The sequence below is a fragment of the Pseudorasbora parva genome, chromosome 8 (genome assembly GCF_024679245.1).
Source record: "Pseudorasbora parva isolate DD20220531a chromosome 8, ASM2467924v1, whole genome shotgun sequence".
In the NCBI taxonomy this organism is placed as follows: Eukaryota; Metazoa; Chordata; class Actinopteri; order Cypriniformes; family Gobionidae; genus Pseudorasbora; species Pseudorasbora parva.
In genome coordinates this window covers 259,062-331,150 of record NC_090179.1, presented here as the reverse complement: position 1 = coordinate 331,150, position 72,089 = coordinate 259,062, and the positions used below count along the sequence as shown (strand labels likewise).

General features: G+C 41.9%; 2 protein-coding genes and 1 pseudogene across 3 annotated transcripts; all 3 read left to right on the top strand.

The window, feature by feature from the left end:
• The first annotated feature begins 9,185 nt into the window (after positions 1-9,185).
• On the top strand, positions 9,186-24,439 carry si:ch211-132e22.4 (G-protein coupled receptor 4). Its single transcript, XM_067451508.1, has 3 exons — positions 9,186-9,285; positions 12,255-12,339; positions 23,099-24,439. The coding sequence occupies exon 3, from the start codon at positions 23,126-23,128 to the stop codon at positions 24,059-24,061; it is 936 nt and encodes a 311-aa protein (XP_067307609.1). The 5' UTR covers positions 9,186-9,285; positions 12,255-12,339; positions 23,099-23,125; the 3' UTR covers positions 24,062-24,439.
• Positions 24,440-25,495: 1,056 nt separating this feature from the next.
• On the top strand, positions 25,496-26,185 carry LOC137085297 (craniofacial development protein 2-like; annotated as a pseudogene).
• A 5,564-nt stretch (positions 26,186-31,749) lies between these two features.
• On the top strand, positions 31,750-64,974 carry LOC137084941 (P2X purinoceptor 4a-like). 2 transcript variants are annotated; one of them, XM_067451506.1, is made up of 12 exons: positions 31,750-31,920; positions 32,064-32,208; positions 43,105-43,176; positions 43,569-43,641; positions 43,727-43,823; positions 43,912-43,992; positions 44,472-44,613; positions 44,739-44,869; positions 44,961-45,054; positions 47,592-47,657; positions 63,177-63,263; positions 63,427-64,974. In XM_067451506.1, the coding sequence occupies exons 1-12, from the start codon at positions 31,784-31,786 to the stop codon at positions 63,436-63,438; spliced, it is 1,137 nt and encodes a 378-aa protein (XP_067307607.1). In that variant the 5' UTR covers positions 31,750-31,783; the 3' UTR covers positions 63,439-64,974. The 2 variants fall into 2 exon arrangements, with proteins under 2 accessions (XP_067307607.1, XP_067307608.1); XM_067451507.1 differs by lacking the exon at positions 47,592-47,657.
• The last annotated feature ends 7,115 nt before the right edge of the window (positions 64,975-72,089 follow it).

Sequence of the window (72,089 nt, the reverse complement as noted above, 5' to 3'; positions counted from 1 at the left end):
TGAGAAACATAAAAAATAAATAAATAAATCCAGAAATCACAATGTATGATTTTTAAACTATTTATTTGTATGATAGGGCTGCAAATAAGTATTTGAACACCTGAGAAAATATACAGTATTGTTCAAAATAATAGCAGTACAATGTGACTAACCAGAATAATCAAGGTTTTTCGTATATTTTTTTTATTGCTACGTGGCAAACAAGTTACCAGTAGGTTCAGTAGATTCTCAGAAAACAAATGAGACCCAGCATTTATGATATGCACGCTCTTAAGGCTGTGCAATTGGGCAATTAGTTGAATTAGTTGAAAGGGGTGTGTTCAAAAAAATAGCAGTGTGGCATTCAATCACTGAGGTCATCAATTTTGTGAAGAAACAGGTGTGAATCAGGTGGCCCCTATTTAAGGATGAAGCCAACACTTGTTGAACATGCATTTGAAAGCTGAGGAAAATGGGTCGTTCAAGACATTGTTCAGAAGAACAGCGTACTTTGATTAAAAAGTTGATTACAGAGGGGAAAACCTATAAAGAGGTGCAAAAAATGATAGGCTGTTCAGCTAAAATGATCTCCAATGCCTTAAAATGGAGAGCAAAACCAGAGAGACGTGGAAGAAAACGGAAGACAACCATCAAAATGGATAGAAGAATAACCAGAATGGCAAAGGCTCAGCCAATGATCACCTCCAGGATGATCAAAGACAGTCTGGAGTTACCTGTAAGTACTGTGACAGTTAGAAGACGTCTGTGTGAAGCTAATCTATTTTCAAGAATCCCCCGCAAAGTCCCTCTGTTAAAAAAAAGGCATGTGCAGAAGAGGTTACAATTTGCCAAAGAACACATCAACTGGCCTAAAGAGAAATGGAGGAACATTTTGTGGACTGATGAGAGTAAAATTGTTCTTTTTGGGTCCAAGGGCCACAGGCAGTTTGTGAGACGACCCCCAAACTCTGAATTCAAGCCACAGTACACAGTGAAGACAGTGAAGCATGGAGGAGCAAGCATCATGATATGGGCATGTTTCTCCTACTATGGTGTTGGGCCTATTTATCGCATACCAGGGATCATGGATCAGTTTGCATATGTTAAAATACTTGAAGAGGTCATGTTGCCCTATGCTGAAGAGGACATGCCCTTGAAACGGTTGTTTCAACAAGACAATGACCCAAAACACACTAGTAAACGGGCAAAGTCTTGGTTCCAAACCAACAAAATTAATGTTATGGAGTGGCCAGCCCAATCTCCAGACCTTAATCCAATTGAGAACTTGTGGGGTGATATCAAAAATGCTGTTTCTGAAGCAAAACCAAGAAATGTGAATGAATTGTGGAATGTTGTTAAAGAATCATGGAGTGGAATAACAGCTGAGAGGTGCCACAAGTTGGTTGACTCCATGCCACACAGATGTCAAGCAGTTTTAAAAAACTGTGGTCATACAACTAAATATTAGTTTAGTGATTCACAGGATTGCTAAATCCCAGAAGAAAAAAGTTTGTACAAAATAGTTTTGAGTTTGTACAGTCAAAGGTAGACACTGCTATTTTTTTGAACACACCCCTTTCAACTAATTGCCCAATTGCACAGCCTTAAGAGCGTGCATATCATGAATGCTGGGTCTTGTTTGTTTTCTGAGAATCTACTGAACCTACTGGTAACTTGTTTGCCACGTAGCAATAAAAAATATACTAAAAACCTTGATTATTCTGGTTAGTCACATTGTACTGCTATTATTTTGAACAATACTGTATGTTAATATTTTGTACAGTAGCCTTTGTTTGCAATTACAGAGGTCAAACGTTTCCTGTAGATTTTCACAAGGTTTGCACACTGCAGGAGGGATTTTGGCCCACTCCTCCACACAGATCTTCTCTAGATCCGTCAGGTTTCTGGCCTGTAGCTGAGAAACACAGAGTTTGAGCTCCCTCCAAAGATTCTCTATTGGGTTTAGGTCTGGAGACTGGCTAGGCCACACCAGAACCTTGATATGCTTTTTACAGAGCCACTCCTTGGTTATCCTGGCTGTGCTTCGGGTCATTGTCATGTTGGAAGACCCAGCCTCGACCCATCTTCAATGCTCTAACTGAGGGAAGGAGGTTGTTCCCCAAAATCTCACAATAAATGGCCTTGGTCATCCTCTCCTTAATACAGTGCAGTCGCTCTGTCCCATGTGCAGAAAAACACCCCCACAGCATGATGCTGCCACCCCCATGCTTCACAGTAGGGATGGTGTCCTTGGGTTTGTACTCATCATTCTTCTTCCTCCAAACACGTTTAGTGGAATTATGACCAAAAAGTTCTATTTTGGTCTCCATCTGACCACACGACTTTCTCCCATGACTCCTCTGGATAATCCAAATGGTCATTGGCAAACTTAAGACGGGCCTGGACATGTGCTGGTTTAAGCAGGGGAACCTTCTGTGCCATGCATGATTTCAAACCATGACGTCTTAGGGTGCATTCACACTTGTCATGTTTGGTTCGATTAAAATGAAGCCTGGTGCGACTGCTCGTTTGGTGCGGTTCATTTGAACATATGTGAACGGAGCCATCCGAACCCTGGTGCGCATCAAACAAGCTGACCGAGACCAAAAAGATGGGTCTCGGTCTGCTTCCAAACGAACTCTGGTGCGGTTCGACTAATATATGAATGCCACACGGACCAAAGATATGTAAACGAACCAAAAACAGGACGTAATGTCACAAGATGCGACGCATAGTCAGCTGATTTGACGACGCGGAAAGATCGGTGTATCCAAAATGAATGACGTACGTTAGAGGGCAAACGTAGAGCAACGAGGAAGTGCCTCATCAATATTTGGTCTGACGCACATGTTTCGAAAATGCTAGAAAAAAACGCACAAAAAGCATACCTGGTTTGTTTTTTTGGTCCGGACCAAACTAACCAAACTAACCGAACTACAAGTGTGAACGCACCCTTGGTGTATTACCAACAGTAAACTTGGAAACGGTGGTCCCAGCTCTTTTCAGGTCATTGACCAGCTCCTCCGTGTAGTTCTGGGCTGATTGCTCACCTTTCTTAGGATCATTGAGACCTCACGAGGTGAAATCTTGCATGGATAAGTATGTTCAAATACTTATTTGCAGCTGTATCATACAAATACATTGTTATAAAATCTTACATTGTGATTTCTGGATTTTGTTTTTAGATTATGTTTCTCACAGTGGCCATGCACCTACGATGACAATTTCAGACCCCTCCATGATTTCTAAGTGGGAGAACTTGCAAAATAACAGGGTTTTCAAATACATATTTTCCTCACTGTATATGGCATAACAGTAATATTAGCTATAATATGGTAGCTAATAGTAATAATAGTAAATACTATTATAGCACTAACACCAGGCTATAATGTTGACAAGAGAGGAAAGTTCATTTTTCTAAGATGTAAAACTTTTTATTTCGTAATGAGACTATAAGATAATGTTGGCATAATGACACAGACATAGCCCGGCTGCATCTCATCTTGAGAGCATTTGTCCCGGGCAGTTTTTACTCACAGTGTGGTTTGAAGATGACGGTGACTGCTAGAACTGTTATCACGGGACATTAGGTCGTACCTCCGGATTAACGTTAACTCCTGGATGCTTTATATATGGTACTTTTATCAACACTTTCATCAAGACGTTTTTTTTATATAAGTAAATGTTCCAATCAATGATCCAGGCAGCGCATTCTCATCTCCTTCATTCATTTTACAGTTGAATGGTGGGAAGAACAGCTCAGGATCAGTTTAATACGAAATGGATTAATCTGCGTTATTTTTTTTTAAACAAGTTATTTTTTCTCAGATTAATTGATTGAAATTAACACAGTATTTTGACAGCCCTAAAAAAATATACAAAGTATTTGTAGGCTAGTTATTTTAGTTCTATAATTAAACATATATGGACTTAAAAGCCCAAGCATACCTGTAAAGACACACACAAGGCACATTTACATGTAAAGCAGGGGGCATCGACCGGCTAATGCTAATCGAATCACATACATTTAAACAATTAAAAAATACAGTTAATTACTGTACACACCTCCAGAAATAACCCAATAAAACAATCATACAAACATGTCTTAAATTATTATCTCGGTTAACCAAAGCAGTCCACTTTATTATTTGATAAAATGCCAGCATTACCGAAGGAACACAACTAACACGCTAGGAGCACCGAGAGCGCCACTAATGAATGTCCCACCAGAAACAAACCCTACATACTGTAGTTCCGGGAAGAAAACTATAGCTAAAAAAGACTAAATGTAATTGAACTATAAAAATCAGAAAACGGTTTATATATCAAATGAAAATTATTAGTGGTAGTTATTAGTCTATTTTCCACGTTTGATTAGACAAATCTGTCAAATTGATGGCTAAATAATCATGTTATTTGTCACAAAGCTGCAGATGGCAGATTTTAATACAGTTTACAGTTAAAATTATGACAGTATTAAACCACATGTTTAATTCAAAGTGAGAGTACTTCTTATTTATTCTTAAGGAGCCTGTTTGATTTAGTTTACCCATACATGTTAATTAATGCATTCATTATCAAACATGTACTAACGTATTAATTCTGCTGTTATTCGTGTATGACTCCTGTCTTAGTTTGTTCATGATTAGGTCATATCTTAACTGATCATGAGTTAATGTTGAATTAACTATTAAAGGGTTACTTCAGCGATTAGCATATGGCATATCAGTAGAAACCCTGGAGTATATTCAAATGATTGTGCTTTCACCCCTCATATCCCCCTGAGATGAGAGATTTATGCATTTTATTTCTGGAAAAATTCCTCCTATGATGCAAATTGATGATATTTGCATCATAGGAGGGATGTTTGGCCAAAGGCTAATGACTACAGCCAGTAGAGGGAGCCATTTCGACATGTTTTGAATCTGCACATGAGGGCTGGAGATAACACTCACAGCTCAGCTCGCAGCTACAGGCACTCATTTAAACAGAGCTTTGGTGAGCAATGTAACTTTTAACTTCTCAAATTAATTTCTATGAAAGTTAAGCTTGCAAAGGCATGAACTGAATAAATGCCGGACTGAACTCGCGTTGTGAATGTATGTCGCGAGTGTAGTCGCGATTACCTCAGCTCTCATCACTCGTGCAGTCAGTGCTCTGAGCTGTGAGACTCGTGCGGTGACTTACTCATTATATTGAACAGACACGTTCAGTTTTTAATTGTAGTGTCTTCTCTAACTCAGTCACTGTAATCAAGTTGGTGGCGTTGGGAATGGCCTCACAGGGCAGCGAAGCATTCTGGGAATTGTAGTCTTTCATCCCCATGAGACAAAAATACATTTTCTGTCTTTTCTCAGTCTAGAAGACACCAAATTCAAAAATAATTTCACATTTCTACTGCATTGATGACCCAGTTTAAATACAGATTCATCTTCCCAGCGCTGAAGTACCCCTTTAAGTCATGTATTAATACATGATTATTAATGTCCTGTTATTTTAAAGTGTTACCGAAATTTGAATTTCTCTTGTTCTCAATTTATTTGTAGCCAGTTAAATTGGTGTTTTATTTTCTAAACAGAATTAAAACATTGCTGCCCATTTCCTCAATAAGTTCAGCAAATTTCTTTAAATTGCGTGCTTCCGAGCAGAGCTGCTTACAGTGTTTGCTCTTTCATCTAAAAATCTTTATCCGGGATCACGTTACCGATCATGTCACTCAAATTGTTAGCCATAATTTAGTAAAAATTATTCATACTCACCTGAAATTATACCAGAGAGATGGAGGCGGCAATCTTAAACCAACACAGATGTGGCTTCTGTGTGATCAGACAACATTTTCCATTCCCTTATATCTGCTTCATTTACCCAACACTGTTTGTTTGCATTTCTCTCACACACGTTTCCCACAACAGCCCTTCGATTTATCTCCCCTCTTCAACAGACTTTCAGTCTGGTGACACACAGCGTCTCAAAATCTTTTTGGGAGATCTTATTTAATTAACTTCTCTATACCTTGCTTGCATTTTTGGCCATATAATTTTCTCATTTGACAAAATACCGGTGTATCATATTCAATTAGCTTGCTTTGTGATTTTACCATACTGGCAGTCTGTCTCTGTGGCTGTTTGCACAAGCTAATAATCTGCCGGACGTCTGATCAGTCACCGTCCACTCTCGGCGTCCAGAAGGCACATCCAAGGAATCCCACTTCTGACACCAAATTGTTATGGCAAAAAATGTACTCAGTCGCATCACTGAATAAGAGACAAACCTTTGCCAAATGTCTTTATAAAGATTTATTTTCTTGCAAGAAGTCACAGTCATACAGCCATCCTGAATATCTGCCCCGAGAAGACTTAACAGAAGTCACAATCACAAACCCCCATTGTCTAAACAATCCTTCTCAGTACTTTTCCACACATGGTAAAAGTTAGAACCTCCCATATGTCCCGGTTTCCTTACACCTGGCCCTTAGAAATAGTTCTGCCCGACACCTTTTGGTTCGGGAAAGCCCTCAAATCAGGTGTTCCTCGTAACCCCACAGGCCACCAGAACAGTCTCTGTGTCTGTTACGCTCTGAGAAGTGTCCTGCATGGCAGAAACACATGTTGGCTCCTGTATGAACATAATGAATCTTCTTCTGTGATTAAAAATGTTCCACCACAGGAGAAAGCACAACGGTCAACTCTCATCACATGTGCCTTGATAACCACTGGCTTTACAGCAATGGCATCACTGCCGACTTGCTCTGTTGTTTTGGCTAGTTCAGAGTTTGCTGCTGGGATCTGATGCTTTCGTTGGGGCTGATCTGTGCTGACCCATATAAAGCTGTTATGACTGCATTTTGTGAGATAAACTGGAATGGACAGTGGTTGCCTTAGTGGAGGTCAGAACTGACGAGTCTTTGTCCGTGAACGCACACACCCAGGCTGTGACTCGGTGTAACACCGGGGCCCTAATGAATGAATAATTGCAAGGATGGGATACCCAGAATATTAGGAGTAGCTCCTAATTAGAAACACAATTGAGTTAGATTAAGCGTGGAGCTAGGTAAAATTTAAACTAAATTCTAATAAATTAAGTTTACAGAAACGCTGAAAAAGTCATACACAGATTATACCTTCGTGGATCCTGTCGGTGGGCCGACGAGTGATAATTACAGCCACAGGTTTAGTCTTTTTTTTTTTTTTTTTGCATGGATGTCATGTTGACATTTTTCTGTTTATGACGTATTTCTTATGACTATATGTAAGAAATGTGTAAAAATGCACAAGTAACAGAATTTCTGCTCTAAAACCAAACAACGATTAAGTTCACATAAGCATAGCACTCACACATCACACACATTGTGCAGAGACTTTTAGTAGGAAACAGTAAACATTCGGGCTATTTTAGAGGTGGTTTGGGACATGAATAATGAATGAATGCTGCTGGGAAATGAGGAAATGTGCAATCACGACTGAATCTCTTGGTATCACGCTTTTGAAAACTGTGGGGGGAAAAAAGCCATTATGAGACTTAAGAGAAGTGCTTCAGGTTAATTGAAACTCTAAAGAATGCATAAGAAAGATATTGTTTACCATTTTACCTACTATAATACTTTAAATCATCATATGTGAAATATATGCATCACGTGGCTTTTGTATTCACTATCAACATGGTAATGAAAGTGTTCATTACTGTCATTAAGCTAAGATGCTGTTTGATTATTCTTCAAGTGTGCCGTTCAGTGAAAAACTCTAGTACACACTAAAAAATGATGGGTTAAAAATAACCCAAGTTTGGTTTAAAATGGACAAACCCAGCAATTGGGTTGTTTTAATGCAGCAGTTAGGTTAAATGTTTGACAACCCAGTCGCTGGGTTAAAACAACCCAGTCGCTGGGCTAAAAAACCCAGTCGCTGGGCTAAAACAACCCAGTCGCTGGGCTTAAATAACCCAATCGCTGGGCTAAAACAACCCAGTCGCTGGGCTAAAACAACCCAGTCGCTGGGCTAAAACAACCCAGTCGCTGGGCTAAAACAACCCAATCGCTGCGCTAAAACAACCCATTCGCTGGGTTAAAACAACCCAATCTCTGGGCTAAAACAACCCAATCGCTGGGCTAAAACAACCCAGTCGCTGGGCTAAAACAACCCAGTCGCTGGGCTAAAATAACCCAATCGCTGGGCTAAAACAACCCATTCGCTGGGTTAAAACAACCCAATCTCTGGGCTAAAACAACCCAATCGCTGGGCTAAAACAACCCAGTCGCTGGGCTAAAACAACCCAGTCGCTGGGCTAAAATAACCCAATCGCTGGGCTAAAACAACCCATTCGCTGGGTTAAAACAACCCAATCACTGGGCTAAAACAACCCAGTCGCTGGGCTAAAATAACCCAATCGCTGGGCTAAAACAACCCAGTCGCTGGGCTAAAACAACCTAGTCGCTGGGCTAAAACAACCCAATCGCTGGGCTAAAACAACCCATTCGCTGGGTTAAAACAACCCAATCACTGGGCTAAAACAACCCAGTCGGTGGGCTAAAATAACCCAATCGCTGGGCTAAAATAACCCAATCGCTGGGCTAAAACAACCCAGTCGCTGGGCTAAAACAACCCAGTCGCTGGGCTAAAACAACCCATTCGCTGGGTTAAAACAACCCAATCACTGGGCTAAAACAACCCAGTCGGTGGGCTAAAAATAACCCAATCGCTGGGTTAAAACAACCAAATTTCTGGGTTTGCCAATTTTCAACTCAATTTGGGATGTTTTTAACCCATCATTTTAGAGTGTATTCACTGTATTTAACCATGAATCAGGTTTTCTCCAATTTGGAACGCATATGTTGTAATGATTGTAAATCTTTAACAGAAATGCTCATTTCTCGTGTCGATACAGTCAGTATACTTTACATTTATCACTACATCGAGTGTCAATAATTATAATCAGAACATTATTAAAGCGTAGTGCAGAATCAAACTAACTCAAAGTTTACTGACGGATCGATGTGGCAAACAGCAGTGTCTGGAATCAAACATGGAGCATTTATTTTGCTCTCACGTCATAATCCTAATTTGATAAACTTTCAGTATGATCTCAGTATTATATCACTGTATTTCCTCTCTATAACACTAAGTGTTTTTCTGTTCTGATGTTTGGTTTTGTTTGCTGATTGCAGATGTGGTTGCATGTGCATTAAGTGTAAATGATGTTTAATGCATCTTTGCTTGATGATTCTGGAGTTAATTCAGGCTATAAAAGAGCTCTGAGCAGCTCATAAACACCCCCATCTTCTGATGAGCAGCGTCTTCAGTCTGATTCCCGGTAAGATCATGTCGTCTCTGTGTGAATGATTGTGTTCAGCCTTTAGTCAAACGTCAGCACATGTTGTTCAGCTTGACTCTCTAGTGCTTGTTTATGAGGAACAGTGTAGAAGTAATTAAAGTGGAATCGGTAAATGCAGCTTTGGATGTTTCCTTCAGGTCCTTGTCGGAACCACTTTTTTTATTTGATAGCGATAAGTTCGGCTCATAAACATCATCATCTGTCTTGTAGTTTGTTTCCAGGTAAGATCCTCTCCTCAGTGAGTTTATATTGTCTGCTATCTTTGTATTTCAGCCTCTGGTATCATGTGATCATTTGTATTGAAACTAGTTTCCTTTAACTATCACTGTGTTTTTTCACAGTGAAGTTTATTTTTACTGGAAATACCACACATATTTCCATATTTTTACAGAAAAAGACTTTAAAAACGGCAGAAAATCAATATTTTAGGAAGATCAAAGCATTTGTGCTTTCTCTCGCCAATCATCTTAAAACACTGTTGTTAGTTGCACTCAAATCAGCCTTGTTCACATAACTTAAAAAAACTTGTGTAACTACATGAACTTAAACAGGGTATCCGCGGGGTCTTGAAAAGTCTTAAAAGGTGATAAATCAATTTTGGGAAAATTAAGACCCTTATAAAGTATTAAAAAGTCTTATCACGGCTTTATAAAGTCTTAAATTTTGAAGGTATTTTGTTCAAGCTTTGTCAAAAGAGTTTGACTCAAAAAGTATTTATGAATATATTTATTTTCATCCCCATAAGTATTAAAAAACAACGGGGCTCTCAATCTGAGATCGGTTCGGAGTGCGCGCGCCAGGGATGGACATTAGCACCGCCACCAGCCAAATGCGGCTGATTTAGAGTTGTGGGGGGTAAACTCGCTTCACCTACCGAACTGTTTCAACTCTTTGTAAACTTTGTTCAATGCATGCGAGTGCTGTATGTGCGCAGATGACCAGTCGTTTTCTCCGCCATCACTCGCGTGAAGACACGCCGTTAGACTCGCGCGCGCTGAGAGAAGATCTGACACTGTGCATCATCCGAGAGCACGCACTCGTCTCACAGTGTGCAAATATTGAGTTCTCTTTCAAGTCTTGCGCTTAAATGGACAAGCTCACACAAGAAGTATGTCAACATGTCCATCTTGATGAGTATCCTAGCAGACAGTCTGAATATGCCTTTAGTGAACTGTATAGTGTGCACAGTCGAGAAAGACGAGCATATCCCTGCCTCAGGTCTTAAAGGCGCAGTAGCCTTTACTGCTGCCTGAGGGATGTCCTTATATTTAGTTTGACATTAAACACTGCTCTTGATTGATTAGCTTTTGTAAGTTTAATAAGGATTAATCTTTCATTTAAACAGTTAAATATGCAGTTATTTTACATTTGATTACTTTATTCAATTTCTGCACCTTTCTGCAGGCCAGTAGGCCTGTACATCATTATTTAATGTACACATGAGTGAGGTCGAGTTAAACATTCTAGTTTGAATTTTATTTTTCGGTTTTCGGTTTTGGTTTCTTCTTTTTTGGTTTCGGCCAAGAATTGATTTCGGAGCGTCCCTATTGACAATGTTCTGCTCAGTGTGTTGTCAACACGCTTCAAAAATGCCAAAACGAATAGTTTCATTCTTGGGACTAAAAACCATAAAACTGGAAGCCATAAAAGACCACAAATCATTGTGAAAATGTCAGTATTTCATTGAGACTTGAGATTAAATAAACTGCTTAAGTATTGTAGAGCTTGTAGTATTCATTTGTTAAAAATAAAAAAGTGTCTGGTAAAAACATGGAGTGGTAGACTTTGAAAAAAGTTAATCTCCATCCCTGGCGAGCGCCGTCTACGGATGACGTCATGTATTTTGCGAAATGCGCAGTTAGGTGATGTGTCGCCCTCCATACGTTGCGAAACAGATAAGCAATATAAACTATACAAAATTGGCCAACGATAGAGATTTTAAGTCTACATTCGACTACAACTGTTTATTAAAATTTTGTTGCTGATTAGAACTTGAAGTGCGATAAGGTCTTTTTTGAGAAGGTCTTTAAAAAGTCTTAAAAAGGTATTGAAATTAACTTCAGGATTCCTGCATATACCCTGTTAAATGTATTGAGTTGTTTCTAGTAAAAATGAGTATTGACAGCTTCACTTTAGTGTTTATTCGAGATATTTAACATTGCTGAGTGAAATGAAAAAAAAATGGGCTGTGGATCTGCAGTTCTCAGCATGCTCTGCAAGGGACTATATTATGAGAGAACATTTAGAGATTAAAGTCTTATTTTATGTGTTTTTCAGTAAAGGGAATTTTATTGTAGTATTTGATGATCAGTTATGTTGGACATTTAGAGGAGTTTCTGTAATTTTGTGGTTACCATTATGCAGAAGAGTAGCACTCATCTACACATTATTGGGTGGAATTCCTGCCCTCAATTAAATTGGGTTTGTCCAAAGAGTTATTTTTGCATTTTGTTTCTAAAATATGTTTATTGTTATTTAATATTTTTGCTCTTACTCTTGTAGAGCAAAAAGTTCATTTAACAACATAAATATTAGGTAAGAGTGACAAGTTCAAATAGTTTGTATTTAATCAAAGACATTTTGTCATCTTTACTTGAATTTATTTTGTTCATATAACTAAATAGTTTTTTGTAAAAAAAACTCAATATAGGTATGTGTAAACACTCGACAATACTCGAGTGTGTGGGGTTCTTATTTTACTGATATTAAATAATTATTATTTTATTAATATTTTTAAGATATTAAAAAACATTGAGTGAACTTTAAAAATGTAAGCTTTTCCAGTCTTCAGTCGCCGTAGAGCCGAGCCAGTTCTGAAACATGTTTTTCACTCAAACTACCATTGTTAGTTAATGGTGTCCTTTATAGTTTCGCACGCTGGATAAAATAGTTTGTCTGTAATCTCGGGCATATCCTACATCACCCCTTTAACGTGTGTGTTTTTACAGTGTGTGCAGTGAATGAAGAGCTCTGTGAGCCGCTCTCCACAAACCTTCTGCTTCGAGACGAAACACACAAACGACCGTCAGTGACGTAAGCTCTTCAATATTTATCCCTTGTTTAATAAAGCACTCGCAGTTCTGCCGAATATGCAGAACAACAGCATTCTTGCTTGTGTGATATTGTTCAAATGGAGGACTTTAATTTTTTACTGGTAATGTATTTGGAGCGTTTTAACATTACACACAAGGGCGACATTAGGTTTGGGGCTTGTCCATCATGTCCACAACAGCATTTTCTTTATAATAGTAAAAATAATTTAGTGTGAGCCGGACGAGAGAGTCTCAGCACTCAGAAATGTAAACGCGCTTGTCAAAGTTTGTCCTTGTACTCTTTTATTGCTGTGTTTTTTTCTCTGAGAATATCAATGATCCCACCATTCAAGCAACACGCTCCCGATTTTTCCTCAATGAATCTGAGATTTCCTCACATCTAGTAAACACCATCCCCTTTAAGTTATTCTTGACTGAACACCTCATCATGAGACAGAATTGTTCTTGTTTGCGCCGACTGAAAACAGATGCTGAGAAGCACCATGAGACTGGAGACACTCGGACATTACAGTAAAGCTCCGGGACGTTGAACATTGGGCCATTATTAGGCTACTTTTATTATTAAATTAATATTACAATTCATACGCGCTGCAATATTTCACAGCGCATAACCCAAGCGCTGCGATGATATGAAGATTAGTTAGATAGTTTACTCTGAAAAATTATATTTTTTCACAACGGGCCACAAGCGAAATATTAAAAACATAAATCTGATTAGTCTCATCTCTAAGAGAATATGCGCCGTTAACTCAGCATCAGAATGCATGAACTCGGTTAGTTTTTACTTTCACCTTCTGTAGTGAATAAGTGACTGACGTTTGAGATTCTTCATCGGCATAACTCTCGCGCAAAGTTTGCATATTACGATATATATAGGGTGGCCATTTCCATAACACCAAAAAGGAGGACACTTCGCGGCCTATAGTAAGGCAAGAATAAATGCATAGGACATGGTGTAGGCTACTCGTAACTACAATACAAGTTTGTCCATCATATCGATGGTATCATGATACAGGGATTCTGAAATAGCCAACTCTATTCATTTCCACAGTTTGATCTACTAAAAAAAAAAGTTTTATTTTTTATTTATTCAAGACATTGTGATGTTTCAAAAACTGACCACTGAGAATAACCTGTCATGCAAATGAACAGTGCCTTAAAACATAGGCCTAACATTTCTGGATTTCTGGAAATAACAGAAATACATAAATAAACAAATAATGTATGCGAAAAATAAATAAATACACATTTCAGCAAGCAGAAGCAGAAGCAACCATTGACTACCATAGTAGGGAAAGAAAAACTACGGTAGTCAATATTTGCTCTGTCTGCTTTGTTACAAACTTTCTTCAAAATATATTCTTTTGTGTTCAGCAGAAGAAAGAAAATCATACAGGTTTGGAACAACTTGAGTAAATTATGGCAGAATTTAAATTTTTGGGTGAACTATCCCTGTATTTGTTATACAGTATGACTGGTGATGCTTGACTTTATGAAGTTACAAAGCTCTGCAGTGAACCAACACTGTGGTGGAGGGGGCATGGTTTAGGAGGAGGGGCGTGGGTTACACAGAGGGGGCGTGGTTTAGGAGGAGGGGCGTGTGTTACACAGAGGGGGCGTGGTTTAGCTAGGTCTGCATGAAAACGGAGAGTTGGAGAAAGATGCTGTGAACAAGTTTAACTGAGTTGTTGAGTGCGACGTGAGTGCGACCGTATTTAGTTTGTACAAGGACAGTTCTGAATAAACACTCCCAGAGTCCCAGTCACGCCGACCCCGTCTAATTCCTCCTTGTTCCACGAACTTTCTTACATTGACCAGAGGAAAGCCGTACCTGCAGCTCGGTTATTTTTATGTTTTTCCGTGCTGGCATGGCATGGCGGCTTTCTCTTGTCTACTAACGTCCACTTCACAACCATTCCGGATTAAATGAGGTCTGACGTTTCGGCATGTAACTTTATGTTCCCTTTCAGTCGGTCACGTTCCACGTACATCGGAACTGAACCGACGAATTGGGATCTGACTTCAGAGACCTATCCACTTCGAGTGTATAAAAACGAGCCAATCAGAGATTGGCATGTGATCCACACATTCCACGCTCCGCCCCGCAGCGCGTGTATAAATAAGGAAGTGGAATGGCAGATCAATGCTTTCAACTTCGGAGCCGAACAGTAGTGTTTGCTGTTTCCACGAAGAGTGTTTAAATTGAGTCTCGTGAGAGAAGGAGAACTGCCAGTGCGGGTAAAACGGCGCTTCAGCGAGTGGTCGACAGTTGCAGTTGCTTACATTCAAAAAAGAGCTTTTTGTTGGTTCGCTGGGCATTTTTCCCAAACTTGAGTGCCACACACAGGCTTGCACTGTGGACTGTGTGCTGGCCGCGGTCGTCTCCCTGAGTGCTTCAGCACATTTAAAAGAGCAGTTTTTCCATTCTAAAAGAGCAACACGGTTTGACCTTGCGTCTTTTTCAAGATGTCATTCAAACCATGTATTCCTGGAATGCAACTGCTTCCTGTCCTCGTTGACGGCCACGATCGCATGTGAGATTGCGATCGTGGGTGATTCATGTTCTCGCAGAACATGGTCACGTCGGCGCGTTGTTCGTCTCACCCTTCTCATAAAAGGCTTGAGTGTTCAGCGCGCCGCGTGCCGTCGAGCGGCCGGCTGACGGTGGTTGTCACAGCAACCGGCGCGCGTCAGTCGGCGCTCTAGATGCGCAGTCGAGACTATGAAACCTCAGATGGGGTCGAGTCCCTTCGCCTATTCCCCGATCTAGTTCATTTTCTGGTGTTACTGCAAAAGGGCTACTTTGGCTGATAAGCGCTGGTGGCCTGAGGATTACAGTGGGAATTCCCCGCCGGGTAAATCCCTTCAGGCCCCCACTCCTCTGTCGCATCAAAAGCATGCTGAGACTCAGTTCGTGGGTGGTACGGATTCTCTCATGAGAACATGACCACGTCAGGCCATTGTTCGCCTTGCCTTCTTCATAGAGGCTTGAGCGTTCAGTGCGCTGTGTGCTGCTCTGACGGCCACGTTCACTGTCTTGCATGCCTGCTTGTAGTTAGAGATGGAATCGCTGATCCTAAAAGAGAAAGACGCCATCGAGAACTTTGCCCAGCAGTTCTTGGTGGCCCAGAAGCAGACGGAGGCGTTGCACCAGGGTGCCGACGACCAGCTGCTCGGTCGTCGGTCGCGGTTCCTCTGCCGGCTTGTCGCCGAGCGCATCCCCTCCTGCGTCCGCCTCCACCCTGCTAGAGCCGAGCAGCAGCCTCCACTGGAGGAGCAGGGTGCCGGATGCGAGGGAGGAGCCCAACCCGTCCAGGGTCCCGCTAATCTGCAGGCAAGCGCAAGGGGACGCGGCCCTGAGACGGACAGGCTGGGGAGAACAGGAGCTGCTCGGAGGGAGGTGATATTTGCATCCCTCCCCCATCCCCCCTGACTGGTTAACGTTTCTGCCACTGGCTCTCCGGAGTCCAGCGGTACCCACATTTCAACAGCAGTTTCCTCTCTCTCTGGACCCCAAGAGAGCCAGGTTGGAAGTGTGCGATGCCCCTGAGCCTTGCTGCTTCTTTCCTCCCCTCCCTCGCCAGGGGGCAGTAGTGTGGGCATCGAGACCGCCTCCGGGCCTTCTCACCCACACTCTGCCCCAACCTGGAGTACTCGGACAACCCTCCGGGCCGCCCATGGGCCTCCCGAGTCGGGTCTGAGCATCCCACCTCTCTGCCTCCAGGCAGCGAGCAGCCAAATGTGGGCTTCGAGGACGCCTCTGGGCCTTCTCACCCACTCCCTGCCCATACCAGGAGTAGTCGCGTGACACTCCGGGCCCCCTCTGGGCCTCCCGAGTCGAGCCAGAGCACTCCGTTGCGCTGCCCCACCCCGGGCATGTCTGTGGTGCCGTTGGTCCCGCTGGTACGGTCCCTGGGAGCGTGGCTACAGCTCCCTCGACCGTCCCGTTGGCTCATCCGTACCATCAGATTCGGCTACACGATTCAGCTCGCTCGCCGGCCACCCAAGTACAAGGGCGTCCTCTTCACTTCAGTTCGAAGCTCGACGCTCAAGTCTTGCAGTCAGAGATCGAGGTCCTACTGGCGAAGGACGCGATCGAGCCGGTTCCTCCAGCCGAGATGAAGACAGGGTTCTACAGTCCCTACTTCATCGTGCCCAAGAAAGGGGGTGGGCTACGGCCAATCCTGGACCTGCGTGTCCTGAATCGGGCCCTGCACAAGCTCCCGTTCCGGATGTTAACGCAGAAACGCATTTTTCAATGCATCTGTCCCCAGGATTGGTTCACAGCGATCGACCTAAAGGATGCGTACTTTCATGTCTCTATTCTCCCTCGACACAGACTGTTCCTATGCTTTGCGTTTGAGAGAAGGGCATACCAGTACAAGGTCCTGCCCTTCCGGCTGTCCCTGTCACCTCGTGTCTTTACGAAGATCGCGGAGGCAGCCACTGTTCCACTCCGAGAACGCGGCGTTCGCATTCTCAACTATCTCGACGACTGGCTCATTCTCGCCCAGTCTCAGGAGCAGTTGTGCGAACACAGGGACATGGTGCTCAGTCACCTCAGCCTGTTAGGCCTTCGGGTCAACCGAGAGAAGAGCAAGCTCTGTCCTACTCAGAGAATCTCTTACCTCGGTATGGAGCTGGATTCGGCCAACCAGACTGCGCATCTCACGGAGGAGCGAGTCAGGTCGGTGTTGAACTGCTTGAATATGTTCAAAGGCAGAACTGCGGTCCCACTGAAACTTTTTCAGAGGCTCCTGGAGCATATGGCATCTGCAGCCGCTGTGACGCCGCTCGGATTGCTTCATATGAGACCGATCCAACACTGGCTTCATGGCCGAGTCCCGAGGTGGGCGTGGCAGAGTGGCCAGTACTGGGTCCCAGTGACTCCGTACTGCCGCCAAACCTTCAGTCCTTGGTCAGAACCGATGTTTCTCCGGGCCGGGGTGCCCTTAGAACAAGTGTCCAGGCATGCTGTGCTGTTCACGGATGCCTCATCCACGGGCTGGGGGGCCACGTACAACGGGCATGCAGTTGCGGGTCTGTGGACGGAACCTCAATTGCATTGGCATATCAATTGCCTCGAGTTGCTAGCAGTACAGCGGCCATTGCGTACATCAACCGTCAGGGTGGTCTACGCTTCCGTCGCATGTTCCAACACGCCCACCACCTGCTCCTGTGGAGTCAGAAGCAGCTGAGGTCGCTTCGGGCCATTCATGTCCCTGGTGCGCTCAACCAGACAGCCAAAGAGCTCTCTCGGCAGCCAGCACCTTCGGGAGAGTTGCGACTCCACCCCCAGGCGGTCCAGCTGATATGGGACCATTTCGGAGCCGCACAGGTAGACCTGTTAGCCTCTCCGGACTCGAACCATTGCCAGTGGTACTATTCCCTGACTGGGACTGTAACCTCGGCACAGATGCACTGGCGCACAGCTGGCCCCGGGACCTACGCAAGTGTGCGTTCCCCCAGTGAGCCTTCTTGCACAGTCACTGTGCAAAGTCAGGGAGGACGAGGAGCAGGTCTTGCTAGTTGCGCCATATTGGCCCAACCGGACCTGGTTCCCAGAACTTACTCTCCTCGCGACAGCCCCTCCTTGGCCCATTCCCCTGAGGAAGGACCTTCTTTCTCAAGGACGGGGCACTCTATGACACCCACGTTCAGACCTCTGGAATCTTCATGTCTGGTCCCTGGACGGGACGCGGAGGTTCTAGATGGACTACCACAAGCAGTCGTAGATACCATCTCTTCAACTAGAGCCCCCTCTACGATGCGCCTCTATGTACTGAAGTGGAACCTGTTCGTTGAGTGGTGTTCTTCCCGCCGGGAAGACCCCCGGAGCTGTTCGATTGGTGTCGTGCTTTCCTTCCTGCAACATGGGTTGGAGCGAAGGCTGTCTCCCTCCACCCTCAAAGTGTACGTACCATGACGCAGTTGAAGGTAAGTCCGTGGGGAAGCATGACCTAATCGTCAGGTGCGAGGAGACTAAATCCTCATCGTCCAGCCTGGATACCCTCTTGGGACTTAGCTCTAGTGCTCAGAACACTTCAGAGCACTTCCCTTCGAGCCTTTGAAGTCAATTGAGCTTAAAATCTTGTCAATGAAGACAGTGCTCCTGACTGCATTGGCCTCTATCAAGAGGGTAGGGGACCTGCACGCACTTTCGGTCAGCGAATCATGCCTAGAGTTTGGGCCTGGTAACTCTCACGTTATCCTGAGACCCAGGCCCGGATACGTGCCCAAGGTTCCTACCACTCCCTTCCGGGATCAGGTGGTGAACCTGCAAGCGCTGCCTTCGGAGGAGGCAGACCCAGCCCTGGCTTTGTTGTGTCCGGTCCGCGTTCTTCGCGCTTACATTGACCGGACCCAAAGCTTTTGGACCTCAGAGCAACTCTTCGTCTGTTACGGAGGCCAGCAGAAGGGAAAGGCTGTCTCCAAGCAGAGGTTAGCCCACTGGATAGTGGATGCTATTGTCTTGGCTTACCAGTCCCAAGACGTGCCTTGTCCGTTCGGGTTGCGAGCTCACTTCACTAGGAGTGTAGCATCCTCCTGGGCGCTGGCTCAAGGCGCCTCGCTGACAGACATTTGTAGAGCTGCGGGCTGGGCGACACCTAACACGTTCGCTAGATTTTATAGCCTCCGTGTAGAGCCAGTATCTTCCCGCATCCTCGCCCCTGGTGGCCAGGAGCGCTGAGTGCCCGTTCTAAGTGTCGGCTTGCAACGCCACTCCCGCCCTCTGGGCCGGATACCTGCGTTTATTGTCTCCAGTTGTGTTCCCCGGGAAACCGGCTAACCCTGTCGAGCTCCTCCGTCACCCCATGCGGTGTCAGATGCTGCGGACCGTTTTACGCTAGGCCTGCTACCGTATGCTTGTGGAACGTGGTTGTAGGCTGGGTCCCATATGTAGCGTTTCCCTCACGGCAACCCCATATGTGTATTCTTCCACGGTACCAGCTACCCTGACGGCTAGCCCCGTGTCTTTCCCTTGACAGAGCCTGCTCTGTCGTCTCTGGGCATGTTCTTTCTCCCCTACAATTAGGTTGGAACCACCCCTGAGACTGCCATATGTTGCACTACCCTGCCAGGTTAGTCCTTATGTGTATTCCGCCACCACTCCTTCCCTGAAGGACGTGGCCCCACAGCGTACCTTCTTCCGAGAGGGACATGCTTCCCAGCGGTCTATGGTCACTCTAAGTGAGTCTTGCAGAAACAGCAGTGACTGACCTCCCTGCTTGGAGCCCTGACTTCCGTACCATACTAGACGGTCCAGTGTGCTCAAGTAGGACGCTGGAAGGGCCAGCATCCTGGCGTTATCCAAAGGGATCCCAATTCGTTGGTTCAGTTCCGACGTACGTCCAACGTGACTGACTGAAAGGGAACGTCTCGGGTACGTATGTTACCCTTGTTCCCTGAAAAAGGGAACAGAGACGTACGTACCGTCGCTAGGTGCTGTGCTTCCGCTAGGAGCCCAGTCACGTATTCAGCTCCTCAGCAGAAAAAAGCATTGATCTGCCATTCCACTTCCTTATTTATACCCGCACTGCGGGGCGGAACGTGGAATGTGTCGATCACATGCCAATCTCCGATTGGCTCGTTTTTATACACTCGAAGTGGATAGGTCTCGGAAGTCAGATCCCAATTCGTCAGTTCAGTTCCGACGTACATCTCCGTTCCCTTCTTCAGGGAACGAGGGTTACATACGTAACCGAGACGATATACCATAGCCAGCACGTCGTGCTTGTTTACGTTTTTAACCAATGATATATCAGATATTTATTTGACACCGCTTTCAGCCAATCATTTGTTTGACTAGAGATCTTACAGCATTAGACGCTATGCTGCTGCGTCCCCATTAAGATTCTAGAGTGTTTTTTTTTTGGCCAATTGAGCATGGCTCCAAAAAGGAGGACAAATGCGCCCGACGCCGGACAGGGGGCTTAAAAATTCGGACTGTCCGGAAAAAATCTGGACATATGGCCACCCTAGATATATCTCATGGTTTAAGATGCAAAAACTTTCAATTGTTTATAGTCACACTAAATTATGGACAAACAGGTTTACATTTCAAACCCGCATAATTTCCTATGAAGACCACCACTAAATAAAAAAATAAAGAGTAATTGTGAATTTTTATCTCAGAATCACGTAAATGTGAGAAAAAAACAGATTTCTGAGATAAAAAGTCGCAATTACTCTTTTTATTTTTTTATTTAGTGGCGGAAACGGGCTTCCATAATTTCCTGTGATAACAAAATTAAGTAGGATAAATTATTAAATAAAAAATGACTAAATTATGAATTAGTATTTAAATAAAAAAGAAGATAAATAAACAAGTAGCAAGCAAAATTAAACGAGTTTGCTTAAAAGGTTATTTCACCCAAAAAAGAACACAAAAGAAGATATTTTAGTTGAAAGCTGCTGATGGCTGAGAAAGGCTTCAGATAGGCCTCCATTGACATTCAGTACATTTTTTACTCACTCGACCCATAGAGGCACTAAAAACGTCATTACAAAGTCCATCTCACTGCAGTGGCTGTACAGTTATGTTACCTAGCGACGAGAATAGTTTTTGTGTGCAAAAAAAATCGAAATAACTACTTTATCCACTAAGTTATTGTCTTCCGCGTATGCCTCAGCCGTGAACTCACGAAGCACCATGCGCGAGAATATGACGCAGTCCACGGTACGGAAATGTGACCCAGAAGCAGATGTTTGTTTACAAGCAGAGGACGGGAAGACGCGCCGTATCTAAGCTGTTGAATTATACACTGATCGTGCTTTAGTTCTTGGCTTAGTGGTCAAAATGGGGCGGCTAAAGTGTGCATTTCCTGGATGCCCGAACCGTGAGAATCGACCAAGTAAACGTAAAAGTGCTTTATCAAATCCGCGAAATGAAAGGCTCACATTTCACTATTTCTCATGGAATGATACTGAACGCATGAACGCATCGGGATGTTGATTTACCGCTTCGATATGTCAAGCAGTTGAACTTGTGTGGTGCACATTTTTCACCAGACGATTTGAAATGTGGTCACCGTCGAAGACATCTGAAATCAACAGCTGTGCCCAGCCTGTTTTTACAAAACAAAGAGGTATGAGTGGAATCGTAATGGGGAGATCGTCAAGGGATAAAGCAACTATACGGCAATGTAGTATATGATTTCATTTTTTTAAATGCTATAATTCTTTGGATAAATATGTAAAGTACATTATTTACTATATTACTGAGTTACTATATAAACATGAGACTATGAATGATTCATCACACCTCCGTCAGTTCCATTATAGAGGTCTTCACGAGGTTCGGGTCTATATTTGAAATGGTCAGCCGGGTCGGGTCCCAATCTGTTACTTCGGGTCCCGGGTCTGTTAACGTTGTAGCCAATTTAATCGCTAGGACTCGGAGAACACCTGGCCCTGAGAGTCAGCACGGATTGTGTTTTGTGTAACTTGCAAATTGCTATATTAGGATAAGAAAAGTGTGAGCCGGGAAATGAGGTTTAGAAATTTACAAAAAAAAGCGGGCAGATTTAAAGCATGCACACGGTAATAATGTATTAAAAAATATATTTCAAATCAGACACAAGACCTCAGGTGAACTGTCACATAAATGTTTTCTGTAATGCTCAAAATGCGTAGAAAAGCTCATATTTCAGGTGCTCCAGCTGACACGCGAGTGCAGTCTCAAGCGCGTCATGTTTCTTTGGCAACCCGAGCTTTCGCTGTGACTGTAATGACTTTAAAAATAATATAAATGAACCGTCTTGTTTAATCTTTAAGTTCTGCTAGTCAGACTCGGCTCAGAGTGATTAAGGCAAATAAATAATGGCACTGAACGAGCAATAGGATCTGCGCGGGTCCAGGTCCAGTTTTTGAAATTATAGACAGGTCCGAGTTGGTTCTGTGTAGAACACTGCGGGTCTCTTCGGGTTCGGGTACGATTTTTTGGACCTGTGAAGACCTCTCTGTTTTACAGTAACAGCTTGTGGCTATGTTTGTGTTGCAGCTGCTTCCATCTCTTCCAGTTCATTATCTGTATACTCCAGTTCAAATAAGTGTGGATGAACAAAAGAATGCAAATCCTCTTCGTAGAAATCATCTGACATATTCACGAATGATGTAAAGCACGATCAGTGTATAATTCAACAGCTTAGATACGGCGCGTCTTCCCGTCCGACAAACGTCCGCTTCTGGGTCCGTACGGCGGACTGCGTCATATTCTCGCGCATGCGCCGTGGTGCTTCGTGAGTTCATGGCCGAGGCATACGCGGAAGACAATAACTTAGTGGATAAAGTAGATATTTACATTTTTTTTGCACACAATAACTATTCTCGTCGCTTAGTAACAAAACTGTACAGCCACTGCAGTGAGATGGACTTTGTAATGATGTCGAGTGAGTAAAAAATGTACTGAATGTCAATGAAGGCCTATCTGAAGCCTTTCTCAGCCATCAGCTTTCAACTAAAATATCTTCTTTTGTGTTCTGAAGATGAACGAAGGTCTTACGGGTGTCTAATGACATGAGGGTGAGTAATTAATTTCATTTTTGGGTGAACTAACCCTTTAATTTCTGGAATAATCCCCCCTAATTCGAGTCAAATGTCGCCCATGATTACACACATCTCCTCTAAAGGAAATGTAAAGCACACGTTATGCCATACCTTGTTTTTGTTTTTTTTAAATAAATAAAGAATAATTGTACAATAGGAAATGTTAAACTAATGTCTGGTTTGTTATTTAGAGCTGCCTGTGAGGATTTTATGAAACGATGGCAGAGCAAAACGCCAGCATCAACGGATCTACTGGAGGAAATAAGTACAACGAATCGACACCGGAGAAAACTGAGATGTGGGAATTTTTCAGTAAAGTTGATTTAGCAAAATCATATGTCTGGATAATTTCAGTCATTGAGATCCCAATCATGATCTTAACTGTGTTAGCACTGTGTGTTCTGCTCAAATCTCACCGCTCTGCTCCGGTGTTTGTCATTCATCTGATTCTGTCAGATCTCATTCAGATCATTTCTATGTTAACCTTAACGTTCATACAGTCACATGAAATGTATAATGCACATCGGTACAGTTTGATTGTGGGTCTGTATTTTATGGCGTTTGTTGCTGTTGAGCGATATCTTCTGGTTTCTCATCCCATCTGGTACGAATCTTGCCACTTACTGAAAGTCTGCTGTGTTATTTCTGTGCTCATCTGGTTCGTTCCTCTGATCTTTGCGGATCTAAACTCTGATTGGCTGTTAAAACCTCTGCCCCGGTCAATCGCTAGTTTAATCCCCTACCCGATAATCGTTCTGTGTTTCATTGGCACTTGTCGCGGTCTTTCACATGCAACATCTTTTACTCCTCTTAACCACAAATTAATTCTGGGCAGTTTGTTCCTGTTGCTGGTGACTTACACACTTCTCATTCTCCCCTTTGTAATCCTGAATTTGATTAGAGATATTTTTTCCACTAACTTCAGATTCTATTTGTTTAAGTTCCTGCGGTATCTGAAACCACTGGCGGACTGTTTATTGTACTTGTTCTTGAGGCCTGATGTTGGAGATTTACTGACGTGTGTTCAGTGCTGTAGTAGAACGACACACAGCCGAGATGAACCCTCACGAGACAGCAGTGGCACGATGGCCTGCTCTGTTTCAGCGCTAAAGCCTACATCTCAGTCTCAAGAGACCGCCAGTAGTTCAGTTTAAACAACAGCTGCGCTCAATCAATCCTTTCATCACTCACACACCTTTCTGTGAGATTTAGGGTTATTAGGGACAAACCATGTATTGATGTACACTTAACTCTGATTTCTGTCTACAATGCTGTATAGGAACAATGCAAAACAGGCCAAACAGTCTGCATTTAACACATTTAAAGTGCATGAAGTATATTAGCTACTTTTATATGAAATATTGTGTGTGAGTTGTGTGTAATATTGTTGTGTCTTTATAGAAGTGTTTCGTATAGGTCACTGTATCATATCGAGTCAGAGACTGTCCTGTATTTATCCTCTTTTCCATCATTAATATCATTAAAGAGCTCCCAGGTCTCCTGTATCTGTTTCTGTTTTTAATGGAGGCGTAATTAAGACAACACTGGTAAATAATAAAGTACATTTAAAAAAAAACTATTGTAGTGATTGTTGATTCTTAAGGTAGAAAAATACAACACTCCCCTAAAAAAACATCATTCACATTGAATTATAGTAAATTATTAATTATTCAAACTGTTCAAGATAAAATTAAACAATCAAAATCTTGCTGATCTCTTAAATTTAACGAAAGAAAGAACCCAACAATTTCCAAACATTTCTTCTTGAGAGAAAATCTTCTCTTTTCTAATTTATGGAGCCATGCAGTTGTTCAAAACATTTAATCTGGATCAAAATGATCAGGGCCCAGGTTTCCCAAAGTAATCCAGTGGGATTTTGGACCAGGGATTGGATCAAATCTTGGAAATGGGTTTTTCAAAAGCAAAAGATGGATTCTGAACTATGATCAGAGCATGTAATCCGATCTTACATTTGACCTGGATTAAACATGCCTTTTGGGTTTTTCAAAACGTTGAACTCTGGGATGCATTTCGTTATCCAGGTAGCCTACGATAAAGGGGAGGGTTTTTTTTTGTTTGTTTTTCCATTATGTTGGTATCCCCAATCCTGTAGACCTGAGTGTCTCATTGGGTTAATTGATTGTATTAGGCCTTATTAAGCTAATTGGATGTTGTTGGGTTATGGGTGGGGTTTAACATATAAGTTGTTATCATTCTCATTCCTTGTGTTGCTTTGCCCTGATGAAGACCATTGTGGGTCGAAACATGTTGGCGCTTGTATTTTAAAATGACTTAAGCCATACCTAATAAAGGCTTTTTAATTATTTCCTTATCCTTTACATCTGAGTGCCTTGGACCTGCCCTTTTTGTCATGGGATTGGGATCTATTTGTTCCGAAAAACAAGATTACCCTGATCGGTCCGTGTATCACTTGATAATTTTATTTCCTGTTTGGAATGGAATAACGAGAACAGATAAATCAGCGTGTTTATTAGTTTTTTTGTTTAGTTTAAAAAACACAAAAAATGTGATTTTGGCTCGATTTTTTTATTTGTGGTTTATAAATCGGTTTATGGGTTTGATATTTCATTTCCACACTGGGGGTCCAAGAACATAGGAGAGTGCACACCGATGACCTAATACTGTACCGCAAAGTGGAGAGATGCACGTTTATTTCCACATCAGCATGGAGGAACGATGCCCAAGCCGCAACAGGCGGTATAGGGTTAATGCTGGGCCCACGGGCACGTAAGGCTCTTCGTCGGGTTTACCACCACACTGACAGGATCATGTGTGCAGAGTTCTCGGGTAACCCAGTAACAACAGTCATAGTCGTGTACTCACCCACCAACGTGGCGCCATCTGACGAGGTGGAGAAGTTCTTTGAGGACCTTGTAAGAGCGGTCCGCGGCATCCCAACCCACAACTTCCTGGCAATTCTTGGGGACTTCATTGCGAGGCTTGGACCAGAGGACGTACCCTTCCCCTACCGCGACTCTACCAACCGCAACGGCACCTACCTCACTGCCTTCCTAACGGAGCACGAGTTACTGGCGGCAAATACCATCTTCCGGAAGAGAACAGGAAAGAGGTGGACCTTCTGGGACCGAGCCTCAGGAACGCTACGGCAGCTATAATACATCCTAGTTAGGATGAAGTGGAGGAACTCCATTATGAATGCTGAGCCATACAGCACTTTTAGTTCTGTGGGCTCAGACCACCGCGTGGTCTCAACTGAGCCTCAGGGTTCCCAAACCAAGTCCCAAAATACGATATAAAAGGAAAGTGACCCTGGCCTTCTAACCAGATACACAGAGGAGGTGAGCACGTGGGATGGTGGAGGAAGCCCGCCTCAACTTTGAGCAGGAACCAACTGCGGCGAGAAACAGCGAGCTGAACGAAGCCAAACAGTTTCTTTTCAGAACCTATGATGCCATCAAAGGTGAAGAACTGATGGAAAGAGTGCGGAGGGTGCAGGCGGCGCAAGGGGAACAGCAGTATGGGGAGGCCTGGAGGGTCTGCGACAATGAAATGATGGGGCGGAAGAGGACAAAGAAGGGACAGGTGGAGGGACAGGTGAAGGGCCCAGAGGAGAGGGTGATGACCTGGTCAAGCCACTTCAAAAGGCTTCAAAAGGAAACAGCAGACGTTGCTGAGGAAGAGGAAATACCATCAGACCTCGCAAACCTGAACATAAACGATGGTCCCTTCGAACTCTGTGAGCTCGTCAGGGCAAAAGCCACAGTAAGAGTGGGGTAAAGTGCTGGTCCGGATGGCATACCCCCAGAGGTGCTGAAGAACTGTGACTTAGATGACATCATTCTAGAGTTCTGCAACCTTGCTCTGCTGCACAATTGGATGACTGATATGTGGTCTCTATCAAACATTGTGCCTGTGCCCAAATCCGAAGACCTCTCAAAGCCGGACAACTACCCAGGCATCAGCCTGACCTGTAGTATTGTGAAAATCTACAACTGCATGATACTGAACAGGGTCCGGCAAGCAATCGACCCTCAGCTGAGAGTAAATCAGAATGGCTTTCGAGAAGGGCGAACTGCTACAGCCCAGATCTTGGTAATCAGGAGATTGATAGAGGAGGTGAGGAAGGACAACCTGACTGCAGTCCTATGTTTCATAGAAGTAGACTCATCCGCCCACACCACAAGGTCCAGGTCCGCCCACACCACAGGGTCCAGATCCGCCCACACCACAGGGTCCAGGTCCGCCCACACCACAGGGTCCAGATCCGCCCACGCCACAGGGTCCAGATCCGCCCACGCCACAGGGTCCAGATACGCCCACGTCACAGGGTTCAGTTCCGCCCACGCCACAGGGTCCAGGGTCCAGCTCATTAGAATGTCACTTAATAACCGTAGGATGACATCAAGTGACCTACAAAAAGAATGGAAAAAGGCAGCTGGGGGAAGTGCACGGCGAGGACAGTTCGAAACAGGCTGCTAGGCGCAGGGCTGAAGTCATGCAAAGCAAGATAAAAGCTGGGTTGCTTCAGCAATGCTGGAATCGGGAAGATTTTATTAAAAAGACGCACGAATCAAACCACGTACAAGGTAGTCCTGGAAAAAAAACTTGCTTCCTTTTGCCCTGACAATGGTCCTCAACTCTGAGGACTGTTTTTTCCAGCATCCATGCCACACAGCCATGTCAATCAAGGTGTGGATGGAGGACCACCAGATCAAGACCCTGTCATGGCCAGTCCAATCTCCAGACCTTAACCCCTTTGAAAACGTCTGTAATGTGATCAAGAGGAAGATGGATGGTCTTAAGCCATCAACCAAGCTGTGTGAATTTTTGCACCAGGAGTGGCATAAAGTCACCCAACATCAACAGTAGCGCGGGAAGGGGGGTGCTGCGGGGGCTGCAGCCCCCCTCGTTATAGCATCAGCCCCCCTAGTGGGGGGCTGTGGACTAAAATTGTATTGTATTTAAAACATGAAATGAAATAAAATAAATTAAAATAGACTGACATAACATACTGTGTTTTAATGGGATTAAAATAATGGGCCGTGGATAAGATATAAACTAATTAATAATTATTTTAATAATTCCTCAGGAAGTGCTTTCGTCACCATCATGTCACCTCGCTCACTCTCATTTGTTCAGACATCCGCGAGGTTTGTGAGCTGGACGTTATCATGTAGCCTACTCTCACCAGTCTGCTGAGGTCGGGACAAACGTGATTATGAATCATTATTTCTCCAAATATGCGCACATGATGGACTAAAAGCCGTGGCAGATGCTGGATATTGTATGTAGCCTATGAACACAAATAAAAAGAATGCTTTATGAGTGATGATTAACGCGTGTGTGTGTATGATCCATGGGCGTCGGAACCTGTGTGTCGTGAGGACAAGACTTACCCACTTTTAAAGACCAATGATATTGGACCAACTCACTTTTATCGTCACTAATTCAACACGTCTGTTTACCTACCCCTAACCGAGAAAAACGTATTAGGTGTTTGAGTCTTTTTTTTCCACTTTTCTAATATTTTCTAAATTTTTATTGAAAATAAATGCCTTTCTGATCTGTGATGTGAAAAGGGAGTAGAGCGAGTTCGGCAAAAGGCAGGGCAAATAACTCAGTGATTTCCGTAATTTTGTCTGGCGCAATCAATCGTTTAGTAAACTGCAGTATATTTGTATCTAACGTTACTCCAGCATTGAGACCACCCACAGTTTTGCTTCCGACACCCATGGTCTGATCGCGTTTTAACAAGTAATTAATTTTAAACAACAATAATCTGGGGCGGTGGGTCCGTCTGTGCTCTTTGACGGTAAAGGGGGTTCTACTACAACACATGTCGGGTCGCCACCGACAACATAATGACGTCACATTTTCCGACCCAACTTTCAGCCCCCCCCGGAATTAAACGGCTTCCAGCGCGCCTGAACATCAATGTGAAAGACTGGTGGAGAGCATGCCAAGACACATGAAAGCTGTGATTCAAAATCAGGGTTATTCCACCAAATATTTAACTCTTTCTAAGTTAATACATTAGTATTATGTCGTTTAGAAAATGAATATGAACTTATTTTCTTTCCATTATTTGAGTTCTGACAACACTGCATCTTTTTTGTTATTTTGGTTGCTTCCGGCAAATAAATGCTCTAAATTACAACATTTTTATTTGGAATTTGGGAAAAAATGTCAGTAGTTTATAGAATAAAACAAAAATCTAAAATTGATGTAGAGAAATTGATAATTTTGCAGTGGTCTCTTAACTTTTTCCAGAGCTGTAGTTATATTCCAACTAAAATATTGTTTAGCGTCAATGAGGAATTTGTCCACTAGGTGGTGCTTAAGGTTTAAAAGCTGGCAAAAATATATTGCACTGAACTGTTATATTTGTGCCCGTTTCTGATTTCTGGATGAAATGATCTTCTGATTTCCAGCCAAGGAACACATTCCTATCACTCGCCATGGTGGGAACAGGTCTCAGACAGGTCGTAGCCTAAAGCTTTCAGCGGCGATGTGGATTGATGTGATTGGCAGATGCTTCAAACTCAATTCAAAGAGAGCAAATCAGAAGCATCAGCAGAGCATCACTTTACTAAACAGCCTTTAAATGCCAGGAGGCATTGTGCACATCATAAACAGGCATTAATATGCCATATATAAGGAGTTGGTGCCGATGTGTATGGCTTGCTGTTGACAGCTTGTCAGGTTGTCTGTTGTCTGAAAATCTTGTTTGTTTTATGTTTTTCTGTTCTTTTTCAACATATTTCAACTCTACTAGTTTATGGAAACAAGCATTAGCTAATTCTGGTACAAAACATCTTTTCGTAAGATTAATGTATTTTGAACATTTTCCCTGACAAATAAACTAATTAAATAAATAAAATGACAAGCAAACGCTTCTCCTTATCCGAAGCTCTATTGGGGAAAGGATTAATCAGGGTCTGGGTGAACTGAATTCATATGCTCCTCCCTTTGAGTGTTTGATTCCGGAGAATCATATGAAAAATGTAAAGATTTTTTTTATAGATAAAATAGATGGTATTTGAGCTTTTATTTAATTCTTGGATCATGATCAACCAGGCTCTTTGCTGATATGTTCAAGTGTTTTCCGTCAGTTTGAACCAGTTTTTAAGGTCACGTTGGCAGAAATTGTCGACTAGAAGAAACCTTCTACCAGTCCTCATGATTTTATCCTGACATAGTTGTTGAAACATTCTTTTAATGTTGTTAGCCCCAGGATTTTGAACCTTCTAAATAACTGCCTTCAGACTGGTTTTGTGCCATCCGTATTTAAACACGCCATAAAAGATCAAGAGATCAAGTTTTTAAAGAGATCAAGTTTGGATCCTACAGATTTAGCTACAGACCGATCTCAAAACTCCCCTTTCTTTCTAAGGTCCTGGAGAAGGTTGTCAGGTTTTAGGGCTAAACATAGCACTGAGTCAGCACTGTTAAGAGTTTATAATGATGTTCTATTAAATGCGGATTCAGGAGTTTCATTGATCCTAGTGTTACTGGACCTGAGTGCGGGCTTTGAGACAGTAGATCACAATGTCTTGCTGTCTCGGCGGGAAAACCATGTTGGAATTCGAGTTGTGACTGAGAAAAAAAATGTACTCTGCGGTCCAGATGGAACTCACGCCACTATACACTCTGCTCTTGGTCGTGAGCTGACAGTGAAAAGTAGTGGTTAAATACCTAGGGGTTTTGTTTGACTCTGAATTTAATTTTGACCAGCAAATCAATTCTCTGGTCAAATCATCCTTTTTTAATTTGAGACTTTTAGCAAAGCTAAATCCTTTGCTTTCCTTCAGAAAATTGAAGACAGTAATTCACGCCTGTATTTTTTAATGTCTGGATTACTGTAACACTCTCTATACAGGATTTAGCCAGAAAGCTAAAGCACGTTTACAGTCAGTTCAAAATGCAGCTGCGAGATTGTTGACAGGCACGAGGAAGCGTGATAACATTACTCCGGTTTTATTTTCTCTAAAATGGGTGCTGATCCATGGCCGGATTGAGTTTAAACTTTTATTGTTTGTTTTTAAGACTTTGCACGGTTTGGCACCAAAATACCTGGATACATTACTGAACCGGCACTTGTCTCTGAGGACCCTTAGATCTTCTGAGCAGTTTCTTTTAGTGGTTCCCAAATCTAGATTAAAATGTAAGAGGGATCGTGCCTTTTCGTTCGCCGCCACCAAACTTTGAAATTCTTTACCTCTGTATATTTGATCCGCTCAGTCCATTTCCAGTTTTAAATCTTTGCTAAAAGCTCATTTATTAACAACCGCCTTTATTTCCTTGGGTTAGTTATTTTCTGGCGGGGTTGTTTTATGTTGTTCTTTTCTTTGTTGTATTGTTTGTGTATTACTTGTTTTAAAGTTTTGTGTTTTAGTATTGATGTACAGCACTTTGGGCAACCTTGGTTGTCCTTTAAAATGTGCTTTATAAATAAATAAAAAAGAAAGAAGACGAAGAAGTAAAATTATGCAACATAATAAAGAAGAAAGAAGATGAAGAAGTAATATTATGCAACATATCCTAGGTTTTTACAGAAAATATTTAGATGTAACCCCTTCGGAAATCGTTAACTGTAATTTAATTACACATTTTTTTCTCAGTTACATTTATTTTGTTATGAAATTACATAACGCTATTACTCACGCTTACCCAACACTGTCCATACTGTATCCCCATAACACAGCCTGAAAATGTTCAGACATCACTTCAAACACTAAACACATGTATAACACATCCTGGTCTATCATCTCTTTGTCTCTGTGATCTTTTTTGTACACGCCTCAAAATATCTGAGCTCTTTCACTTTCTCTTCTTTAACAGAAAGAGAAGAAAAGGGAAAGAGCGCATTGGAATCTTAACTAAATGAAGCAGCCATGACGACAATGATTAAGAACAAAATAAATAGCTGGTTTTTTGAATACTCTACACCACGAATACTAGTGGTAAAATCACGGCACATCGGAGTGATGCATCGCTTATATCAGATCATAGTGATTCTGTATATTCTTTGGTAAGTTGCTTAAGTCTCAACCATAGAAAATCAACGAGTCAAGCATTTACAGTGTAGTCTTTATCTAACTTAAATGATTTGCATTATCATTTCAAAGAATCTCAGCCTAAAATGGTAATGTTTACTTATGTTGACATGGACAGGTATGTGATTCTGAGGCGAGGACACCAGGACACTGACACCGTCCTCAGCTCTGTCACCACCAAAGTGAAAGGCATCGCTCTGACAAACACCACCGAGCTTGGGGAACAGATCTGGGATGTAGCTGACTACATCATTCCACCTCAGGTAGTCTGTTGATATGATGAGGTGGAGCCCTTGAGCCATTTCCTCCATTCTCCGACCGTGCTAACATATCACCTCATGGGTCACAAAGAAGTCACTGGCTGAAGGATTTTATGTTTGCTCTATTAAGAGTTACTAATAATTTATGCTATAATGCACTGGCAGGATGCAGGATTTGTGTTTATTTACAAGCATGAAAGCAGCAATCTCTGTGCCATATTTTAGGATGAGAACAACCTCTGCACAAACCTCATTGTCATTTCCACATCTTAGTGGGTTTGAGATTTTGTTGAGTTGTGTTCTTAGTAACAATGTGATTGTTATCTGACTCGTTTGTGATTGGCACATTGAGAGTTGAAGGCTGTTCGGTAAATGTAGTAGCAACATGGACATATGGCATTTATCTGAGTTATTTATTTATTTATTCACTATTTATAAAGAAAGAATGAAAGCAAATCATGATGGTAGCAGCAATTTTGTTTAGCTGAGAATGAGTTTTTTCCAGTGCCTATGCCTAACCATGCATTTGTGGGATGCCCCAGGAAGATATATGTGCTAGCAAAAAAGTGTCACATGCTTGTCCTGTCTTGTGTCCACATGTGGGTTTTGTCATGTCTTGCATGTGCTCCTGTCATTGTCTGATCCCTCCCCCTTGTTATCTGATTAGTGTTGATTTCTCCCACCTGTTCCCTCTTAATTTCTTCCCCTTATAAGCTCCTTGTGTTTGTCAGTCTGTGTTGGATCCTTGTGTAATGTCTGCGTCTTCCGTCCTCCCCGTGATTCTGTTGGTTTGTTTAAGTTTGTATTTATATTATTCTATTATGTGTTTTTCCCCCTCGTGGGTTGTTGTTTTGAGTTTTATGTTTTGTTTTTGTAAATAAATCATCTTTCTCCTGCACATGAGTCCTCGCACCATTTTCCCTAGTCTGTGACGTGACAAAAAGAGAGGCTTGTTGCACCAACTCGAGTCAAGTCACCTTTATTTATAAAGCGTTTTTTACAAGTCTGATTGTTTCAAAGCAGCTTCACAGTGTTAAACAGGAAAATAATGCAACAAAATGTGATGGTTCCGGATGACCTAGTTAATGCAGCCTAACAATAATTTAACTGATTGGAATAATAGTAATTGATAATGTTTGACAATGTGTGTGTCTGCTTCCCGAACAATGCTAGGAAGACTGTTCCAGAGTTTAGGTGCATAACTACCTACTGGTAAGTGGTTTAATAATAGCCAATGTAAAATATTTCAGTACATATCCTAATGTCAAATGAATTATTGATATTAAGCAGATGAACTATGACCTCTGGAAGCATCTCTTTTAGTAGCCTAGTCGATATAAGGTGGAACACACATGTTGTTGATTTTGATGATTTAACAAGTTTGGCCTATTCTTCATCTCCCATTGTGTGTGTGTGTGTCTTGTGTTGCCAGGCAAAATCAAATTGCCGGCAGATCAGGCTGGGTTTACCCAGTCTAAATACAATGCTCTGTCTGACGTAATACTGTAGTAGACGGCTGCATGGTTATAATTTTCTTCCTAATATTATCAATCTTGCTCATAAAGAAATGTGAAAAACTTCCAGTTTTGTTTTCTTCCAGCTGCACTCCATTTTTCTGGTCATTTAATTCTATTTACGCTTTTACCGTTGTTAAGCAAAAAGCATGAAAATGTCTCAGTTATGTATGGTAACCCTTGTTCCCTGAAGGAGAGAACGGAGACGTATGTCGAACGTCACCGATGAATTGGAATCACTTCTGGGAGCTCACGCACTATTGTTTTTCACTGAGGAGCCGAACTAGAGACTCGGCCTGCAGTGATGGTACAGCAACTGTTGCGACGGGACGTATGTCTCCGTTCCCTCCTTCAGGAAACAAGGGTTACCATACGTAACCGAGACGTTCCCTTTCAGTCGGTCACGTTCGATGTACGTAGGACGTACCGACGAATTGGGATCCCTTTGGAAAACGCCACAGTTACTACCACCTCCAGCGCCCCGCAAGAGCCTCTACTTCCCCATCTGTTTCGGGCGGGGAAATTCACACAGGTAGAGTCACACTGCTGTTCCGCAAGACCCACTCAGCAAACTATTGGATAACGCTGGGAAAGCGTGCCCGGGGGCCGCTGCGGAAGCCACATCATGCCCAGAGGGAGTTACCATCTGAAGAATACACATATGGACTGGCCGTGGGCAGTACAACATACAGAAGTCCCAGGGGTGGCCCTGGCCATTGTAGGCAGGGGAGCAACACCAGACTGAGATGGCATAGCGCATCTGCCGAGGGAAAGATACGGGCTCGCCATAGGGAGTAGTACCGTGGAAGATTACACATATGGGACCGCCATGGGGGTCACTACATATGGAACCCAGCCTAATACAAGTTCCACCAATGCATACAAGTGTTAGACCTGGCGTCAGACGCTCCGCTCCGTCTAACTGCCGTGAGACGCGGAGGACTCGACAGGGTTCGCCATTCTGGGGAACTCAACTGGAGCATATAAGCACATGTATCCGTTCCATGAGGAAGGGAGTGGCGCAGCAAGCCAACCCTTAGAATGGGCACTTCGGTGTTACTGACTATGGGAAGTAAGCTATAGAATCTAGCAAACGTGTTGGGTGTTGCCCAGCCCGCAGCTCTACAAATATCTGTCAGCGAGGCGCCACAAGCCAGCTCCCAGGAAGAGGCTACAACCCTGGTGGAGTGGGCTCTAAACCCAAGTGGGCAGGGAATTTCTTGGGATTCATACGCCAAGACGATGGCATCCAATATCCATTCTCTGCTTGGAGACAGCCTTTCCCTTCTGCTGGCCTCCGTAACAGACGAAGAGCTGCTCTGAGGTCCTAAAGCTTTGCATTCTGTCCACGTAAGTCCATAGGGCAAGGACAGGACAGAGAAAAGCCAGGGCTGGGTCTGCCTCCTCCGAGGGCAGCGCTTGCAGGCTCACCACCTGGTCCCGGAAGGGAGTGCCGGGAACCTTGGGCACATATCCAGGCTGGGGTCTCAGGATAACATGAGTTGTCTGGCCTGAATTCCACTCACCCAGCACTCAAAGAAGCCTCTTCTCTCGTTCTCTCTCTTTCACTCTCTGCTAAAACAGCAACAATCTGATAACTCTTTGATCAGAAACCAAAATAGATTTAGTTTTCACAAACAGACCTGAAAGAGTTACAAAGACGCTTAATCTTATGACTGGTTTGTCGGATCATAATATAATTTTATTGTAAAAAAAACAACTATGTGAGCAGGGCCGGCGTTTGCTATAGGCGAGCTAGGCGGTTGCCTAGGGCGACAATTGTGTTAGGCCGGGGACACACTGCAAGCGTGTCGTGAGCGTCTCGGCTGCGTGGCGTGTCCGTTTTTATTTCGGCTCCCATGTTAACCGGTTAGCGCTTGCATACTGCCTGCGTCAGCCGCGCGGCTCACGCGCGGTCCGAGCCGTGCGGAAAACGCGTGCATGCTTCAAATAGAAGAGACGCCAATTTTTGTGTTTTGTGTTTTGTGTTCCAGTGTGTTGGAAGCGTTTCTAGGCAAAAAAGCATAGGAAAAGATGTTTATATGCCATTTTGACACGAATACATATTAATAAATGACATTTTCATGTTTGAAAGTCTTTAGGTTAACATAAATGCAGATATAGGCCTACTTGTAATAATAAAAAAACAACATAATTATCTTTTTTGAAATATTAAACCTGTCAATATAGAACGAAATATTCTGTAGCCTATTTTGCCGTCAATACCATGGTCAATAGGCTTCTGCCGACGTTGTCTTTGCTGTATCAATAGGCAATATATTTATATTTAACATGAAGTATAGGGATTTCCAGCAGCAGCAGCGCCGCGACAGACACGCTTCTGGTGTGCAAAGACAGAGAAAACGCCAGGCAGCCGCCCCGCGGCTGACACGCAGCAGAAACGCCACGCTTGCAGTGTGTCTCCGGCCTTAGGGGCGCGAGCGCGCTCTAGTGCCGCCCATTACTTCCCATTAAGCATAGAATCGGAACAAGCGAAATACAACATAATGTTCATTAAACATGATCATCATAGGGCGCCCCCTCAGCCACACTAGATTGTTAGATTGATTATTAGATTGAATTGATGGTGATTATTGATTATTGGTTCAGGCGTTAGGTCAGGCAAGTGCTCATCTTGCGCGTTCATCAAAAATGAGGCGTCTAACCCACGGATGCACAGGGACGGAAAAAAAGAAAGGAAGAAAATCGAAAGAAAGCCCAGAATAGAGGTTAGTCTTCTTATCTCAGCCAATAAGTTGTCAAACAAAATAAAATTACTTAGTATCAATCTTATCAACTAATATTTATTTTATAAATATTATTAATATTGTCACTAAGCTATCACTTGCTAGTTTTCTACATAATTACTATACGTATTGCAAACATAACTTCACTGACAATAATCTACAATAACCTACATAGATGTCATTTAAATATTAAAAGTCCAGTTGAATATGGATAACGTATGCATGTTATTTATAAAAAGTACAAGCGCTCTCTACGTGGGCATCGGAAGGAAATAAATACGGCCTCTCGTTTTTTTTTTTTTTTTACTGGAGCAGCCTAACGATAGATGCCATATTATTTACATTAAACCCAAATATGCTGTGTTCACCAAATTCTTTATGGTGGCTGTAGTGTAGTGGTAAGACGCATGGCATCAAGATTTGATGCAGATCGATCAGAGGTTCGATCCTGCCTTTTGCCACACTCGCTCTATTCCCTTTTTCCATCACATACCAGATCGGAAAGGCATTTATTTTCAATAAAAAGTGAGATATTTTGATCAACATGGCAACCTTAAATTAAATGAAATCGTTGAGAAAGATATGTGTCTTTATGAGAAATCAAGGGACGTATAAGGGATTTGATAAATATCAAACTAAGAATGCTTGCTAGCACACATGTAATTTTGGCAACATAGAAGACTCTAATCCATGAATTGTGTGCAGTACGAATACTCCAAGGCTGAGAGAAAGGAGACAATTCTTTTGACACTGTAGTGTGGTACTGCATCTGTAAGAAAGGGGTTTCCTGGGGGGCACTGTGCTGTCGAGTGCAGATAAAGTATTTTTAGTGTAGTAAACATAAAACTTACTAGGCCACCTCCTTATTTAAGGCAGGAGGAGCCTTCCAAAAATAATGGGATTATAATCAACAAATGTAGTTTGTCAATAATCACAATTTTATTGGTACAACACAAGCCATATCAAAAGGTTAAAACCAATTAAAATTTGTGTCTGTAATAAGATTCATAGAATCGGGAAATGGCTCTCCTCGAGAATGCAAAAATGCTCTTTTCCATCACCTACCACCTGCAAGAAACAGAAGAAGAAAACAGAAGAAACTAGGGCTGGGCGATAAAACGATAATGATAATTATCACAATATAATTTTCCTCGATAAAACGATAACAGTTCGATAAATTCTCTATATAATGCTTACGCGTTATGCATAATGCTGCGCATACGATTGCAGACCGGGCTTCTGGGTGCTGCATGCGCTGCTGTTTGCAGTCACTGACTGACAGACTTAGAGGATCGGAGTGAAGTGGAGCAATAAAAATGAGCGATAGTGAAGAAAACTCAGAGCTCACGACCAGCTCGGAGGACACAGATATCGTTGACAAGTTAGTTCGCTCAACCTCAGCGGTTTGGAGATGTTTTGGCGATCCCATCCGACATAAAACAGCGACGTACGTGGACTGCTTATCAATATCATAGGTTAATGTTCACCACACGGGATTTAATTATTAAATGATCGTGCTTCTTCGAAGTTCTTCCAGATAACATTGAGCCCAACACAGAGGTAAATCTACATTAACTTCATTCACACACAGGCTTTTTACCTTGTTAGTTGCGGTGGGTGACTTACGACAAGCTAACGCTAACTGCACCAAACTATAATCACTAAAACATCGGGCTTGTACACGATCGCTATCATAATTGTCTTTGATGATTTATTAATAACTCAGTATCTCCTGTATCAAAAGAGAAATAATGTCATCCTATGTTTGAAATAAATAAAATAGACTAGACAGCCCTTACTGGAGATCTACAAATACTGAACTTTGCTCTCTCCCTCCTCTCCTGACCAGCCCACTGTCGCTGAGGTGTTTGTGTCGGTGAGATGCACGACGCGTGTGTGTGTGTGTGTGTGAGAGAGAGAGAGAGAGAGAGAGAGAGAGAGAGAGAGAGAGAGAGAGAGATGAACAGTGGAACTTTTTTTTGCCCGTTTGCGTTTTTAGTGGTTTACTAAATAAATAATAATATAAATAAATAATAAATAAAAAACTAAATACATAATAAATAATGATATTATTGATGTACAGTGTAGATGTTACGGGTTGTTGTCCCAAGGAAGGAGATACCAAGACTTCCAAACTCAAAGACTCTTTATTAACGATATACTTGACTTCACCAGGAACATAGAACACTCTCGAAACATGAACAACAACAAAGTTTGTATAACGGAGACCGGACAAGGAAGGACTGAACACGAGGGAACTAAATACACACACTGATGACTAGACAAACGAGAGGAACAGGTGAAACAGATGACTAGACACAGCTGACATAAATAAAGGCTTGGCTGGCTGGGGACCTTCAGGGTGATACCCAGGCCATGGCGGGACAGGAGCCTGGGTGACCAAGGCGGAACAGGAGCCTGGGGTGACCATGGTGGGACAGGAGCCTGGGGTGACCATGGCGGGACAGGAGCCTGGGGTGACCATGGCGAGACCTGAGCCTTGGATGGCCATGGCAACATCAGGATTCCCAGGCAGATGAGTGCCAGGGCCCGGCCTGGGATCCTGGACGGAGGCAGCTCTGGGTAGCCGGGGGGCGGCTCTGGGTAGCCCGGGAGGCGGCTCAGGAATGCCTGGAGCGGGCTCTGGAGACAGCGGAGCGGGCTCTGGAGGCGTCGGAGCGGGCTCTTGAAACGGCGGAGCGGGCTCTTGAGGCTGCGAAGCGGGCTCTGGGAAGTCTTGGTGCGGATCTGGGAGCAGCGGAGCGGACTCTGGAGGGAGCGGAGCGGTTTCAGCCCAGAAATCTATAAGCCAGCCCTCTTCTGGCTCTTCTGCGGTTGTGGCGATCATCGGGCTGGGCGGCGTGGTTCTGCGGGCCCTCCTCCACCTCCTTGACCGCTTAACTGGCGTTGTGGGCTCGTGGAGGGTTGGAGCCGACTCTGGAATCGCTTGGGCGGACTCTGGGAGCGCTGGGGCCGACTCTGGGAGCGCTGTATTGTGATGACCGTGGATAGAGCGCTCAAAACTCTTGAGAGCATATAATTTAGTAAACAAAATGATAGAAATGATCATTCTCTGTAAAGCAATGAGACGTGAACAAATGAGAATTTATCAAGTTTTCTCTAAATGTGCGCTCTTTTGGATTTAAAGCCTAACTGAAGCGATTTAAAGTAGCCAATCGCATGGAGTTAATGCGGATCAACGTGCTAAACTGCACCACAAAACTAGACATATATGGTATCATTTGAAAGATTAGAACCTCAGCTTTCTTAATAACCCAATAACTTCTGTATTTATATTACATAGAAGAAAATAATACGGTCTGAATTCGACCCCCCGCGCAATGACCACCCCTTGAGAAAATCATGCAAATAATATAAAATTTCATATTTTTATCACACAAACACACCTAAAATACACAAGTCATATATCAAATGAAAGCTATCGGCCTCAGGAATATCTCTGAGCAGTTAATTTCACCAATCCAATATTTTACAGTAAATTTATTATCAAAAGAATCACAAAGATGGAAATGACTCCTTTGAACAAGCAAACACATGAGTCATATTCCTGTTCGGATCACAAACTCGTTGTAAAGCTACTAGCCTCAACCCTATATCATCTTGTTCCTTAGGTTGTTTGCTTCAAAATGAGACTATTTTTACATGTCTGTGAGCAAGTATGGCCAAATGACACTGTAAAATGTCACCGATGTCCAGATCAAAACATGTGATGCAGACAAATACTCTTATTATTGCTAATAAGAAGTTTTGATTGTCGGTGTTAGCCACGATTTTTGATGATGTCATCACATATTGCATCATGCTACAGAAAAGCTGAGAATCTCAGCTCTTTATAGACATGTGGATCATGATTCTAGACCAATCAGAGCCCAAGATCTCCCTTTACAAATTTGAAGAGGCAGAGCCTTCTTTTCGATTTCCTAGTGGCCAGTTGATGTCAATGGAGATGAGTAGGAGTTGTTAGACACTTTGGTCAGATAAATCTCAATAACTTTTATTTGCAAGGATATATCAAGAAAATTCTTTTTTCCCCTGTTTAGTGCCAAATTATAGAATCAACAGAAACTTCCAAAAAGCTTGGATCCCAAAATGATTTAAAAAAAAATAAAGATTTTTAAATAAATAAATTAAAAATAAATCAAAATATTTATTTTTTATCTATGTTTATCATAAGATTGTGAATAGATACAATATAATATATGCAATATTCCACCACTGTGTTAAAATTTAGAGTTTATTCTGTAAAATGAGACCATTTTTATCAATTTACTCCAATGTATGTGGGTAGGGCGCTCTTTTAAATTCAGATATTCCTAATTCTCAAAAAAATGCAAAATGTGCTGCAGAGCTGAAGTGGTTAAAGCTGTTTCCCCACTCCACAGGTGTCCTCTCAATGGTGATGGGGTTTCTGCTCTGCTCTGCTCTGTCTCCTGAAATACAACACAAGCTCCTTGTTCTTGTTGACATTAAATGAGAAGTGGTTCTCCAGACACCATTTTGAGTGGCAATGTGTTGATCCGGCCTATCACATTTTACCTGAGTTGTCAAAAGCATAGGTTCAATATTCATATACTGTGATGTACAAATGTTTTTTGGAATGTCCAATCGGATGAGCCAAGTTATTTCACCACATTTGCATTGCCTTACTGGAGATACAGTTAGTTGAATGCCTATGGGAATGAGCCCAGTAACTGCGGTTTCCCAGAGAATGCTGAACCAGGTACTAGGAGGACTTCAGAGTTTATACATAATAACATTCAAGAACAGAGGAAGGATAAAGCCTGGAAATAGCAAATAAGGACCATGATCAAAAAATCCTTTGCAAATGTCCCTTGTCAGACTGTACGAACATGATCCCTGATGTAAGCCATGTCACACTGATCTCAGTTGTCATTAATGTCAGACTGCACGATAGTGAAGGGGCGCTAAAAACAGATGCGCGCAAGAAAACTCGTCCGGAGTTTTATATCATCAATGAATGACGCGTTCGGTGACAGTGAGTTGCATTACACGCGGGACTGAAATGCTGGCTACAAAGAAATCTCTAGCTCTCGTTTTGGTCATAGTTTGTCTTGAAAAACGGAGATATTTGACTGTCATCATAGAAGTCACACTGCAGGATTGTGTGCCAAATCTTTTGACACTGCCAGAATTTCGTCTGAGGTAAAATTTGATCGCAGCGCTCATTAATCGGCTGCCGGTGAACATGTCAAACTAACGACCAAAGACGACAGATTTTAGCCTAGGATCTGAGGAATCTTTTAGGATTTGCTAAATTTGTCCCAGACGGCCAAATCGTGGCCAAAATCACACAGTGTGCAGCCAGCTTAAGTTGACAAATTCAGACTCAGACAAATGAAGATCTAATGAAATTTAACTAAATATTATTTCAATGAGAATATCATGAAAGATCGATATCAGTGGCTTACATAAATTAGGTGTTAACTTTTGAAAAATATGATTGTTTTTAAAGCGGTAGTTCAACCCAAAAATTTGCTTTTTTTACTCACCCTAATGTCACTCCAAACCTGAATTAATTTATTTCTGCCAGAAAGACTCGGGAGAATAAATACTGTGACAATAATCCATTTATTAACAATCCAGCAAGCAATAAAGTACTTTGGCATAGGCCCCGTCCGTAGCTCGCAATCAGAGGGTATGGACTCTGCATATCCTGCCTGAAGACGAAGGCAGAGGCGCAGCCGACCCCCTCGTGAGGTATGGAAGGGACCATCCTGGTGGTGGTGGTGGGGTGGAGTAGGGAAGGATTTGACTTGGAGGTGGTGGGGAGGATGGCGGTGAATTGGGGCGTCAGCATCTGCGAACTCAAACATGAGTAAGTACCGATCTTTTATACCCAAGTATTAGAATGTGATTGGATAGATAGAAGTTGAAGTGACGTAACAATTAAGTCTTCCTGACAGAACTTATGCTAAAGCTTTCATTTCTGTGTAACATAAAAGAAAATAATTTGAGTCTGTTTTTTTGTTCATAAAATATTCAATGGTAGCCTAACCAAAGTGGCTTGGATGCCAACATTCTTCAAAACATCTTCTTTTGTGTTTCACAGAAGAGAGAAAGTCATACAGGTTTGGAACAACACGAGGTTGAGTAAATGATGACAGAATTTAATAGCAGTACATTTACTGCATCCTAGCTCAAAATCTGTGCTTTACTGTCAAGTGCATTTCTTTGTGAAAAAAGTGCAATATTAAGTTTGTTATGTGCATTTGCAGTAAATTCGATAATATCCTTCCTTATTTATCCCTGTCCTAGTTTTATTTTATTTGGGGAACTCATGGGCTGGATGGGCTGGCTTTGCCAGGGTGGAATTTTAGCCTGGTTGGACTGATGTCACCTGTACTTGCTACTTGCACTCACACGGTGACTAACATTTACACTGATCACTTTATATTTTTATTCATAAACACATGTTTATGTCTTAACTTAAATAAATCATATTGTTTATGCAGTGGTTAGGTGTGGCGTCTCCCTTGTTTTGTTGCGATCTAACAACAGAAATTTAGCACCCCATGTATGTGTGGACTAGGCCTTAGACACCACATACTCAAGAAGAAATATTTCTGATCATGATCACATGTTTTTGCATGTTGCAGGAGGACGGTTCTTTCTTTCTGATGACCAACATGATCATCACACCAAACCAAACGCAGTCAAAATGTGCAGAGGTGAGGCGTAAAGGCAAATGTGCCCTTTCCTCTGACCTTTAATTTAGAAACAGGCACAACAACACAACTAAAATGACAGCTTATTGTCTCAAAACTATAATGTTATAAATGACTAGAACAAGTGAAATAAACCTGCAGTACATGCATTTTTCAGAACTTAAGAGATGCTGGATTTTGTTTTATTTGCCATCGCCACAAGATCAATTCAGTGTTTAATACTAAGCTTTATTTCCCAAAACCTATTGAATGGCCATACATTATTTGGTTGTAAATTTATTCTAAAACTAAAATTTATTTGGATTTTTGATTTACATGTCTTTGGGTTAGTATTACATTTATATATATATATTTTTTTTATCATATTACTTGATATTTATTTTAATCCCATCCAGTATCCAACCCTGAAATCCATTTGCACCTCTGACATGAACTGCACCAAAGGTCTTACATATGCTAAAGGGAATGGTATGGCTCAATCTGCACACTGAATACAAAACATAACTTTTTGTGAATTGAAATCTATGACTATTGAGATTTGCATCTGTTTCAGGTGTTCAGACAGGTAGATGTGTCCATTACTCAGACTCAGTGAAGACATGCGAGGTGTTGGGCTGGTGTCCTGTGGAGAAGAAAGCTGAACCTCCAAAGTAAAACTCCTGCCATCTCAAACAAAAAATACAGCACAGTTTTAGCAGTAAAATAATTATTTAATTGCTGTTTTTGCCTTTATCTCAGTCCAGCACTTCTGGCAGATGCTGAAAACTTCACAATATTCATAAAGAATAATATTCGATTCACCAAATTTAACTTCAACAAGTATGTTCCTAAGTGGTCGTCTTAATCGTCTTTATCTAGCACATATTTCAGCATCACTTCTTCTGTATTTTAACTACAAATTGTCACATGCTGGCCTGTTTGTGTTGTAATCCTGTTTCCGTGTCACAAGTTCCTTTGTTCCCGTTTCCTGTCACTCGTCTGCCTCCAGGATCACTGTCGTCATAAGTTTATCTGTTCAGCTGTGTTTCATCATCCTTGTTTGTGTTCCCTATAGTAGTTCTGCTGGTTCCCTTAGTTTTTGTCTGATCTCTGTTGTGTTTTGCTGTCTGCCTGTGTTACTCTCCTGAGAATCTTTGTTCTTAAACTTGCTTTGGTATTGTATCTGCCTGTCTTCGTCTTCCTGCCTGCCATCACCGTGACACAAACCATGTGTAACAAATGTTTTGCAAATTTAACATATTAATGTTACTTAATAAAGTGGTTTAACACAGGGGTGCTTATTTCTTAATATCTTGCAGAAGGAATATCCTACCAAACATGAGCAGCTCCTACTTGGCGAACTGTGTGTTCCACAGAAAAATGGACCCTAACTGCCCAATTTTCAGAATCAAAGATATTTGTGACGAGACCCAGGAGGATTTTCAGACCATGGCAGTCCATGTCAGAAACGTTTTTTTGTTTATTTGATATTAAATGATCATGAATAAGCTTTACTGTGTGTTGATGAATATGTGTTTTGTTGCCTGAAGGACAGACTAACTTTGTTGCGTGTTTTCTGTGCTCAGGGTGGAGTAATGGCAGTGCATATCCAGTGGGATTGTGACCTGGATAAGGGCTTGTGTGCTCCCCAGTACTCTTTCCGTAGACTAAACAAGAAGGACCCAGAAAGTAGTGAAACCCCAGTGCACAACTTACGGTAACAGGTGTTTGTACTGTAACTAGAACAGATGATTGCTCAGAAGAAACGATCAGATGAATAAATTAGTGGTTTTGTGAAATCTTTACAGATTTGCTAAATACTACAAGAACAGTGATGGCAAAGACACCAGGACCCTGATCAAGGGATATGGCATTCGGTTTGATGTTCTGGTTTATGGTGAGGTGAGTTTTCCAAGTAAGGACCTTAGTTAATGATGTGAAACTTGTTCATATACTTCCATGTGTTTTGTTCTGATTGAGTCCCTTGTCTACAGGTCAAGTTCTCATTGGTGATCTAGTCATGTGGCAGTAGTTCTCATTGGTGGTCTAGTCATGTGGCAGTAGTTCTCATTGGTGGTCTAGTCATGTGGCAGTAGTTCTCATTGGTGGTCTAGTCATGTGGCAGTAGTTCTCATTGGTGGTCTAGTCATGTGGCAGTAGTTCTCATTGGTGGTCTAGTCATGTGGCAGTAGTTCTCATTGGTGGTCTAGTCATGTGGCAGTAGTTCTCATTGGTGGTCTAGTCATGTGGCAGTAGTTCTCATTGGTGGTCTAGTCATGTGGCAGTAGTTCTCATTGGTGATCTAGTCATGTGACAGTAGTTCTCATTGGTTATCTAGTCATGTGGCAGTAGTTCTCATTGGTGGTCTAGTCATGTGGCAGTAGTTCTCATTGGTGGTCTAGTCATGTGGCAGTAGTTCTCATTGGTGGTCTAGTCATGTGGCAGTAGTTCTCATTGGTGGTCTAGTCATGTGACAGTAGTTCTCATTGGTGGTCTAGTCATGTGACAGTAGTTCTCATTGGTGGTCTAGTCATGTGACAGTAGTTCTCATTGGTGGTCTAGTCATGTGGCAGTAGTTCTCATTGGTGGTCTAGTCATGTGGCAGTAGTTCTCATTGGTGGTCTAGTCATGTGGCAGTAGTTCTCATTGGTGATCTAGTCATGTGGCAGTAGTTCTCATTGGTGGTCTAGTCATGTGGCAGTAGTTCTCATTGGTGGTCTAGTCATGTGGCAGTAGTTCTCATTGGTGGTCTAGTCATGTGGCAGTAGTTCTCATTGGTGATCTAGTCATGTGGCAGTAGTTCTCATTGGTGGTCTAGTCATGTGGCAGTAGTTCTCATTGGTGGTCTAGTCATGTGGCAGTAGTTCTCATTGGTTGGTCTAGTCATGTGGCAGTAGTTCTCATTGGTTGGTCTAGTCATGTGGCAGTAGTTCTCATTAGTTGGTCTAGTCATGTGGCAGTAGTTCTCATTGGTTGGTCTAGTCATGTGGCAGTAGTTCTCATTGGTTGATCTAGTCATGTGGCAGTAGTTCTCATTGGTGATCTAGTCATGTGGCAGTAGTTCTCATTGGTTGGTCTAGTCATGTGGCAGTAGTTCTCATTGGTGATCTAGTCATGTGGCAGTAGTTCTCATTGGTGATCTAGTCATGTGGCAGTAGTTCTCATTGGTTGATCTAGTCATGTGGCAGTAGTTCTCATTGGTGGTCTAGTCATGTGGCAGTAGTTCTCATTGGTGATCTAGTCATGTGGCAGTAGTTCTCATTGGTGGTCTAGTCATGTGGCAGTAGTTCTCATTGGTGGTCTAGTCATGTGGCAGTAGTTCTCATTGGTTGGTCTAGTCATGTGGCAGTAGTTCTCATTGGTCCATTGTCTTGACCATGTGGTTGAGTTCTGAGGCCTGTTGCATAAAGCTAGCTGAACAAACTCAGAGTTTCAGAGTAGGTTTAGAGTTGACAAATTCAGATAAATCCAACCTGGTTTAGATCAAGTTCAACTGATTCTCAAAGCTCGGTATAAACTTTCTCTGTCAACTCAGGCTTAATCCAGAGGTTTAATCCAGAGTTAGATCAATTCTGAAGCGCGTGTACCTGAAAGTGTGACACGTGTGGCAAACAGCGAATCACAGCGTCCGTTGGATTCACTTCTCTTCTGAAGATTGAGAGAAGGCAGCTGAAAGATGATCTGGCTATGCCAATGCATGATGTGAATCAAAGAAATATGCCTAATAATTATAGGTTCACAAAGAGTGAACAAAGAGTGAAGAGTACACATTGTTTAAAAGAATTATGAAAGCATGTATTATATTTATATTACTATTTGGCTACTAGTCAATTAATATAGGCTAATATTTATTTGAACATGAATTCAAAGTGATTATAATTCATAGGCTATTATATAAATATAATAAATAATTAGCACCAAAAGATGCACAATTTTATTTGTAAAGGTTTTTTTTCATTATAAACTGCTTTAATTTGGAACGAGAGATACAGGGGGTGTGGCTTTATTGTATCTTTACTTGCAGCTGATTGGTCCAGTTTGGGTTTGCGATCTCTAACCCAGAATAAACCGGCTCAGAGCAGGTTAGCCGTGTAAATTAGTGTAAGTAGTAAGTAGTGTAAGTTACCATGGTGATGAACGCAGATACAAACCAATCCACCTTCTTGAGCCTGAAAAACCAGAGTTTGCTCAAAGCAATCTCGAACTTACCTGGGTAACAACTGAAACCAGCTTTGTGCAACAGACCACTGTTCTGTGGTTGTCAAAGGTTTATGTGTTGTCGAGTTTGTTTATGGTTTTTATCAGAGTCTGTTCTAGTCTAGTCTACTATATTACCTTGGTTGAATATCACTGCACTTGGCTTCATCTACACTTGCCTCCAGTGGATATCTGTTACACATATGAAGGTGTATTTTACGATTTTTGTCTTTTTTGTATAGGCAAAAAAATTCAACTTTGTAACAACGCTAATCCACGTGGGTGCACTCTTGTCATTTCTAAGAGTGGTAAGTACATATTTCATGGATTGAAATTAAATAATTAAATATAGTGAGCAATATATAACGATCAGACATAACATTATGACCACCTTCGTAATATATTGTTGGTCCCCCTGACCCATCTCTGATGGACTCCACTATACCCCTGAAGGTGTGCTGCGGTATCTGGCAGCAAGATGTTAGCAGTAGATCCTTTAAGTCCTGTAAGTTGTGAGGTGGATCCTCCATGGATCGGACGATCTGGGGAATTTGGAGGCCGAGTCAACGCCTAAAACTGGTTGTTGTGCTCCTCAAATCATTCCTGAAGCATTTGTGCTTTGTGTCAGGAGCATTATCCTGCTGGAAGAGCCACAGGGTGGACTGAGGTCAGCATGGGCTCCCTGACTGGTCAGCGGCTATGCAATCCCAGAACACCCCACAAGAGCTGCAGTTTTGGAGATGCTCGTCTAGCCATCACAATTTGGCCCTTGTCAAACTCACTGAAAAACTCACCTTGCGCTTGTCCGTTTTTTTCTGCTTGTGTTTGTTTATTCAATAGAACACAAATGAAGATTTTTAACTCAACTGTTGCTGTGTGCCAGTCATATAATGCATGTGAATGAGTAACAATTCTATGAGAGCAAAAAAAACAAAACAAAAAAACATGCTTAGACCACATGCACAAAGAGCCCTGTGGCTCTTGACGACACATTGATATCTTAAGACAAAACGATCAGTTTGTGTGAGAAATCGAGCTGTATTTGTATAATGTTTTACCTCAAATATTACGCTATATCTAACAGCCTGGAATGCGCTTCACTTCCGGTGAAGAGCCCTGGGCGGCGCTGGGGCCTTGGGATCCGGAACCCCACCCACACGTTCCTCACCCACGGGCATATTTACTTTACATCGTTTACTTGTCACATCGCACGTGTAGTTGGGAAATGTAGTTTGCACACCGGAGAGAGAGAGTTGTCGGCGATTCTTCCTCTTGTTCAGTCATGCAGTGTGAACTCCTCTGTTGTCTATCCATCGGTCAGTGACTGAATGATACCCCAGATAGTCATGCAGTGTGAGTAGAGCAGTGACCCGACGAGTTTGAAAATCGTGCAGTCTGAACTAGGCTTAAACTAATTCAAGACCAGACAAGGAAGGAATGAACACGAGGGAACTAAATACACACACTGATGACGGACTAACGAGAGGAACAGGTGACAAAGATGACAAGACACAGCTGACAGAACTAAGCTAACGAGGGGACCGGAAAGTGGCGGGAAACAGAATAAAGGAACATGTGATCAAACAGAAGCCAGGAAATACATGATAAACATAGGAACAGAAACACATGTGACAAATATAGTGAATATATAGACTAATATAATGAAAATATTGGGTAATATAATGACAATATAGGCTAATATAGCGAATATATAGGCTAATATAATGAATATATAGGCTAATATAATGAATATATAGGCTAATATAAAGAATATATAGTGTAATATAATGAATATATAGGCTAATATAATGAATATATAGGCTAATATAATGAATATATAGGCTAATATAGTGAATATATAGGCTAATATAGTGAATATATAGGCTAATATAATGAATATATAGGCTAATATAGTGAATATATAGGCTAATATAGTGAATATATAGGCTAATATAGTGAATATATAGGCTAATATAGTGAATGTATAGGCTAGTATAATGTGTAGCGATAACGAGTCTCGGGGAATAATTTATTTAAATGGGACTCATATTAATGAGTCTATAAGTGTGACTCGCTGGTTGTACATTAACAACTTTATAACGGGACTTTTAATCCTGTTATTATCAAAGTCGATTTCAGTCATCCAGATTTTCCTCTTGTCTCGCGAGTGGAAAATGGGATTTCTTCATCGAGTATCAATCTTACAAACTCGAACAAATATTAATCTGTTTGATCAGGACAAATAATATTTCATAAGTTTGTACAATTTGTATTACTGAAATAGTAACACAAAAATCAAGCTTAATTTGTAGCTAAGATCTTACGTCATCAGTGACTTCAAATCCTTGAGCAAGGCATTCACTTCAATGTAATTATTGGATTTTAATAAACACTAGAGTATACAAAACTACGATTTCACACAGGGTAAAACATGCATATATGTGGGTAACAAAACATACAAGGAAAAATCTAAACTTAACGAATAACACAAAAGTAACAGAGAGAGAGAGAGAGAGAGAGAGAGAGAGAGAGAGAGAGAGAGAGAGAGAGAGAGACAACTTTTATCACGCAGTTCTTTGCAGAGGCCCCAGTTAAATTCATACTATTCCCGTAAACAGGAATGGTCAAGACAACCTTTAAGCGCAGTTTGATTGCGAAATAGGATACTTGCATTTAAGTTTTAGGTGTGTAGGTCTGTTGCATTTTCTTATGGTTCTCCTCAAGGCAATGAAGCTTGGATGGCGTTCTTGGAGGAGTTTTCCGGGCACGATTGCTGGTTGTGTCTCTCGGGCAGGTTTGCCCATCTCTCCTTGCCCGCTCTCGTGCTCAATCGTTCATCTCTTCAGAGTGGCGAAAAAAAGTGCCATCTCTTCATCCCATCTCTCAAGTTGGAAGCGCCGAAGCGTGGGTCTGTCTTTGGCGGAAGGTGCTCGCAAAGAGTCATTGTGGGCCTAGGTTTTTATAGATGAGATAGGCTGAGATAATTCAATCAGGAGATGAGTGGTCACAAGACCCCCTCTGTTCCCATTGAAAGCCCCCACTTCCTTGTGACTCAAACAAAGATGGGTGATGTATTAAGCCCATCTTTCTTTCTTTTCCCGGAAAGTGTATAGTTTCATATTGATGCCATTTGTCGCATATTTAAATACCAAAATTGTTGCCGTTGGGCGTTTGCGATTCCAATGATACCATGAACGACAGTATTGACATTTGAGAATGCAGAGATACAGAATTTACAGTTACTAGCCTACAGAAGTTGATTTTACATGCAGTAAACATCCAAGTTACTTCAAAACATCATATAAAACATTGCATCATCACAATACATATATTTGGTACATTGAAGAGGTAATTTAATCTAAAAGTCCATATATTGCTGATCTGTGTGTTCTCAGAGCAGTTTCTTTGTGTATGTGTGTGTGTATGGGTCAGAGGTCGAAAGCAGGGGGGTTGTTTGGATGACGTGTATGCTGCAACCCAAAAAGGCCTGAGGTGTCCAGGACTTTAGCACACAAAATCCTTTCTTTGGGGATTATAATGTGGCGCCTCATCAGTTAATTAGTATTATAGTTACAGTACAAGGGACTTCTGTAAGGTGATTACATCATCCCAGGATATGTGATTATCTGAGCTCTGGTCATTCGGTCATATAGTTAATTATTAACTCACTACCATCTCCCATTGTCGCTACAAATGAATATATAGGCTAATATTGTAAATGTATAGGCTAATATAGTGAATATATAGGCTAATATTGTAAATGTATAGGCTAATATAGTGAATATATAGGCTAATATAGTGAATATAAAGGCTAATGTAATGAATATATAGGCTAATATAGTGAATATATAGGCTAATATGGTGAATATATAGGCTAATGTAATGAATATATAGGCTAATATAGTGAATATATAGGCTAATGTAATGAATAGGCTAATATAGTGAATATAAAGGCTAATGTAATGAATATATAGGCTAATATAGTGAATATAAAGGCTAATGTAATGAATATATAGGCTAATATAGTGAATATATAGGCTAATATGGTGAATATATAGGCTAATGTAATGAATGTATAGGCTAATGTAGTGAATATAAAGGCTAATGTAATGAATATATAGGCTAATATAGTGAATATATAGGCTAATATACTGAATATATAGGCTAATATGGTGAATATAAAGGCTAATGTAATTAATATATAGGCTAATATAGTGAATATATAGGCTAATATGGTGAATATAAAGGCTAATGTAATTAATATATAGGCTAATGTAATGAATAGGCTAATATAGTGAATATATAGGCTAATGTAATGAATATATAGGCTAATATAGTGAATATAACGGCTAATGTAATGAATATATAGGCTAATATAGTGAATATATAGGCTAATGTAATGAATATATAGGCTAATATAGTGAATATAAAGGCTACCGTAATGAATAGGCGAATATATTGAATATATAGGCTAATGTAATGAATAGGCTAATGTAGTGAATATATAGGCTAATATAGTGAATATATAGGCTAATGTAGTGAATATATAGGCTAATGTAATGAATAGGCTAATATAGTGAATATATAGGTTAATATAGTGAATATATAGGCTAATATAGTGAATATATAGGCTAATATAGTGAATATAAAGGCTAATGTAATGAATATATAGGTTAATATAGTGAATATATAGGCTAATGTAATGAATAGGATAATATAGTGAATATATAGGCTAATGTAATGAATAGGCTAATATAGTGAATATATAGGCTAATATAGTGAATATATAGGTTACTATAGTGAATATATAGGCTAATATAATAAATATATAGGCTAATGTAATGAATTGGCTTATATAATGAATATATAGGCTAATGTAATGAATAGGCTAATATAGTGAATATATAGGCTAATATAGTGAATATATAGGCTAATGTAATGAATAGGCTAATATAGTGAATATATAGGCTAATATAGTGAATATATAGGCTAATATAGTGAATATATAGGTTAATATAGTGAATATATAGGCTAATGTAATGAATAGGCTAATATAGTGAATATATAGGTTAATATAGTGATTATATAGGTTAATATAGTGTATATATAGGCTAATATAGTGAATATATAGGCTAATATAGTGAATATATAGGTTAATATAGTGAATATATAGGCTAATGTAATGAATAGGCTAATATAGTGAATATATAGGTTAATATAGTGATTATATAGGCTGATGTAATGAATAGGCTAATATAGTGAATATATAGGCTAATATAGTGAATATATAGGTTAATATAGTGAATATATAGGCTAATGTAATGAATAGGCTAATATAGTGAATATATAGGTTAATATAGTGAATATATAGGCTAATGTAATGAATAGGCTAATATAGTGAATAGGCTAATATAATGAATATATAGGCTAATGTAATGAATAGGCTAATATAGTGAATAGGCTGATATAATGAATATATAGGTTAATATAGTGAATATATAGGCTAATATAATGAATAGGCTAATATAGTGAATATATAGGTTAATATAGTGAATATATAGGCTAATATAGTGAATATAAAGGCTAATGTAATGAATATATAGGCTAATATAGTGAATATATAGGCTAATATAGTGAATATATAGGCTAATATAGTGAATATATAGGCTAATGTAAAGAATATATAGGCTAATATAGTGAATATATAGGCTAATGTAATGAATAGGATAATATAGTGAATATATAGGCTAATGTAATGAATAGGCTAATATAGTGAATATATAGGTTAATATAATGAATATATAGGTTAATATAGTTAATATATAGGCTAATATAATAAATATATAGGCTAATGTAATGAATTGGCTTATATAATGAATATATAGGCTAATGTAATGAATAGGCTAATATAGTGAATATATAGGCTAATATAGTGAATATATAGGCTAATGTAATGAATAGGCTAATATAGTGAATATATAGGCTAATATAGTGAATATATAGGCTAATATAGTGAATATATAGGTTAATATAGTGAATATATAGGCTAATGTAATGAATAGGCTAATATAGTGAATATATAGGTTAATATAGTGATTATATAGGTTAATATAGTGTATATATAGGCTAATATAGTGAATATATAGGCTAATATAGTGAATATATAGGTTAATATAGTGAATATATAGGCTAATGTAATGAATAGGCTAATATAGTGAATATATAGGTTAATATAGTGATTATATAGGCTGATGTAATGAATAGGCTAATATAGTGAATATATAGGCTAATATAGTGAATATATAGGTTAATATAGTGAATATATAGGCTAATGTAATGAATAGGCTAATATAGTGAATATATAGGTTAATATAGTGAATATATAGGCTAATGTAATGAATAGGCTAATATAGTGAATAGGCTAATATAATGAATATATAGGCTAATGTAATGAATAGGCTAATATAGTGAATAGGCTGATATAATGAATATATAGGTTAATATAGTGAATATATAGGCTAATATAATGAATAGGCTAATATAGTGAATATATAGGTTAATATAGTGAATATATAGGCTAATATAGTGAATATAAAGGCTAATGTAATGAATATATAGGCTAATATAGTGAATATATAGGCTAATATAGTGAATATATAGGCTAATATAGTGAATATATAGGCTAATGTAAAGAATATATAGGCTAATATAGTGAATATATAGGCTAATGTAATGAATAGGATAATATAGTGAATATATAGGCTAATGTAATGAATAGGCTAATATAGTGAATATATAGGTTAATATAATGAATATATAGGTTAATATAGTTAATATATAGGCTAATATAGTGAATATATAGGCTAATATAGTGAATATATAGGTTAATATAGTGAATATATAGGCTAATATAATAAATATATAGGCTAATGTAATCAATTGGCTAATATAGTGAATATATAGGCTAATGTAATGAATAGGCTAATATAGTGAATATATAGGCTAATATAGTGAATATATAGGTTAATATAGTGAATATATAGCCTAATGTAATGAATTGGCTAATATAGTGAATATCTAGTCTAATATAATTAATTAATTAATTGGCTGATATAATTAATATATTGGCTAATATAGTGAATGTATAGGCTACTATAATGAATATATAGGCTAATGTAATGAATAGGCTAATATAGTGAATATATAGGTGAATATAGTGAATTTATAGGCTAATATAATGAATATATAGGCTAATATAAAGAATATATAGTGTAATATAATAAATATAAAGACTAATATAATGAATATATAGGGTAATATAATAATTATAAAGGCTAATATAATGAATATTTAGGCTAATATAATGAATATATAGGCTAATATAGTGAATATATAGGCTAATGTAATGACTATATAGGCTAATGTAATGAATATATAGGCTAATATAGTGAATATATAGGCTATTATAATGAATATATAGGCTAGTATAGTGAATATATAGGCTAATGTAATGAATATATAGGCTAATATAGTGAATATATAGGCTAATATACAATCACCTAAAGAATTATTAGGAACACCATACATACCAATTCTACGTGGCATTGATTCAACAAGGTGCTGAAAGCATTCTTTAGAAATGTTGGCCCATATTGATAGGAGAGCATCTTGCAGTTGATGGAGATTTGTGGGATGCACATCCAGGGCACGAAGCTCCCGTTCCAGCACATCCCAAAGATGCTCTATTGGGCTGAGATCTGGTGACTGTGGGGGCCATTTTAGTACACTCAACTCATTGTCATGTTCAAGAAACCAATTTGAAATGATTTTGAGCTCTGTGACATGGTTCATTATCCTGCTGGAAGTAGCCATCAGAGGATGGGTACATTTTGGTCATAAAGGGATGGACATGGTCAGAGACAATGCTCAGGTAGGCCGTGGCATTTAAACGATGCCCAATTGGCACTAAGGGGCCTAAAGTGTGCCAAGAAAACATCCCCCACACCATTACACCACCACCACCAGCCTGCACAGTGGAAACAAGGCATGATGGATCCATGTTCTCATTCTGTTTACGCCAAATTCTGACTCTACCATCTGAATGTCTCAACAGAAATTGAGACTCATCAGACCAGGCAACATTTTTCCAGTCTTCAACTGTCCAATTTTGGTGAGCTTGTGCAAATTGTCGCCTCTTTTTCCTGTTTGTAGTGGAGATGAGTGGTACCCGGTGGGGTCTTCTGCTGTTGTAGCCCATCCGTCTCAAGGTTGTGTGTGTTGTGGCTTCACAAATGCTTTGCTGCATACCTTGGTTGTAACGAGTGGTTATTTCAGTCAAAGTTGCTCTTCTATCAGCTTGAATCTGTCGGCCCATTCTCCTCTGACCTCGAGCATCAACAAGGCATTTTTGCTCACAGTATTGCCGCATACTGGATGTTCTTCCCTTTTCACAACATTTTTTGTAAACCAGAAAAATGATTGTGTGTGAAAATCCCAGTAACTGAGCAGATTATGAAATACTCAGATCGGCCCGTCTGGCACCAACAACCATGCCACGCTCAAAACTGCTTAAATCACCTTTCTTTCCCATTCTGACATTCAGTTTGGAGTTCAGGAGATTGTCTTGACCAGGACCACACCCCTAAATGCATTGAAGCAACTGACATGTGATTGGTTGATTAGATAATTGCATTAATGAGAAATTGAACAGGTGTTCCTAATAATCCTTTAGGTGAGTGTAGGTCATATATGGGCTACTATAATGAATATATGGGCTAATATAGGTCATATATTCAGTGAAAGAGTTGATTTGTCTAGTGAACTCTCAGCTGTGGACACTGAAGGACTCCTGAGGTAAATGTGATGCTCATTGTTCTCCAGCTGTTTTATTGACGTCTTTCCATCATTGAAACACTGATTGAGCAGTTACACAACATATGATGTGTTTCAGTTGCAATGCATCCTCAACACACCTTCAGATGCTCATTCATGTTTATTCTCTGACTATGATGATCGTGTTCACCCAACTATACAGTGATCAGTCACGCCACATTAAAGACCGTCAAAATGGCATTTATTTTTTTAATTTCATGATAAAATGGACAGAATACTTAAAGGGGTACTTCAGCGCTGGGAAGATGAATCTGTATTTAAACTGGGTCATTAATGTAATAGAAATATGAAATTATTTTTGAATTTGGTGCTTTCTAGACTAAGAAAAGACAGAAAATGTATTTAACGTATATTTTCATAAAATCAGTTCAGTTAGAGAACAGACACTACTATTAAAAACTGAATGTGTTTGTTCAATATAATGTGATTAAGCCGTTGAGGGATTGTCACAGCACAAATGCAGCCGGAATCAGATTACATTCATCGTGATGAATGAGCTCTCGTGATGAGAGCTGAGGTAAACGTTCTCAGTTCACGCCTTTGGAAGATTAACTTTCATAGGAATTAATTTGAGAAGTTAAAAAACTGACTTTATGGGTTGAAAACATGTGGAAATAGCTCCCTCCATGATCATTCGAAAATATACTCCAGGGTTTCTACTGATACAAAGCCATTGTTACATATCTGTGTTTCTGTTGTCATGTTTTTAATGTATTTCCGGTTTTGAGTTTGATCACATGTTCCTTTGTTCTTAGTTTCCCGCCACTTTTCGGTCCTGTCGTTAGTTTAGTTCCCTTTCGTTCAGTCACTCCGACGTAACGTCAGTGACTGACGAATGGGGGTTTCGCTTAGAAGCCTATCATCTCCGAGACTAGAAAGCGTCCAATGGCAGTGCCAATGCCATGGGCATGCGAGATTTGCATGTGTAACTCCGCCTACCCACGTGGGTATATAAGGAAGTAGCTGGCATAATCGCATTATGTTTCTGCTTCGGAGCCAAGAGCATCTCTTCACTCCGGCAAGCCTGAATTCTGAAGTCCTCTCTTCAGTCTTCGAGACGAGCGGTTCTCCAGGGTGTTGGTGTAACGGCGCGTTCCAGCGATCTCACATTGCCTGCCTGCTGATCTGTGCAGTGATCTGCAACAGCTGTGTGTGTTTTCCCTGGGCGCTTCGGCACTCTGCAGAGCTTCCTCTCACAAAAAGAGCTTGCGTGTGGCACGTCTTTTTCAAGACGGTTTGCCCGCGCACTTCCGGGTGCGGTCGATATCTGTTGCTGTCTTTGGGACGCATTCACTGCTCGACGTGTTTGGGCAGCATGTTCGGACAGTGTTTGTGGATGTGCTGTGTTCCCTCTGCGGGAACATGACCATAGCGATGTTGTGGTCGAGACTGAATGATCTCTGTTAAGAGAAAGATTCCCCTCTGCCACACCCCGATCTACCATCTCCGAGAGTGGTGGTACTTTGGATGGTGGCCAGGGTGACCTGAGGGCGGTGCTCTGGTATAAAGAACCCCGACGATCATTCCTCGGGCCACTCCCGCCCTCTTGCACATCGCTTCCAGTGAGTGTTGGACTGAAGCAGCGGGACCATCTGCTGATGCCCCGTTCGTTTCGTTCATACTCCAGATAGTGGCGAGAGGTCGATTGCCGCATCTCAAGGTGGGCTAGAGTCATTTGGGGATGAAGATTCGGCTGTGCTCCGCCTCCGGGTGTGGTAGCACTGTAGAATCTGACCTAGAGTTGACAGCCATGTTATCTCGGGCAGCCGAGAGCCTCGGGCTGGTGTGACTCTCCACCCTGTCACGAGTGCTCGCGGTTGGGCGATTGGTTTTTGGAGGTGGCACCCGACAGCTGTGGGTCCCGCCCCCAATGCCATTTCGCTCCCGAGATGCATGAGGAGTGCACGTGGTCCGGGAGATCTTCGGGTCTTCCCGCGACCGTTCGGTGGCCTCCTTCGCCTTCTCTGCTCTCGAGGGGTCGCGGCCTAAGGGTACACTGGGGTCCCTCCCCCTCAGTCAGGTGCTGTGTTGCGCACTACGGTGTCCACTGAGTGCTTTGACTTGATGCGGTGAGGCTATCCTTGGTCGATGTGGGAAGGCTGAGTGAGCCCGCCTCCTCAGCTCGCCCATATCCCAGGCCGGCCTTATTGGCAGCACGATCAGGGACTGCGCCCAACAGTTCTTGGCCGTCCCCAGAGGCAGACTGAGGCCATCTGCCCCGGTGGCCCGCTGCTGCACCTAAGCGCCGCTGGCACAGTTGCCTCAGCCTCCTCGCCTAGCGCGCTGCAGGAAGCCGTCCCAGTCCGCGCCAGCCCCGCAGCAGCGGCGCTCCGGACGCAGACAGCTCTGGGATGGGTAGTTCTTTCATGGGACGGTGGCAGGTCCGCCCCTTCCCCCAGTGGAGGGCCGGGGGAGAATCCTTTGTCCAGCTGCTGGCCCACGGGTCAGCAGCACCCTTTGTAAGAAAGAACTGATTAACCCATCCCTGAGCACCCAGAGACCGGTGACGGCAGTGCGCGCCGCCCCCGGGCCATGCCGCTCTCGTCCCTCTCTGTCGCCAGCCCCCTCTCAGAGCAGACCCCAGTGGAACGCGAGTCCTTCCCTGGTCTCCTCTGTCAGGGCGCAGTTGTTACCGCCGCCCCGACACCGGGCCACCTGGGAGCGTGGCTACAGCTGCCAGGTCTGTCCCACTGGGTCGTGCGGACCATCCGGCTCGGCTATGCAATTCAGTTCGCGGGAGCTCCTCCCCGCTTCCGGGGTGTCCGGTACACCATGGTGGGGTCCAATGCCCCTTTCATGCGTGCAGAGATCGCGACCCTACTGGCGAAGGGCGCGGTCGAGCTCGTCCCTCCAGCCGAGATGAAGTCCGGCTTCTACAGCCCCTACTTCATTGTACTGAAGAATTCCGGTGGGTTACAGCCGATCCTGGACCTTCGGGCCTGCAGACAGACACTCACCCAGTGGTCGAACCTCAGCTTTCTACGGGCAGGTGTGCCCTTAGAACAAGTTTCCAGGCATGTTGTTGTTTCGACAGATGCGTCCACCACGGGTTGGGGTGCCATGTGCAATGGACATGCAGCCGCCAGCTCCTGGTCAGAGAGCCAGCGCCGCCTGCATATCAATTGCCTCGAGTTGCTGGCAGTACGGTTCGCCCTGCACCGCTTCCTAGCGTTGCTGAAGGGTCAACACATTCTAGTCAGGTCGGACAGCACGGCTGTAGTAGCGTACATCAACCACCAGGGCGGTCTACGCTCCCGCCACATGACCCAACTCGCCCGCCATCTCGTTTTATGGAGTCAGAAGCGCCTGAGGTCCCTTCGTGCTGTCCATATCCCCGGGATCCTGAACCGTGCAGCCGACGAGCTCTCACAGATTCAGCCAATCCCTGGGGAGTGGAGACTCCATCCCCAGTCGGTCCAGCTGATCTGGGATCAGTTCGAGGACGCACAGGTAGACCTGTTGCCTCTCACAACTCGTCCCATTGCAGCCTGTATTTTTCCCTGACCAAGGCACGCTCGGCACGGATGCACTGGCGCACAGCTGGCCGCAGGGCCTACGCAAGTATGCGTTTCCCCCAGTGAGCCTTCTTGCACGTGTTTTGTGCAAGGTCAGGGAGGACAAGGAGCAGGTCATTTTGGTTGCCCCGTACTGGCACGGCCGGACCTGGTTCCCAGAACTAGTACTCCTTGGGACAGCCCCTCCCTGGCCGATTCCTCTGAGACAGGATCTCCTCTCTCAGAGACGGGGCACCCTGTGGCACCCACGTCCCGATCTTTGGAACCTCCACGTGTGGCTCCTGGACGGGACGTGGCAGGTTTGAGTACCCTACCACCTACGGTGGTGGCTACCATCACTTCCGCTCGGGCCGAGTCCACGAGACAGGCCTATGCGTTGAAGTGGAACCTCTTCGTCAATTGGTGCTCTTCTCGCCAAGAAGACCCCTGGAAATGCCCGATTGGGTCTGTGCTCTCTTTCCTCCAAGAAGGGTTGGATCGAAGGCTGTCTCCATCCACCCTGAAGGTTTATGTGGCCGTTATCGCCGCTTACCATGACCTCTTGGACGGTAAAACGGTAAGTAAACACGACCTGGTCATCAGGTTCCTGAGGGGTGCGCAAGACTACATCCTCCTCGTGCTCCTCTCGTACCCTCTTGGGACCTCTCAGTAGTTCTAAGTGCTCTGCAGAGGGCCCCATTTGAGCCTTTGCGGTCAGTAGATGTTAAGTTCTTGTCTATGAAGACAGCGCTCCTGACCGCATTGGCCTCCATCAAGAGAGTAGGGGACCTGCAGGCATTTCCGGTTTACGAAGCGTGCCTGGAATTCAGGCCGGCTGACTCTCACGTGATCCTGAGACCCCGGCCTGGATATGTGCCCAAGGTTCCCATCACTCCGTTCAGAGACTAGGTGGTGAACCTGCAAGCGCTGCCTTTGGAGGAGGCAGACCCAGCCTTGGCATTTCTCTGTCCAGTACGCGCCCTTCGCGCTTACGTAGACAGGACGCAGTGTTTCAGGACCTCAGACCAGCACTTTGACTGTTATGGTGGGAAGCTGAAAGGGAAGGCTCTCCCAAAGCAAAGGCTGTCTCACTGGATAGTGGACACCATTCTTTTGGCTTACCAGCAGCAGGGACGTCCATGTCCCGTTGGGGTCAGGGCCCACTCCACTCGGAGTGTGCCCTCCTCTTGGGCTTTAGCACATGGCGCTCCGCTGACAGACATCTGCAGAGCTGCAGGCTGGGCGACACCAAACACATTCGCCAGGTTTTATAACCTCCGAGTGGAGCCTGTATCCGACTATGTACTCGCCTCTACAAGTGGCCGGTAATGGATTGGCTCAGGTGTCTTCGCTTGCTCGCCATTCCACTCCACGGACTGGATACGTGCGATATTCTTCTCAGGTGAGCTCCCCGAGAGCCCTGAGCTCCTCCAGCACTGATGACACCGATGCCAGTAAGTCTGCCCTTAGCCCAGACACTCGTGTCCGGCCAGGTGCCCCATGTACATGGTTCCCCTCCGGCGACCCCCACATGTGTATTTCCACCGTAAGCCTCCCTGAGTGGGTGTATTCCCTTGGCAACCTTGCCACCCCCTGGGGTTAAAAATCCACCTGCGGCTGGTACCCCAGTGATCTTCCGTATTCAGCCCTAGGGTCATACGTGTATTCTTAAGTCCTCCCTACGGGTAGGCATCTTGGCGCATATCTCCTCCTGGAATATGCCTCCCAGTGTACCTTGGTATTCCTGCGTTAAGTAGAGGCCTTTGACCGTCCTACTTTCATCAGGGCTCTCACGCTTGCGCAGGGCACTGGAAGACAGCCGAGTGGCGTTATTTCATTGGGACCCCCATTAGTCAGTCACTGACGTTACGTCGGAGTGACTGAACGAAAGGGAACATCTCGGTTACATATGTAACCCTTGTTCCCTGAGGAGGGAACGGAGACGTAACGTCCCGTTGCCACATCCGCTGTACCGCTGGAACGGAGTTCAACTTGGCTCCTCAGCAGGTAAAACATAATGCGATTATGCCAGCTACTTCCTTATATACCCACGTGGGTAGGCAGAGTTACACATGCAAATCTCGCATGCCCATGGCATTGGCACTGCCATTAGGCGCTTTCTAGTCTCGGAGATGATAGGCTTCTAAGCGAAACCCCCATTCATCAGTCACTGACGTTACGTCTCCGTTCCCTCCTCAGGGAACGAGGGTTACATACGTAACCGAAACGTTCTGTCAGCTGTGTCTTGTTATCTGTGTCACCTGTTTCCCTCGTTAGTCTAGTCTTCAGTGTGTGTATATCTAGGCCCTGTCCACACAAACACAGGTATTTTCAAAACCGCAGCTTTTGCTACATGGTTTTGCTGTTTGTCCATACGCAAAACCAGACTTTTTTGAAAACTCCGGCTAGGGTGAAGATTTTTAGAAACTCCGGTTACAGCGTTGTCGTGTAGATGGTGAAACCGGAGATTTTGGCTTTTTAAATTGAAGTGCGTGCGGTTCTCCCTGTTGTTTGATGTCAGATTTTCCACATTATCTCCTTTTGATTTACGTGAGTCGAGTCTATGCAGTGGACTCCACTAACAGTGCTTATCACATGTATAGCCTAGATACATGTTCAGTTATTTCATTGCATTGCAGAACAAAGGCGCCAGAATGCAATAATACAAAATAGTAAAGCAAGCGTGTGAAGCTATTACAGTCCACTTCGGCCCTGCACCTGTGAATACAGTTATCTGTGACTGAGTCCAAAGTAAAGGAACTTGTAGAAGGGTTTCACTTGAGCCCATGGCATCCCTCAGTCAGTGCAATGTGCATCGGTGCCGTGAATGGGACCCATGTGGAAATCAGGCAGCCAATCATAGCATAGTTTTGCGTTCTCATGTGGACAGATTTTTTTTTAAACTGTGCTTGTGTGATGTGATTGTTTTTTAAAACGGAGGAGGAAAAACTCAGGTAATAAAAATACCTGTGTGCGTGTGGACTAGGCCTTAGTTCCCTCGTGTTCATTCCTTCCTTGTCCGGTCTGAAGTTGTTAGTGGTGTTTGATGTTCCGTTTTGAGTCTCTATTGAATAAAGCCCTTTTGTTAGGAAGTCTTAGATCTCCTCTGCTGCATCAACCAACCATTACATTCATATGCTAATCGCTGAAGTAACCCTTTAATATGTACGTGTGGGAACTTGGAATAAAGTTATTCTGTGGGTAAAACAAGTCGACTGTTACCTGTTAGGGATTGCATTCAGAACCATTTGGTACAAACGTGCACCGTACCGGAAGTCCTGTACAGAAACGATTCGGTGGAAATACATGTACAGTTACACTTCTAATAATCCATGTTATTCAATTCACCTGTAAGTGTTTATAATATTATGCCTGATCGGTGTATACAGTCCTTTAAATAACTAACGCTGTTCTTTAATTCATTTATGTGGGCCACTGAAGGTGGATTATTTCTGTGATTGGCGTGCTCAGTGTTTAATGAAATCTTACAAAGAGAAGAAATTTAAATATCTCGATGAACATGAACTTGTGAGTATTTTATTTCTCACTCAATTTACAAATAAAGAATGAATTAATTCAAATAAATTATTCTAGTTGATTTTCTATTACTTGGTATTAAAAGAAAGTACCTTTAATGCTTTGCATTAGTTATTTGTTGTTCAGGAACTAACGAGTTCTTTGTTACATTTAGATATCCAATTAAGCACATACTGCAATGGAAGACTCTTGAGGTCCTCAGCACAGACCCTGTTAAAGCACCTGTAATTGATTCTAGACTTGTGTTAATCAAGAGTCACATTTTCATTTATTTCTCAGCCCCATTCTTAAAGGAAGAGTTCAGCTAAAAAAATAAATTCTGAGATCACATACCCACCCCTTTTTCTGTAGAAACGTTACAATTTGTTTAGTTCTGCAGAAAGAAAAAGGACGTCTCTAGCTGAATGAACTGCTTTTTGTTCTTTTCTGCACAATGAAAGTGGATGCTGTCTACAGCACACACACACCACCCTTCTGTCCTCCTACCTCACTTACATATTTGACATGTTCTGACATTATGGACGAGGAAAGGAAAGTTCAAGTTGTAAAATCTGGATTTTTATCAGAAAAACAGATCAGGATACACGCAAGAATAAAGTAAGGAACCCAAAAAGGATGAAACGGAGTCAAAAGAGGCTGTGAGGGTGTGATGCCTATCCATTTCCTCAAGCAGAAGAGATGTTGATGACTTTTCTTACACGGTGCCACCTAAAACGCATTTTGATCAACATGAATAGGAATTGATAATGACAGAATTTTAATTTTGGTGGGAACTATCTGTTTGTAAATGGGAAATTCCACAAAAAAAAAAAAAAAAAAAACATTTTGAAACTTAAAAAAAAAAAAAAAAAACGATTGTGTGTTTCAGCACTAAAATAAAGACCTATTCTTTAGATTTCAAATATGTCCAAAATTCATCAAAGGGTCCCCACAAGACGTTTAACTGTACACAAAACTGACGGTTCGGTACATCAGAGGAACGGCTGTACTGAATATTGCTGGAACCATTTATTTTTATTTTTTATTAAACCTTGGCATCTGTCCTTAAATTAATTAAATTATAACTCAATGTTTCTTAAATATAATGCTGTAAACTATAGGGAGCTATGTGATGCTACGTGACATTGTTCTCCAGCTGTTTTATTGACATCTTCCCACCGTTGAAACACTGATTGAGCGATTACACCACATATGATGCAATTCAGTTGTAATGTATCCTCAACACACCTTCAGATGCTCAATCATGTTTTTTCTCTGACTATGATGATCACCAGTAAGTGTTTATAATATTATGGTTAATGTATGTATGTCAATAGCAGCCTGTGTGTCTGTTACATACATCTTTGTGTTGCTTTATTTTCTTAACATTCAATAATCATTAGTCATTCATGTAGTTGCATTTGATTTATAAAATGTATTCATATCATTAATTGATTTACATCATTTATTGATTTTTATTGTTGTTCATTTGTCAGTTTATATATTTATCATTAATATGATTTATTTTATTGCTGTTACTGTTTAATCATGTGACTGTGTGATTGTTTGTCATCTCGAGTAAGAGGTAAGAGAAGGCCTTTATCGTCACAGGACAATGTCATTTTCCATTGTTTTTCCCTTGGTATAACAACACTTGTTGTAATTGTACTGGTTAGATGAAGTCTGGGCATTGAAGCATACGCAACTAAGATTATTCAATAAACTCTGCTCTTTTATCATCATCACTTTGTCTCCTGCTTCTGCTGTTTCCAGGATTTCTTTGTCAAACTCTTAGTTTTGGACACCAGACAAAATTAATTACTTCAATCTGTGACGGATCTGATATATCTGACGTGGAGATCCAGCTGATCCAACAATATGAATACGTGTAGTATGAATGTAATTCAGACGTACTATATTCATCATGTTATGATCATGGGACCAACGGTCTCAGAATTGTCACTTCACTGCCATTTTCATTCGATGTGTCTCAAATCAAATATGCCAAATTATGGCAAAAGAGCAGTATGTCTGAATTCTCAGTACTCATAAAAGATTAGGCGAGATTCTTAAGTGCACATACGATAGACACTTTAGTATCCCACGAGGCCACGTGAGAAGGTTTATGAATGACTGTAACAGTTTTGGGCAGGTTTTGGTGAGCTTTTCTGGAAACATCAACCCAATCTGGCAACACTGAGACCAACCCATTGGAGAAAGCATAACGGTCAACTCTGATCACATGTGCCTCATAAACCAATCAAATTACAAATTATAAAACAGTGACTTGTTTTTCGAGTAAACTCCAAAAAAGCATCTGCTCCAGTGACATCCATTAAAAAAACAGAGCAATGCTCATTTTGATTTAGTTTTAATCATTTTAGTCTTTTGAGAGAGCTCGTCGGCTGCCTGGTTCAGCACACCAGGGATGTGAATGGCCCAAAGCGACCTCAGATGCTTCTGACTCCACAGGAGGAGATGGCAGGTGAGTTGCAGCATGCAACGGGAGCATAGACCACCCTGGCGGTTGATGTACGCAACTGCGGCAATGCTGTCCGTACATATCAGAACCTGCTTGTCCTGAAGCGACTTTTTGAGGGGGCCCAGCGCAAGACGAACTGCTAACAACTCTAGGCAATTGATATGCCAATGCTATTGGGGCCCATACACAGAACCGAAATGGCATGCCCATTATACGTGGCACCCCAGCTGCTGGATGAGGCATCCGTGAAGACAACAGCATGCTTGGACACTTGTTCTAAGGACACATTCTGGCCCGAAGAAACAATGGGTCCAAACACGGGCTAAGGTTTTGGTGACTGTAAGGAGTCACTGAGACCCGGCACTTGCCGCTCTGCCACGCCCATCTTGGGACCTGGCCATGAAGCAATCCGAGCAGCATCACCGCAGCTGCAGATGCCATATGCCCCAGGAACCTCTATTCCTACTGAAAATTTCAGTAGGACCGCTGTGCTGCCCTTGAACGTATTTAAGCAGTTCAACACTGACCGGACTCGTTCCAATATGAGGTTCACAGTCTGACTGACCGGGTCCAGCTCCCATACAGAGATAAGAGATCCTCTGCACGGGGCAGAGTTTGCTCTTCTTCTTCAGATCCCAATTCATCGGTCAGTTTCTGCGTATGTCGAACGTGACCGACTGAAAGGGAACAGTTTGCTGAATAAATGTTTTATATATATATATATATATATATATATATATATATATATATATATATATATATATATATATATATATATATATATATATATATTTTTTTTTTTTTTTTAAACAAAACAATTTAAAACAAACAGAACAATTTCTGAGACAAGTGATAAAATGACAAGAGTAATCCAGAGGAAAATAATAATAATACTAAATAATATTCTGTGTAAATATATTGCTGCACCTAATATGAATGTTCACATCTCAACAAACAAGATACAGTAATGTACAGCCATATAATTCTATAAAAAATAAATAAATAATAAAAAAAAAACTTTTTTTTAATTTACACCTTTAAATATTTGTTAACTATGTGCCATCTTTGATTAAAAAGGTCAGTTTTCAATTGTAGTGATGCAGTCATTTTTTCCATCATATAAATCTGTTTTAGTCTCTGTTTCCATTCAGTTTCAGTTGGTACTTTACAGACTTCCAATTAGCACTGATGGTTTTTTTGGCAATTCGTAGTAAAATATATCTTTGGTCAGCATTGAAAACATCGACTGGTATAAGACTCAATAGGAAAAATCTTACACTTGAGGGAACTTCTCCCTTTACAATTTTCTCCAACTCTTCTTTAATGTTTTTCCAATACTCAAGGATTACTGGACACTCCCAAAATATATGTGTATGGTCAGCTGTTTTACCACATTGCCTCCAGCATAAAGCTGCAGAGGGATCTTTTACAAAATTTGAAATAACCATAGGAGTATGAAAGTAACGGATTTTAATCTTCAAAGACCCTTGAACGCTTGGAAAAGACTGTAAGTGATATTAAGCAGAGGATAGGTGAGCTGGAGGGGAGAGTGAGCGATGTGGAAGAGGCAGGGTCAAGACAGCACCGAATGATACGGTACCTGTTTCAACGCGAAAAACAACTCACAGATGTTTGTGATGATGATTTACAATTGTTGACTGTTAATTCCCTTATGGCACCCATAACAAAGTTTATCCCATAACTCGTCCTCTATTACTGTATTCGCTTCTATTTCTCACTTTTCTTTAATATTGTAAGTAGGGCTGGGCGATATGGCAAAAATTTCATATCCCGATATAGCTCATTTGATATCCCGATAACCATATGCATAACGATATAGCAATTTTTCTGTTAATTCAGTTTATGAATAGTCTATACAAAATTGCAATGTGGAAATGCAGTTTGAAATGATATACAAGACAAATAAAGGTAGTATGGACTACATTTTTATTTTATTTAGAACCTTTTTTTAAAGCAAGACAGTTGGTAAAGTTAACACCTGCCTAGGGATGTTAACCGATGACCGTTTGACCGATGGTTGACCGTATCAACGTTAACCGATCAAAGTTGTCGGTTAAAAAAAAAAAAAAGTGATCTCTAAATTAAGCTATTATACAGTGGACCAAACGCTACTACAGTTAGCCGTCTCATTCCAAAATCTTTTTGTGTGAAGTGAACAAATCGCTCACACTCAATTTTTCATAACTCTCCTGTTTGTACTTAATAAACCAATAAAAACATTTGGCGCGAGGTCACAGCGTTTGGGCGCTCACAAGGTTTGCAAAAAGTAAACACTCGAGGTTAGAGCCAGAGCAGACGACAGTATGAAGCATGCATTTCGCTTAAGATGGGCTTACATTTGGAAATATATTACATCTACATTTCAGTGGTAACACATTGGGTGTTGATCGTCTTTCTTTATTATTGTTAGCACTACCTCGAACTAAAGCCGCGACGTCTCTTCGGAGCTGTCATTTTCTTAAATGAGCCGCGGCAATGTTTCAAATGAGCTTCTAACGCTGGACAAACGCCTTTATTTTCAACGCGATCACCTTGTACCCAAACCATTTTGAAACTAAGGAGCCATTGTCCTCAGATTACAAACAAGCTCCTCGGCGGCGTGTTTGCGGGACTCGTGTTTCGCGCTGTGGGGGATTTTAAAAAAGTGACGTGAGTGGAAGGGAGGCAGCAGCGCTAGGACTGTGTGTGTGTGTGTGTGTGTGTGTGTGTGAGAGAGAGAGAGAGAGAGAGAGAGAGAGAGAGAGGGAGCGCGGCTCGCGACTGTTATTTCAAATAGCGCAGCATATTTTAAACTAATCGGTTAACCGGTTTCAACCGGCTAATGAGGCTCGGTGGTCGGTCAAGAAAATGTTTAGTTTTCGCCATCCCTACACCTGCCATTAAAATATTTCAATAAATGGCTATATGGTGTGCCACGCGTAAAAGCCCATTGCAGCGTCTGTGTCTGAAGTTTGTTTTGAGCGCTTATGCCACCACTCTGGCATAATTGCTCTGAGAATTACCCTGGTCTGAACGCGTCTACTACCGTCTTCCTCCATGTTTGTTTATGTATTGCAGCGTGCATGGGCATGCCGTGGCGTGAGGTGCATCTTGACGTAAAATTCTGCCGTAAACGCCTTATCGTGGCGTAAGCGATAGAGCCTTATATAAAACGATAGACATTTTCTATCGTCCAGACGATATATTTCGTCATATTGCCCAGACCTAATTGTAAGTGTTTCCGGCCATATCTGTTAGCAACCTTTTATAGAGATTAGAAACATGTTTACCAACAGGAAGACGTTTTTCTGTAATCGTGATAAAATATTGTTCTATGCCATTTGGGATTTTGCAAATTCTTTCTTTTTCCTTATGGTCTGTAATATAGTGCCTAATTTGCAAATATCTATAAAAATCGCTTGAGGGAAAATAAAAACTGTTCCTGAAGTTGTGTGAAAGACTTTAAGTGTGTTTCTTCAAAGAGCTGATTAAAATTAAGGAGTCCTTTAACTGCCCATCTCCTAAAGCCATGGTCACACATTGAAGGTGGAAAATCTACATTACCCAGTATGGGCATAGCTCGAGAAATTGTTCCAACGTCTTTAAGCATTTTCTTTACTTCTGTCCATACCTTTATTGTATGTTTTATCCACTCATTTTCAATCCTCATTTTATTGACATGTTTTGGATCCATAAAGGGTAGGGCAGACAGTTGTACACCCTTAACTTCCCCTTGCTCTATTTGAGTCCGCTTTGCTTCCTCATCTCCACTGCTCCAAGTCACAATTGCTACCAGTTGAGCTGCTCAATAATAGAACTTAATATTTGGTAAAGCCAAGCCTCCCTTATTTTTAGCTAAATTAAGTGTTTTAAGTTTAATTCTGGGTCTTTTATGTTGCCATATATATTTAGAAATTAATTTGTTTAACATATTAAAAGTGGAAATTGGAACTCTTATGGGTAACGACTGGAATAAAAATAGGAGACGTGGGAGTAGATTCATCTTCATAATCTCAACTCTTCCAAACAGAGTTAAAGGAAGAACTTCTTAACAAACTAGATCACTCTTTATTTGATTAATTAGCTTATTATAGTTTGCCTCAAAGAGTCTTGTAATTTCAGATGTGATGGTGATCCCCAAGTACCTAAATCCCTGTTTAGACCAGTGAAATGACACCATCTCGTTTCGTTTTTTAGGCCATGTTCCTGATATCATCATTGCCTCTGATTTATTTTGATTAATTTTGTATCCAGATATGTCTCCATAATCTTTTAGGCATTGCATTAGTCGAGGTATTGAGGTAAGGGGATGACCGCGTGAGCCTTTTGTAGCTCAGGAGAATAATCTTGATTGAAGTAGATCCTCTTGTCTTGAAACATCACCTTTCCTTGGCTCCATGCTTGCTGCAAAACAATATCTTTCACCGCTGTGTCGAGAAATCTCACAATGATTGATCTAGGGGGAGCCGCTGGATCTGTCGGTTTGGACTGAAGTGATCGGTGTGCTCTTTCAATTTTAATGTCCAAATTAGGTGGTAATGTCAGTACTTTGGGAAGTAGGGCTTTCACAAACGCAACCGCATCCCCATGTTCAATCTCCTCTGGTATTTGAAATATTCAAAGGTTGTTTCTCCTCAGCCTGTTTCGTAAATCATCACAAACATCTGTGAGTTGTTTTTAGCGTTGAAACAGGTACCGTATCACTCGGTGCTGTCTTGCCCCTGCCTCTTCCACATCGCTCCCTCTCCTCTCCAGCTCACCTATCCTCTGCTGGTGAGCTGCTCCTTAATATCGGTTACAGTCTTTTCCAAGCGTTCAAGGGTCTTTGTTGTTCGTTTATGTCCCTGACTATTTTCTTCGCAAAGTTTTCTCTTTTCTTGTATCAAAGACATTTCATCCTCATGTGCTATCTGTTCTTTGCGGCTAGTTGCATCTATGCTAGCGCTATTTGTGCTCGGTGGTTTATTGTCGGTTTCTTTCAAATGTCCTGGTTTTCCTTGTCCTCTCGTTTTCGATGTGGTAGTCATCTTGTTCACTGGCTATTTTCCACCCTGAAAGCTTTATTTATCTGAATTTGTCACTGTTTTCTGATGGAGCCTCGACTCTAACCTGTTGTTCTGAACATGATGTCACCGGACGCCCCCTAAATGTATTTTTTAAAGTTCTCTTTCTCAAAAATAATAATAATAAAAAAAACATTTTTACCGAGCTGAAAATGTTTAACTGTTACAAAAGCTTTCTATTAAAAAATGATGTTCTTTTGAGCTTTCTAATAATCAAATAATCCTAAAAAATGTTTTACACAACTGTAAAACCAGATTGATAATAATAATAAATGCTTCTAGCAAATCCTCATATGAGAATGATTTGTGAAGGATCATGTGACACTGAAGACTGTAATGATGATTAATTAAGCTTTGAGTACAGGAGGCGAGGATGGAGGAGTGAGGATGGAGGAGGCGAGGACAGAGGAGTGAGGAGGCGAGGATGGAGGAGTGAGGAGGTGAGGATGGAGGAGGTGAGGATTGAGGAGTGAGGAGGTGAGGATGGAGGAAGCGGGATTGAGGAGTGAGGAGGTGAGGATGAAGGAAGCGAGGATCAAGGAGTGAGGTGGTGAGGATGGAGGAGTGATGAGGCAAGGATTTTGGACTGAGGATGGAGGAGGCAAGGATGGACGAGGTAAGAAGGGAGGAGTCAGGATGGAGGCGAGGATTGATGAGTGAGGAGGTGAGGATGGAGGAGGCAAGGATGGAGGAGTGAGGAGGCAAGGATGTAGGAGTAAGGATGGAGGATCAAAAAGTGAGGAGGCAATGAGGGAGGATGGAGGAGGTGAGGATTGAGGAGTGAGGAGTAAGGAGGCAAGGATGGAGGAGTGAAGATGAAGAGGGAGGATGGAGGAGTAAGGAGGTGAGGATGGAAGAGGCAAGGATAGAGGAGGTGAGGATCGAGGAGTGAGGAGGTGAGGATGGAGAAGGCGAGGATCAAGGAGTGAGGAGGCAGGGAGGGAGGAGTGAAGATGGAGGTGAGGATGGAGGAGGCAAAGATCAAGGAGTGAGGAGGCGAGAAGGGGGGAGTGAGAATGGAGGCGAGGATCAAGGATGGAGGAGTGAGGAGTTGAGGATGGAGGAGGTGAGGATCAAGGAGGGAGGATAGAGGAGGTGAGGATCAATCAGTGAGGATGGAGGAGTGAGGAGGCGAGGATGGAGGAGTGAGGATGGAGAAGTGAGGAGGCGAGGATGGAGGAGTGAGGAGGTGAGGATAGAGGAGGCAAGGATGGAGGAGTGAGGATGGAGGAGGCAAGGATCAAGGAGTGAGGAGGTGAGGATGGAGGAGTGAGGAGGCAAGGAAGGAGGAGT

Bases quoted from the DNA above. Each gene is read 5' to 3' on its own strand.
- si:ch211-132e22.4 (XM_067451508.1), top strand. From the start codon at position 23,126: ATGGCAGAGCAAAACGCCAGCATCAACGGATCTACTGGAGGAAATAAG.
- LOC137084941 (XM_067451506.1), top strand. From the start codon at position 31,784: ATGACGACAATGATTAAGAACAAAATAAATAGCTGGTTTTTTGAATAC. The intron at 43,177-43,568 runs GTGAGGCGTAAA...AATCCCATCCAG, and splicing joins CGCAGTCAAAATGTGCAGAG to TATCCAACCCTGAAATCCAT. The intron at 44,870-44,960 runs GTAACAGGTGTT...AAATCTTTACAG, and splicing joins ACCCCAGTGCACAACTTACG to ATTTGCTAAATACTACAAGA.